Source organism: Chaetodon auriga, chromosome 10, assembly GCF_051107435.1.
Source record: "Chaetodon auriga isolate fChaAug3 chromosome 10, fChaAug3.hap1, whole genome shotgun sequence".
Taxonomy (NCBI): domain Eukaryota; kingdom Metazoa; phylum Chordata; class Actinopteri; order Chaetodontiformes; family Chaetodontidae; genus Chaetodon; species Chaetodon auriga.
In genome coordinates, this window is record NC_135083.1 from 13,881,634 (window position 1) to 13,932,824 (window position 51,191).

Here is a 51,191-nt window from a genome sequence, read left to right on the forward strand (position 1 = left end):
TGTGGACTTGTTAAAAGATTAACCTTTTACCCGCGTGGCTGTGTCCTTCTCCCTTTTCCTCGGTCCATCTCTTAACCTGCCCAGGCAAGGTTACGCATTTTATCAACCCCTTTTTCGTCAAAGGGATGGGATTTAGACTGGGAGTAGGGGGGTGGCAAGCAAAAAGGAAAGATGAAATAGAAAGCGACAGAGCAGAGGAAGCAGAAGAAGGAGGGGCAGAGATTTAACTAAACACAAACTGACAGAGGGATGAAGAGATGTGGAGGGACAAGAAGAGAGACGACCAGGAGGATGGAACACAGAGACGAAGACAGACAGTCGGACGCGGGAGACGGGCTGTGAGAGAATTAGACTGTGGACCAGCAATGCAGTCACTAATTGAAGAGGCGCTTCACAGCCAGCTTCTTATGGTCCACTTCCTCCACACCAAAAAGCCGCCCAAACGTCTGGTGTCATGTCCGAGCACCACTCTGTCTCTCTCTCTCTCTCTCTTCCAGGATAGCTAGCGAGAGACTTTTGAAAATCACACTGCCACGATGTTATTGAGAAGCTCAGCATTAAGAGAAGGCTTAACAAAGCTGTCAAAAATTAATCCCCTTGGGCGGGCATGCTTGCAAACACACAGATACAAACACGTGAGCCGGGGGCTACAGAAAATGCTGCCTGATGTTCATAGTGCCTCCTCTTGTCCTGCTCTTGCTTTCTCTTTTCCTTTTCTATCTCCACCACCCACCCCCCCACCCTTCTCACGCTCTCAGGCTGAGGCTGTGAGTCACAGGGTGTTGGAGTGAATACTAAGGAGGGTGGCTGACACCTCCAATACCTCTCTGCACAGCAGCACCACTGCACACATTTAAGCCATTGTATGTAAACACTGGCACACTGAGGGGCCACAAACACCCACACAAGTTCTTGCAGATTATAAATTTGGCTAAAATCCACTGACTAAAAGCTGCTGGTATTATGGAGCATATGGTAGCGCTTAACAAAGGTGCACAAAAATGCCTCTTTCACAACTGCCACTAAGATGTAACACCTGCAACAGCAATAAAAATATGCAGTTATACACACAGAATAATGAGCTTACAGATGAGAAACAAACATTTAGGACAAAGGACAAACTTCTGTTAGAAAAGGAATCTGTGCCTCCAGGTCCCTGAATCAAACACATAAACACACACTGTGTCTGCAGGAAATGGACTGAGCTCTGAGAGTATTAGTTTTTGAAAATGGGACACCAGCAGCTGGAACAATAGTTATCATCAATACAGCTATGCGTGCAAGTTCTTCCATGAGCATCTCTGTGTGTGTGTGTGTGTGTGTGTGTGTGTGTGTGTGTGTGTGTGTGTGTGTGTCAGTGAAAGAGCTGAGATAGGGTTTCCTCATTAGTTGTGTTGGTATCAATAATTCAGAGCCAGGCCTTGTTGGCGTTCAATGGGCCGAGTGCTAATGTGCTGTCGGGCCAACGGGGGCCCAGGGCCCAGCACCAGTTTAATGGATGTCATGATGAGAGTGTGAAATCGGAGCATGGAGATCCTGTGTCATCCATAGGTAAGACGAGGGAGGGAGGACACAGCAGAAGAGAGGAGTTAGGAGACAGGGACGGGGTGAAGGCCACTGGGGGGAGGACAGATGGCATCACTGGACAGGTATGTGAGCAGAGGGGTGCTGGCGACTAACAGAGAGAAGAGGGAGGAAAGAGGGGAGGAGCCTTTAATGTCCCTTTGTTTGTCATTGGCTACAGATCAATCAATCAGAAGATGATGTGCTGACCTTTATCACCTTTGGATGGGTGATCATCGTGGGACATATGTTAGATGGCCACTAGGACAATATCTTCAATGAATAATGTACTGACATTATTCACTTGAGTTGATAGAGGTACTTCACTCACACACCTCTTCAAAAGCAACAGGAGAAATAGAATATATGACAGCAGTTTATTTTACAGGCCCATAATTTCCAAGTAATTTCCAGGAAAAGTTGTGTGTAATTTAATTGGGTACTAATTATATGGAAAAAGGGATTTTCCTTGAAAGAACAAACCCTTCATTTCTTATTATTCATACAAATTGAACCGTATGCTTGATGGAGACAAATTTTCCATTTTTGCATGTTCAGCTGATCCACTGTGTTCTGAACAAAAAATTCCGTTGGTTACACCAGCAATTGATTAGGATTAATTAACTGGCCATGTACTGACTGAGCACTGTTTCTGCTTTCCACATAAAAGGACCAACTTACATAATTACTTTTTAGGAAATTATGAGGATGTTGTTCAGACATTACAGACCAGTAAAATAACAAGCTTTTCATTGTTATAAGACCATTTTGTAGTATGCAGACCTTTCTGGAAGCTTTTTTTTTGACCAGGGACAACAGATCAAACTAACTCTTCCAGGCGAACTCATATTTTTCTGTTGATCGACAGGAAACATGCTAAATAAACAAATAAACAAAGCTAAGAGGAGATATTCTTCTTTGGAGTTAAAGATTTGTGTGTGTGTGTGTGTGTGTGTGTGTGTGTGTGTGTGTGTGTGTGTGTGTGTGTGTGTGCGCGTTGTGTGCATGTCTACATGATGATAAATATACGGTGGCCCTGAGGTGAACAACACAACAACACCGAACATACCACAATAACAAAACTGAATGGACTGACGATTGCTGATCCAAGCCATAGAAGTGCTCCAAATGTGAGTCACGTAGCATTTTCTATGGAAAAGATGAACAGGACTTTTACCTTTTTCTTCCCACTGTTGTGTTTTCTCTTTTGTTGTTGTTTCATGTCCAGCATTGCTGTGTTTGGCCACCTGGGCCCAGATGATGGTGTGGTTGAGGAAGATCCGTGGATTCAACCTACGTGCAGTACATGACTTCTCACTCTGCAGCATGAGCAGTACATGACCTGTCAGCCACCTTTCCACACACATACACACGCACACACAGACACGAACCTGTTTTTATTACTCATCCCTGGAGGCTTATCCCAACCTTGACCTTAAGCACCATATGCCAGCCTGGACTCGTATTTTACCGTAACTTTAACCTGACCCTAATTCTACTCTTCAAACTGACAACAAGTCTGACTGTTAAGCCTAAAATAAATGGTTAACCTGATGAGGACCAGCTTTTGACTGAAGACTGAAGGTGAGGTCTGCCAAAAAAAACGGACAAAAGTGCACACATACAAACACACAGCGTGAAGGCAAAAAGAGGAGTTTCTTGCCATCACTACTGTGGTTAGCCTATGCTGCTCTCTACTGGTGTAAGCATGTTAACACAGGATTAATTCCTGGTAAACAGAACTCAGGAACCTGTATTCCAGCTTTAAACAGTCTGGAAAAGTCACATAATGAAAAACGATCCCATGTAAACTGAGAGGCTTATATGTTCCGAGAGTCATGTCAACACACACGAGTAAATAAGAGAACCAAACAGACATGAGGCACAGCTGGTCTAGTATTGATGGTCTGTCAGACTGAATCAGAAAGACCTTACTCAAGCAGAAAACTATCTATACAACAGCCTGGACAAAGCTGCTGAGGCCAGTGCTCTTACTGCAACTCTTTTTATGTGCAGAATGGTGAATCTGAGCCTGAGTGGAGCATGTCAAATGTGAAAAGAATGATGGCTGACTATGAAGGACTTATAAGGACTTGCCAGACGATGTGCAGCAACAGGCTGCAGGAGATTTATCAAACCGGAACGAGAGAACATCAAACTATTCCATTCATACAATGCTATGATCTGTCTTCTTCATTCTTACCCGCAGGGGAAAAACTCAACTGTGCCAGACAGACTGTAACTCACTTCCTTACAACAGCTCAAATGCAGTGTCAAAATGCAGCTTCTGTTGATCATAAATTCTAGTCGTATTTCATGAGCTGGGGGCCTGCAGGCGTTATGTGACTTTCCAGAAACATTAGTTTGGCCCTTTTTCTTCTTCTAGTGTTTGCTTGCGTGGTGTAATGAAAAGGGTTTTTGTTGATACAGAGTCCACACCTAGCTCATGTATCATGTTTCGGGTGTCTCCTGGCACTGTGGTGGTGAATTTAGAGACTGTCTATGAAGGTCAAAGGTGAGGGGGCAAGGCAAGCACCAGACATCATCATACTTGCACTTCCCCTCAAAATATGGCAAAGCATCTACAAAAAGTACCAGGCAATAAATCACAGTTTATTAGGCTATAAAATCTTAGGTAACTAGCAATCATCTCTCTCTCCAAAAACTGAGCTTGTCATGGTGCACACGCTATCTAATGGCTTCATTAAGAGCGTGCAGCACATAGCAAGTAAGCCAGCTCAGTCTGAAAGAAAGGACCTCTGCATTCCCCTTGAATTGGCCTGAGCCTGCAAGTCTGACAGTTAGGCATATCAGTTTGCAACTGTGAGGGATAATCATCTCACTAAATATAGACTATTGATCAGGCGTGGAGGAGGAAATGTGGGCAGCTGTACAGTATAGTTTTTCCTGGAATCCCTTTAAACCAATGCACATGTTTGGATTGTAACAAATGAAGTGGGATTTTTGTTGCCTCACATACTAACCGATGTGAGGTAACATCACTTAGTACTTTGTGTCAGTCACTTGCAGGTACGGCCACACTGAATGTACGAGTGTGTGCGTGTGAGTACGTGTGTTTGTGTGTGTGTGTGTGTGTGTGTGTGTGGGAGAGAGAGAGAGAGTCAGTTCAAAAAGTTGAAATATATCATTTTATATTATTTTATGTTACTTCAAAGACACTTTCACATTAAGTAAATACTTTATAAAGTTGGTGACTGGCCAAGCAGCTTTTTAAAAGGGTCGACACAGAGAGGAGTCGTTAAAGCGAAACAATGCTGTCTCCAGTGTGAAAGAGAGAGAGTGGAGAACAGAGGTCCATTCATTATCGTATTAAAAAAAAAGAACATTTTATGTATTCATTGCATTAGAGCTACAAAGATGAATGGATTAATCAATGAATATTTATTGGCAACTAATCGATCATCAAACATTTGATACTCCCAGCTTCTCAAATCTTATAATATGCTACTTTTCTTCCTCTCACATTATACTTAATTGAATTTTCAATTGTTGGTCACACAGAACAAGAAATTTGATGTCACCTTGTGCTGTCGGATACTCTGACCTGCATTTTTCACTAACTTCTGATATTTTATAAATCAAACGATTAAGTAATTCATCAAGAAAATAATCAGTAGCTTCACTGATAATGAAAGGAATCATTAGTTGCAGTCCTACAGTGTTCATGTTTATGCATTAGCAACATGTTTTTTGATCGTAACAGAGCTTCGCCGAGAGGAAAAGAACCAGAGAGACTGAAGGTTTTGGAGGATTCCTGGGTGTGTGTACTCAGGTGGGTGTGCCTGTGCTGTGAATCCACGGCCGCCTACGGAGATGGAGAATGTTGATGTTGACTGTCACACTCTCACACGCCCATGACATTTTTACACCAGCGCCAAAGGACAGGACGTCTTTCTCTCCAGCCGCAGATCATTTGGCTCACAACTGCTTGCAGTTCACACTTGTTGAAACTTAACTACAATAATTCCTGTTTTGCTGCTCTTACTACACAAAGTATTTTAGAATGACACCTTCCAAGTCCAAGTCATAAGCAGTGTGTTGTGTTTTTGAGGATCACAGCAATTTGAAGTGATTATCGTCTCCACAGATCATAGTCTCTTTCTAAAACTGAGACATTCCTCAGCTGAGAGTGATGTGGCAGATGAAAAAAAAAATCTCCACGGAAGTCAAGTGTCAATGACATTCCAGCTGTGGAATTTACTCTGTTTCACACACACTCGGATACACATTTCATTACTACAACAGCAAACTCACTAACATGACTTAGACTTAGACTGACTTAGACTGCTAGACTGACTTAACATGAACAGGTCACATACAAAAAACTATTTCTTGCAAACACACACGGACTGTGTACAAGTCTGCTCACACACTGCACACACACCAACACACACACGTCTGTACTTCCCTTGACATCATGCATTCCCCAGCGGCTTACACTAACTTTAACCATCTACTAAAAGTCAAACCCTAATGCTAACCTAAACCTAATTCTAACCTAGCGCTTTGAAGGTCTGTTCAAAAGTGAGGACCACCCAACGTGTCCTCACTTTTCAGAAATGTCTTCATTCTAAAACTTCTGATAAAGATAGCCGACACACACACACATACACACACAAACACGCACACACACAAGAGGATCAGCTTTGCCCAAATGTGCTGTGTTCAGTCAAGGTGTCAGGGCAGCAGAAGACAGGTAGAGCTGTCAGGACATTTGTCTGCTCCAAAGGGACATTTGAGGCAAGACTCAGTCTCTGACACACACATTGTCCAATTATTTACTGAATGTCATTTTTGTGCTGCATCATAGCATATTTACCGCACCAACAACTCACTCAATAATCAGCTACTGTACAAATGCACAAGATGGTAGGAAAAAAATGATTTATTGCTCCCCACAGAGACACTATTGCATCATTTTAATATGGAAGTAGAAACATACAGTAGCACTAGATGGTCATAGGCTCCTTCCTTACCTGTGCTCCACATTGATTGCACCTCTGGTCCTCCTGCTGCTCTTACTGAGTGAATCCTTTACAGGCACAGTGAGAAACAACTATTTCCTCTGTGAACTCCTTCCCAGCATGAAACTAGCCAGGGCTCTTCAGGTGAAGGAAAAATAATCAGAAAGATCCTCAATTGTAATTCAGAAAGATTCCAAGAACTGCGAACGCAGACAACGCAGCCTTACACCCGCAATGGCAATCTAAGGGACATTTGGAAATAGAGACCATAAACACATTGCTTCTATCACCTCCCCTCCACCTCTCTACATCCTACCTCCCCCTTCCCTCTCTCTCTCTCTCTCTCTCAGCCCTGTGTGAAAACAAAGCATGAGAAGGAGATTCCAGCAGCTAATCGTGGCAGACCTTAATAAGTGAGAGCAGTTGTATCAGAAGAAGGAGAGAGCAGGGAGTTGAAGGCAGTAGCAGGGAAGCTATGCGGGGAGGAAGAATCAAATGTCAATGAAGGCATGAGGAGTAAAAGTCAGATGCAGGACACAGAGGGAAGAGCTATCATCAAGCTATGAATTTGTGGAACAAGACATGGAACAAACTCTCTAACAGTTGCAAAATATTATGTGAGGGAAAGTAACAAAAAACATTTTGAAACTTCTGCAAATAACACGAATGGGTCTTTATTGCTGAAGCTCTAAACTACACACATATTTTCAGTGGCGCATCATACTAGATGACCACTTTCAGCACCAAACTTGTGAATAAAGGAGAGCAAAATAATGAGGCCATGTTGAGAGAAACAGTGAAAGTTGAGAAAAATAGAGAAAGAGTTGAACGTATGGAAAAGTGCTAAGCGACTGCAGTAACACACACATGCGTAAAGTCAGAGGTAGATGTTAGTCTGCACTGACTGCAGTAAGCAGCCACCCACCATGCAGGGCTCTTCGAGCTGCACAAACATGACATCTAATGTACAGTGGATGTCTAGTTCACTCTGGGGCTGCATTACACAGCATCAAGGGCTGTGGTACACACACAGTATAGAAATCACACGCTCTCAGGCTTATAAGCAAGCGCACTGCGTCTCAGCGCTCCCACAGGCACTCCGCTGGAAGATAAGGTTAGAAGGGGGAAAGGACAGCAGTTTACAGTTGTAAGCACATTTCAGCATCCAGGGGCCTGAGGGGTAGTGTTACAGGGACACACTGCGCGCTAGGACTGTCCCTGCCTCTCACAGTAAAAAACAGGCTTGTAAAGTTTACACCAGAAACCATTAAATTGGACAGTTGACATTCTGGCTATTATGTCTATATTTACTTTTAAATGTCTTAAAAATGATCTTTTCTGTGGTGGCTATGTATTCATACATATCTGTGGAAAGTGTGATGTGATGCACAGCTTTTAATGTAAGTTGTTTCTGAGACACTGAGGAAAACCAGAGTAAAGAGAATTAAGAAGTCATTGGGGACTTTAATTAAGCCTATTTTGGTCATTTCATTGCATCATGAGGCAGTAGAAAAGAGGACGTATTCATTACTACACGAAACAGCATCCTTAAATGTCTGCCACCAGGGGGAGTTAAATCCCTCTTCTTTCTAAGGTGTCATATGAGGTCTTCACAGCTGATGTGACTTCAAGTTTTTTAAAATCTTTCTTAAAAGTCAGGAGATTGATAAATTGTCATTTCATGGCTATGGAATACAGTCTGTCTTAAAACAATACTGATGTGTCCAAAGTGAGAATTTGATCATATTATCTTCTGCTGAAGTTTAGTTTTTAGGTTTTTCTAACAAACGCAGCTTTCGTCCCCATAACATGAGCTATGAAATGCAGGGTGGGTGGCACTCCTGAAGAATAATGACTAGAATAAGAATACGAACTAGAAAAATGCATAAATATTCAAAGATTAAAATGTTGATATTAGCCTAGTGAGTGGATTGTCTTTATAACTTCATATTATTTCATTGTTCCTTTAAATCTGCATCAGGACAGAAACAAACAAACTACTTCACTTTGCACTGTATGTAAAGATGTGTTTTGCTACATAAAAAACATGCAGGTCTAATGCAGCACTGAGGAAAAACTTGTCACATGCACCAAACAGCCCATCATTGTCCCGCCCACCTTGAGCCTGAGCACATTTTAATCAGCCAAAACTGAAAACACTCGTGGAGGTGTGCAAGAGCCATCAACAGACCAACAACCACACTGTGAATCTGGGTTGAGCCTGTTTGTGCTGATGATAATGGACAGCATAGATGTATTGACAACAAAGTTTTTCTCGTTTGACAAAATGTACAGTCAGGAATTACGCAAACAAAGCTTTGCAGACTGGCCCTTCAGAGAGGACTGTAACTGCACACCTGAAAAGGTAAGACGGCTGCTGTGCTGTGCTGTGGCAGAGGGTCTGTCAAGCCTTCAGAACAAGGGGGACTAGCCTGCAACAAAGGCACTAACTGGTCACCTGTGTGGGATGTGTCATGCAGCTCTTAGGCTCTGATTTACATGCACAATACAGGAGAGCTGATGAAAATAATTATTGGTACACCTCAACCTCGTTTGCGCAGCAATGTCATACCACAGCCTTATATCCGAGGCTGTGACAGCTTGTGATGCAGTTAAGCAGGTGCCAGATTCAGTTTCATTGCATGGGGTGTCCAGTGCACGGACCCTTTGCCCAGCCTAGTCTTGTCATGATGGATGGGCTGCTGACACCTCACTTGATGAGCAACATACTATGCCATGTTACCAGCTCTTAACCCCTGCCTAAGAGCCAAAAGGGGACCCTCCTCTGGTTTCAGTCTCTCTGGCACTATCCTCCTGCAGCTATGCTCTTTTGTTCTTGAATTACACTTGCCATCTTTGTCACTGAGTTGTCGGCTTTGTTTTTATTTTCCAGTTGGTGGAAAGACACGTGCTACATGACATGACGGCATCTGTTTTGTTTGTCTTTGCAGATGGCTAAGGCTGGATTTGTTCACTGTCCCAGTCAGAATGAGCCTGATGTTGCCTGCTGTTTCTTCTGTCTGATCGAGCTTGAGGGATGGGAGCCAGATGACGATCCCTGGTAAGAAAAGCATGTCAGCTTCGTCAGCTCTTCCCTTTACCTTGCCAAATATTACAAGTAAGATGGGACAGTGTCCTCAAACACATTCAGCTTCAAACATATAGCGAAGCATTCCTCTGTGTGCCACACTCAGATATTGTGTTCAGGTTGGGTCTTCCATCACATTTCTATGCCCAGGTCTGAACACATAAAACGCTCCCCTAACTGTGGATTCTTAACCATGAAGAAAGATTTCACCAAGCTAACTGTGGCTGAATTTTTTCACAAAGAAAAGGAGAGGCTGAAGGTCTACCACGTGAGTGTCCCTTCAATCTGTTCAGACTGTGTGCAGTGAAGTGTTTTTTCTTGTACAGCAGCTGTTCCACATTCTCCTTCTTTTTCTTTTTTCCAGAGAAAGGTTTGTCATAAGAAGATGGCATATTTGCGGGATGACATAGACCATACGCTTGAGAGCCTTAAATCTCAGTTGGACTCCATATGACTGAAATCAAAATTCCTGATTTTATTGTTTAGCAAGTCTTAACTTTGATGTTTGATGTCATGGAAGTTTAAAATATCAATAAAGTTTTGAAGAAAATGACATTTTGTTTGTAGTTTTGCATGTAACCACAAGATGGTGCTTTTGCACTAAAGCCACAGTTTAATCATGTCACAGACACTTTCTGGAGTTTCCAATGTCATACAGAAAACCTTCACAAAGGCGGACTGAAATGAAAGCACACATTGAGCAGGATTACAATGTGGGCTATATTCCCTCTTTCCAACCAAATACTTACCATTTTCCTGAACGTGCCACCATCTCTACCACCCCTTTTCAAACCTTGACCCTGGACAGATGGCCTGAAGCCCCTCCCTTTCAATACCAACTGTTGCCCCAGTAACATCTGTTACATATAGGGGGACACTGTGCAGTGAGAGGGCTCGCCAGGGCACTTGCGTAATCTTGCAAGGAAGACTGCGATTTAGGAAACACTGAAGGAGGCTGCAGCTGAAGATAGAAATTGTGGAAAAGGTGCTCATGCAGTAAACACTCCAAAAAAGCTCTGTCACACTGCAATGCCTCCCTGCTCTTATTTAGCATTTCAAGAACAAAGGTCGATGTCTTTGAATATAGCAGACACAGAGGGCTGCTGTGATGTTGGGCTCAGGTTGTGTGAGTCCTCTCCCTGTGTCTGATGGGAGGCCTGGCTGGATGGAGTGCAGGATTAAAAGATGCCATCCCTTCTCCAACCTTCCACTGTTCTGGATTAATGTCTAATGTAACACGCTGGTCACTGAGCCCAGATCAGCTGCTTAATTCTCCTTTATCCTCTCACTGCAGAGCAAATTGAAGAGAGAATATTTTTAGCCCCAAAACTAAAACACTCATAGGTGATGTAACATTTCCAATGAAACTGCTACGCTTCCATTTTTCAGGGTGCTTCTTAATGCTCATAAATCGATGCTATTGTGGGACATTCCCTCCTTCATTCATGTTTGACTGTCATGACTGAAAAAAGTCATTTTAGATATATATAGGTGTCTTGATTGGAGAGGAACTTCCACAGTTTACTAATGAGATATTGGTTCTGACATTTAGTTGTGTGTGTGCATGTGTGGTATTTGCATGAGTACGCAGATTATAAGAAGCCTGTTTACAGTAATTGCTAATGTAACTCTAATCAGGGTTTATTCCCATAGCCCGTGTAAATCCACTTATTTATGTGTGCTCCAGAAAATGAACAAAGAGAATAGCATGGCGTGACTTCTGTCCCTGAGCGGCACAGATGTGATAGATGAGCTTATCTGTGGGAATTGTGCAAAACTGTTGATTTGATTGGATCATAACGGAGGTGGGGGTTGGCTTCATATGCCCCCCCCCACCCCCACCCCCTCCTCACCCCAGTTTCATTGCAGTTAAAAGTATGAACCAATCAAAATGTATTTAAAATAAGTCATTAGTCATTAAGCTAACAGGAATCTGCATTGCACCATTGCACTTAGACTCTTGTCTCGTCTAATTAATGCACTGTGACAAAGGGAGCACCAGTGGCCTCTGCTGCAGTTTTCTAATTGATGAGTTTCTGCTAAACAAACTGTAAACAGTGAGTGTAGCAGATGGAGAAACGGACAGATGTTACTAACAGAAAGTTTACAACCTGAGCTTTCCATCAGGCCCCATCTGTTGCTCCTGCGCCCGGTACCTCCCTCTACCCTCCTCCCATGCTTCTCCTCTCTCCTCATCAGCATCTATCACCAAACCCTCTCCCCTGATGCTCCATACACTGCCCTAAATGAATGACATCAGCATTTACCCCCTTGCCTGACCTGGTTTAACCTTTAATAAACAAAGGCTAAATGAGCACATCTGAGCACTAAGGATTTAGACATCCTACATCTTTCTCACTGTAAGTCTTCAGCTTTGCTGGCTTGTTCCACTCTGAAAAGTACTTGCGAGAATACACAAAGCAGGATGATTATAAAGTTTGGCATGTTTACAGGCCAGCTGACCGAGAGGCCTACACTACACAGTGATCCTGAACCAAAGCCACGTGAATGTGTCTAGATCATGCTGAATTTACAGACAGATTATCAGAGCAAAGGGACACTCCGAGTTACACTCTTCCTTGCATTATAATTAGGAAGAATCTAAAGCCCCTTTTCAGTTTCTCCACTCCCTCCTCCACCTCTAATGTTCTCCCACGTCTCTGGCAGTAGGGCATGCTGGCTGCCTTCTCTCTCTCAGACACCGTGGCCCTCCTACCTTGGCTGTGTTTTGTGCCCTCCTCGAAAGGGACCTCCATCTGTCCCCGCACTCAGCCCATTGTGGTGTCCCAAAGCCCGGCAACTTCCACAATGCAGTGGGCGTGCAGGGAGGGGGGGGGCAGGGTAAACACGACAGCATCCAGATCCCATTAGAAGCTCTTTAACTCCTACACCCTAATACTCTCAGAGAACTCTGGGAGGAGAAGGCCCACCCCTTATCCTCATGCACACAATGTCACCTTTTACATCCACTCCCATAGGTAATGAGTCTGCGAGCTGCCCTGTTCCATCCCCTCCCATGTACATCTCCTTTTCTATTTTCTCTCACATCGCTGCTACAACAAGCTGTTATAACATTTTCTTTCGCATGATTTCTCTGACCATAACACAATCATTGGAACTCTCATTGCACACTTTACAGAGGGAACAGTGGTGCTTTTATTAAGAGATGCTGACAAAGAGGACCATCCTTGGATATTTATTAAAGTTGGAATTCATTTTATTGATGTCTTAGTTCATAAAAGCTAGTCTAGTCTGATGAGTTGAGGTAATAGAACTCATAACGCCAGCCTTGCCATCTTTCATTGTGTTCCTCTGTCTTTTCCCACATCGCTTTCTCCATCCATCTCCTTGCTCTTTCTTCTACCAGCTGCTCCTCTAAGTCTAGGGCGTCTCTTTTTCGGGGTGCTCCACCTCTCAACCTGGGCACTCATAGCATGCTCCCCACAGAGATGTGTGTGTGTGTGCGTGTGTGTGTGCGCATGTTCGCACTGTGGCCCAAGAGGAGGGGGGGATCACTGTGTTCGCCCCAGCTTAAAGGCAGAGGGATTACCGGCACACAGACACTGATTAAAGCCTTCCAGCCTCCTATGGCCCCATTAATACAATCTTAATCACAATGCTTTATCCCTCTATCTGCCTCCTATGGATCAGGACCTTTTCATTTTAGTGGGAGCCACTCTTGTTTGGCCAGTGGATTAAGTGTGCTGCACACAGAAACTAGAATATATGCACAAGAGAGCAAGAAGGAAGAAGAGCAAGCTAACTCGGTTCTGATTTTCTTTTTCCTTTTTTCTTCTTTGTCAGTGATTCCAGCTTCCTCTGTCAAAATGAAATTAGCATTTTATGTGGTCAAAAATAACATGCTATCATGTTGTTGGCTTGTACTGCATAATGTGTGCAAAAATGAGAACCACAAAGACCACAGAAGTTTAGGACAAAAGAGTTGGAGTGCAGTACCATTAATTCTCTGTGGGCTGATATCTGACATGACCTCACTCTCCCAGGGGACGGAGCTACAGGTCGCACTCTGCTGCCTGCCGTCTCGGCCAAGATGGCATCACAAAGCATGCGCCCCCTTCCCATTAAGAGACCCTCATGTCCTTATCAGAGATAAGAGGCGCTTGATATGCTCAATCTGTCTTTGTTGCCTGTACTAAAAGTTAAATCAGGATTCATTCTTTTTTAACATGATCAGTGTTCATTATTGCATCAATGAACTATATTGAATTTATTATGTTTATTATTGAACAAAATGCTAAACCTAAAAAGCATTTTAAGATAATAAGCATGCGTGTCTTTTGTATATCCTCCTAAATTGTTCCATGTAGCGATCAAACTATCTCTCCACCGTCATGCTCCAGTCTTCCAAAACTGTCCTGCATCTCTGTGTTTTGTAATCATGTATCCAAAGTTAATTTACGTGGATTATTTCCATATCCACCCACTCATGTATTTGGACTCAGGAGGATAATCCACATACCCTGCCCCCCACCGTTTTCTTTCGTGACAAAACAGCAAAGACACAAAGAGGGTGTGCGCCAGCTAACTCTGCCAGAACTTTCTCACAGGCCAAATGTCTGCCTGTGTGTAAAGCAATGTGTCATTCCTATGCCAAGGCTGACACGCAGGAGCACGGAGGACAAACTTGTGAATGAGGAGCAAGGACCTCGGTCACCTTTCCTGCCCTCTCCTTCTCTTTCCTCTTCTCCTCTTTCCCCCAGCACACTAATTCCTCTTTCCCTTTCCCTCTCTCATCGCGCTCTCTCTCTCTCATGCCCTCACTCTCTGCTCTCTCTCCCTCTCTCTCTCCCCCCAAATTGGCCCAGCTGTCCGTCAGCCCTCCCGCAGTTCCCCCAGCTGTCTGCCCTCCCCGAACGAGAAGCCCCACAACAATACAGGTCACAGGTCAAGAGAAAGAACAGGCTGCGTTCACAATGGACCAGTGGCGCCCAGTAAAACAATCGTTCCCTTTTTCTCCTCCACCCTTTCTCCACTGTTGCCAGGACTGGAAAAGACAAACCTTTGGAGAGGTAGGTGAAGAGGGGGGAAGTCCCTCTTGGACAACAGCCTCTGAGGCACCTTCCCCTTCTTACAATTGCCTAAAGGACCACAATGATAAACACACTTGAACACACCACCTCTTGCTCTCACCTCCTCATCTTCACACTCTGCCACCCCGCTTTTTGTCTATTTCAAGAGCCATCATGCCCTTCAACACAAACATTAAGGTCAAAAATGAGGCTTTTGTCATTAGTTGAATGATATAAATGTTAGGAACCTTGCCAGCTTTGGCTGCTCTGGATTTTGGCATCAGAATACTGTATGTTTTATTGCCTCTGTGTTGAAATCTCAATTTAAAAAAGGTTTCATGATATGGACTGTGTGTTGAGGTTGCCCTCAATTCATTTGAAACATCCATATGCTGTGTCTCTGAGCAGAGTCCTGGTGTTTTTCTCCATTTAAGTTAATGTGGATGAATTCTTTAAAAATGAGCTGTTGCCCCACAGTGTTTTGGCACGAGCTAGATGTGAAAATGGGACATGTGGGAGAGAAAGAGCGAATGGGAGAAAGGCCCCTGTGACACATTCACCTGTTTCCGAGAGCTGTTTTCCCATGGCCCACAACAGCCTGCTGCCTGACCTGATAGACACCCAGGAGCAAGCCTCTGAACAGCATCACACACACACACACACACACACACACACACACACACACACACACACACACACACTGACTCACACATCCTGCAACAGATCTCTATTGCCTGGCCACAAAGTACTCATTTATTCCACCAAGTTCGTCTTGCACATTTTCATTGTTTTTCATATCTGTGTGCCTGTCTTAGTTATTGGAAAATGAAATAGAGCCACTCAACAAGCATTTTCTTCCCTGTGAAATTCCATTTTCAGTTTCTTTTTTTTGTGTGTGTTTGTGTAATGGAGTTTTTTTTTTTGTTTGTTTTTTGTTTTTTTTTTCATATATAACAATATGCCCTCAAGTACAGAGGGCTTACTTGTTGGAAACCTGCACATAATCGCTGACATCCTGCTAATTCAGTAAAATGCCTGACGCACTATGTGCTGAACGCGTGCAAAGGGAACTTTCAGAGTGTGATATGTTAGCTGACATTAAAAATAATTACAGAAATTTGAATTCATGTTACTTAATCTGGATTTTGTTTTGAATTTTCAGTAAAATAATCCAAATTACTCCTGTGACTTGTGGTCCCTGAAGTAGAGTTTACATATTCCTGCCAATGCAGGAATTTCACCAAGTGCAATGTGAAAATGCCAAATTTAAAAAAAAATGATTGGAGCTGAATATACATATCCTCAGCTACACTGGGACACATGAGCTGTGTGTTGAACTGTATGTTAAGTAAAGCATGGCAGCATAGCAGACGAAAACACATGGCAAATATTGTTACTATGGAAATAGCATATAATATAAGAATATTTATTCAATTAAGTGCGAAACAGCAAAATATTTACAACAGTACAGTATGACAAAAATTGTGACACCAAAGGAACAAGTACCTGAAAGACCTCAAATAAATAATTTAAATACAGTACGGCTGCCAGTGGCTGACAAAAAAAAACCAAGAAGACAGTGAAACAAAAACTGTGCTGAGAAAAATATAAAAAGGACAAGACGTTATCAAAATAAATATTAAATACAGATATAAATAAATGCATTGCTTTTTCTTATGGCGAGGGAGACATTGGTTGTAGGCCTCAGTGCACAACTTAAGTTTAGGTTGGATGACTCTTTGATCAATTTCTTTTGATATGCAGGTCTTTTTTTCCTGTTTTTGTTCAGTCCCTACACTTACACAGAAATCCTGTCTGTGTGCTGCTTGAGCGTTAACGATTTGGTAAAACAAAGTTCAATCACTGCAACAACTGAGGGGGCAATTTCTTCGGAGAAAATTGTAATCCAAATACCAACATATACTCATGACAGAAAAAGAATAAATAAACTATTAAAAATCACGGGTGCGTGTTTGTATCAGGTAGATTGAGTTGAGGTGTTGAGTCTCTCTCTGAGCGGTCACTGCCAGAGTCTCCCAGAGTACTAGACAACTTAAATGGAAACCATTTTCTCTATACAGTTTGTACTGCAGCCATAGTTTTTACAGCAGTTTATTCAAGGGCAGTGCTTCTCTCCGGACCAGTGTCATAGCAGAGTCAGTCACTGGTCCTCTCAGCTGTTCGTGTTCACATATCAGATGGTGCCCATCTGAGATGTGATCAGGTGAGAGGGAGCGAAGGAGTCAAAGGCCATATCCAGGGGCAGCTCATAGCGTGAAGCCTGAAAAAGTGGATGACCCTGAGGCCCCCCTGGTAGGCCGCCAGTCGTGGAAGTGGGGTAATGGTGGGACGAGAGGTAGTGGGCATGGTGGCCAGCATGGGATGTGTGGTTCCTCTCGGACTCGTGGGGAGAAGGCTCTTGCTTCAGGGCAAAGTTGCCACTGATGCTCAGAGGGGGAGTGAGGGGCCCATCGTATGGCGGGGTGCCGCTGCTGCACTCGTTAGGGGAGGGGTTGTCATATATAGGCCCCTTGAATCCCTTCATATGGAGGAGGTGGGAAGCCTCCAGGGAGCCATAGGGGGGGCTGGGAAGGCCTGGAGATGGGTAGCTGAGGGGATGGCCAGCCTGACCCCCCATACCACCAACTGGGCCTCCACACTTGTCCTCCAGCTTGTTGAGCATCATTGGACTGGGTCCCAGTTGCAAGCAGCCAGCCACAAGGTTACTGGTGGGCTGAGACAGACCTTTACACAGCATCTCCACGAAGCCGTGGCTCTCCGGGGACTGGCCACTCTCAAGCACCTCTGACAGAGCCCAGATGTAGTTGCGGGCCAGCCGTAGAGTCTCGATCTTTGACAGCTTCTGTGTCTTGGAGTAGCAGGGCATCACTCTGCGCAGATTATCCAGGGCATCATTCAGCCCGTGCATGCGTGACCGCTCTCTGGCGTTGGCCTTGACTCGCCGAGCACGAAACCTCTCCTGTCTAGCTTTGGTCATCTTCTTCTTCTTAGGGCCTCTCCTTTTGGGAGCATTTTCTCCATTTGGTCCAATCTCCTCCTCATCCTCCTCTTCTTCCTCCATATCCTCCATATCCTCACTGCCCAGTTCTGTGCAGGAGTGGATGCGGCTCCCTACAATCAGGCCATGGTGCACCCTTTCCTCTCCATCCTGAGAGCTGCCGTCCTCCTCCTCCTCCTCCAGCCAGCCGAGGGAGCTCACCAGCTCACTCACATCCCCACTCTTCCCAAATGGTTTGGTCATCATTTTGATCTGAAGAAACACAATGTCAAAAAATCGGTCAATCAGCAATCACAATCTCAAAAGGTGAATATTTGTAAATGTAAATGGATGATGTTACTCCCTAATATGCAAATTCAATGATAAAATATTGTCCTGTGATTGACTGGGGAGAGAAACTAGACCTCATGTCCCAAGAAAAACAGAGGGAGGGCTCTGATTTCAGCACTGCAGTGTGGACAGCTCACTCGTCTTACTCAAGAGCTGATGGCTAAAGTTATTTAAAAGAAACCCTGAAGCCCTTAAAACATCTTATATTGGGATATTCTGATATTAAGGAAGAGATGGCTGTTTTTAGAACGAGGTGGCTGAATGGTCTCCTGCTGCTAGATCTGCAGCCGCTACAGAGACGCTGTCAATCTGGGACACGATGGGATTTACTCAGCATATAAAGCTCAAAGATTAAATAGGCAACATACAACTCAACACACACGTGGACGAGCAGCCTACACTGGCCCACTGTTGAGACCGTTATACGGCTGTTTTCCTTTTTCTTTTTTCTTTTTTTTTCCTTAATTAAAAGTGTACATCCTCAAAAGTTCAAAGGAACCAAAGCAATATTTTTAAGTGAGAGGCAGACCTCCACAGAGAATTTGCTATTGTTTTGAAATGCCCTAGTTAATTAATGTGCACTAATGCGTAAAAGTGGGACAGCTTACTGTAATTTATTAATTCAGAAACGCAACTGTGTCTGGACTTTATGCTACTGAACACAATTACAAAACCGCTGCACATATAAGACCTTCATCTCGGTTTATTGAAATCACCTATAAATGTTAGAAATTAGCGGGAGTTGTGTTTGTTTTTTTGTTTTCCATAAACACACGTGCGCAGAATTTAGCATCCTAAATTTTGTTCACTGATGAGATCCACTTGGGATCCTTTTTTCTTTATCCTGGACAAATAATGGACAAGTGCATGAACTCACCTGTTTGGATTCCGCTCACTGCGCAAAAATTACACAAAAATGTGGCTAATTTAAAAAGTTCAGCAACTGAGAGATTAGTCCAGAGCCGCTGCGTTCCTCTCTTCGTGCGTCCACCAGTTTGCCAAACTCTTCTGCTCCTTTAGATAGCCATCAGCTCGCGTGGAACTTTCATCTCCAACTGGCACGATCGGGCTGGGTTTTTTGCCTTTAATCGTATAAGCCCCTCCCTCGGGCGCCCCACCCACCATCAACTCATCCAAACGCGCGTGTCGTGCTCGTGGCTAAAAGTTTCGCCCAACAAATCGGTGAGGAACAGAGGCGGCGCGCGCACGGGTGCACGTGTAGACATGGCTTTATTTGTAAATGAGGAGGTCGTGAAACACTGAGAGGCTGGTAGTCTGACAGGACGGTGCAGAAAAAGCGCGCACACTGGAAAACACTTAGATCCCAAACATGGTCATCATCAATGATGCTGAGGACATGAGGAGCATCCTGTATCTGATGTTACGTTTGAGTTTAGACGCACAAAACCAACATCCATGAAACTTGCAAGAGTTCATCAGCCACAGATTATTTTCCCTTCACAGTACAAAGACCAACTATTTTTTAGCTGCATCTCACTTTGATAATCTGCCAAAGTTTTTTTTGTCTTGACAAATGCACATTTGTTGTATTATAATTTGAATAGCTATCAGCAGAAATGAAGGCCAGTGTTTTTGTTTATGTTTTCCTCACATCAACTTTATTTATTTATTTATTTATTTATTTATTTATTTATTTATTTCGGACCCTCTGTCTCCATGAGTGTAACGCCTGCCCCAATACGGGATCATGTTGTGGTAAGGTCCGGGAGAAATTAAGTCCCGCATATTAACTTGTAAAAGTGCTCCGACCAAATACAACAATATTCATCGTCACACTTGGAAATGTGGGGCTGACCAAAAATTTAAAAAAATCAAAAAAAAATCATCTGTTTCAATGCTACGCGTTAACTATCTTAATCGATTGTCTATCTCTTCATTAGTCGGTTGGATTAGGAATTTTCCACTTAATTAAACACAGTGTATGCCCGGTCGTCGCTGAGTAAAGAGACGCTCCTCCATGTGTGCGTATTTAAGTGATTTTGACAGCTTAGTGTGCAGAGAGCAGGTGTGTACGTTGTTCACCCAGAAATTCAATTGTTTTCTTACATTTTTAGCGTCATATTCTGCCCCCAAGGGCTATGTGATTATTGAATCGATTGGTGTAATGATGAACAGACAGGTACTTCATGGTGCTCTTAAAGGCAAGAGAAACAGCAGGCATAAACATACATAATACCGTATTTATGAAGCCTAACGAGGACGTACTAATTATCAAGACACTCTAGGCCGAGACTTTCTTTCTTTCTTTCTTTCTTTCTTTCTTTCTGTGATTTTGATAAAACTTAATCAACACATTACAACCACTTTAAGAGTTCATTTCAACGCAAGGACTTGAAACGACTAAATGGCCTTTTTGTTTATACATTAATCGTATCTCAATATTGAGCGTTTTCCCCTGTTTTGACTACAAATGCCAAGCATAATAAACGCGCCCCAGTCCTCGTGCGTGGCGAGCCGCAGCGCAGTGGGGGTCTATTGTCATCACTGGCCATTGACAGCCGGGGTCTCGCGAGTCGCACGTGCCCCCGCATTGATCCCATTGTGCGCGCGATTGCGCACAGCTGTGCTCGAGACTGAGAGAGACTGAACTTTGTCAACTGCACTGCGGGCTCTCCGTGTTTCTGAGTGTGCGATATATTTCCGAGTCTTTCAAATAAGATATGGTCACGTGGCCAATCGGCAGCATCGCGTAAAAACAGGCACTTATCCAACGATTTATTGAACAGACCCCAACAGATGGCGGGATATAGGAAGCGTTGGGGGTGGGGGCATCTGTTGCTTGGGTGCTCACGCGTCACCATTTGCCCAAGAGGTCTCGTGCTGAAACAGCATTTATTGCCTCGCTAACGGCCCTAATCACTCCTGGTCAGTGCACTGGCCATAAAGGCATGTGGACAGAGAGGAGGAGGATCCCTCTCCTTTGTGTGTGTGTGTGTGTGTGCGCGCGTGTGTGTGTTGCCCCATGTGAACCAGACATTGCATGTGTGTGTACATCAACAACTAATGTGACTTGCCCAAAGCTCCCCAGGTACATGCACCCCTAACCCCCAAACACACTACTCTTCTGTCCCATGAGTGTGAGCATGGCCTCCACCACACCTGCAGCCTGCATGGGGAATTGGAGCCTTGCAGTCTCCCGCAATCCCCATCGGTTTCCCAAATGACTGACTGACTGACAAACGAAGAGGGAATTGTGTCCTGCTCCCATATAAGCAGTAACATAGATAGCCAGCCTTCTGGAAGAGGTCATGGTGGGCACATCTGATCTGAACCAACTTTCGATGAGTCTGCATGATTCTAACCTCGGTACTCTAAAGTATTTATTCAGCAAATTTACTTTTTCAGAAAGTTCTGCAGTCCATTACTGGCTTAAGTGTGTCCCTGTGAGATTTAAAGTGGATTTAGGAAAAAAATTAAGATGAAATTTTGGGGGTTTTTTGTTTTTAGTGTTTGGGGAGAGAAAGTGGCAAACATGCATGTTCAATTTATGCGTGGGCTGTCTAAAACAAGTTTTTGTTTAAAGGTTTGACCAAAAGGGTACCAGTCTTATATTAGCTATTTAAGTGTTGATGTTATTAATCAGGGTGCCCCCCTTTCTTACAAAAAGCACTGCCACAAGTGAGTTGTCTCTCGCTCTTGTCCCCTGGGACTCAGAGTGGAATGGGAGGGTTTCGAGCGCTGTGCTGACAGATGGGTCCTTGTTCCTGTCTTTTTCTTCATCTCTATCTCCCTCTCCCTCTTTTGCTAAAACACAGACACACTCACACACACCAAGACTGCACGAATACAATAGGAATTAAAGCTCTACACACATGCTCCCTGGACCGCTCCTGAAAGCTGAGCCCCTTGTAGTGATCATAAAAGATGGAGGGAGCGTGGATTTGCGGAGAGGGGCTGGCGTGGTGAGGGGTGGGGGCGATGTGGCACACGATGGTAAGACTAGAGATGAAAATGCATTGTTGTCACACTAGCAATAAAGGTACGGTGATGTCAACCATTTGTATTTATACACATTTTAAAATTTGACCTATGGCACTATTGAGGGTTCAAAAAGTTTTTTCAGCAAGTTTATCTTGTCGTCTACACTTTATCTGACTGTTTTCAAGTTATTTCTACTTTATTGCAATACTTTACAGTAATTTTGTGTGTGTGTGTGTGTGTGTGTGTGTGTGTGTGTGTGAATGTGTGAACATGTGTGTGTTAAGAAGTCCCAGAGCTCAGTTCTCTCCATTTGCTGCTCACTGAGGCTGAATATGGTTATATAGCAGACTTTCCTGAGGGAAAGACTGACAGGCCTACTGACTCTGCTGCACACAGGGGAACATCAGTGGTCTACCACACATGCACACACTCACACACACACCGCCGTGTACACATAATTTATGGGGACATTACATAGACTTAGATTCATTTCCAGGAGACTTACGCTAACCATAACCAAAACCACCGCTTGCCGAATCCTAACTCTTACCCCTAACCCCAGATTTCACCCCAGAAATGTAATGATTCACATTATGGGGACCTGAATTTTGACCCCATAAGGAAGGTGAGTCCCCACAATGTGACAGTGCAAACACATTTATGTCCCCACAACCTCAGGAATACATGGTACACACACAAACGCACACACACACACACACACACCTCATAGACTCTCAACCTGGGATAGATCTCTTGATATTTTTTTATTTCAAACATATTTAAAGACATTTTAGACATTGAATTATTTCAAAGCTGAGCTTCAATCCAAAAACTGATTTCCTTCATGCACTTTTTTCTCTTTAGGTGTAAATCAAACTGTATTACTGATGGAGATTATTGCATAAATCAAAGTTTTCAGCTGCCAAGTTTTCATTGTGCCACCTGCAGCCAACATGCAGCACATTATATCTTTGCACATGAACACACAGGACACATGATAACTGTAGACTCAAAAAAGCATGTGTGTGAACTGATGCCCCACAGACAAGTGGACACTTATCTTTATCTCCCTGTGTCGGGAATATAATCCCATGTTTGACTTCACACCAGCATAATACATTTTTGGCAAACGGTTTGCCATATCCATAAAACTATGATGTCAACAACTTAGGGTCTTCCAGGTTCGTCAGAGTGAGTCTGGATAAGATCTAGCAGCATTTCATCCGGGCAATTTGAGCAGATTGTTTGCAGCTTATTCCTCTTCCTTTAGGCTAATGGATTTGGAAGACATTCCAATCGGGCAGAAATGTAGCTACAGAATGGGAATCAGGCCTGAGGGCAATTCTCACTAAGTGGGGAGAGAGCCATTAAACAAAGGTGCCTGTGGTTTCATATTCAGGATACTTTACAACCTCCGTCCCAGGACATCAACAGTGTTTTTGGGTGTGCTGTTAGAGGAGGCAGAAGAGGGGGAGGAGGATCCATCTGCCATGCTGCTGGTCCTCAGGGAGACGGGCATATCCCAGGGGTGTTTTGGAGAGAGAGGGGCTGAAAGGATTACACCCAACCACTAATCAACAACGGTAATCTGTGGGCCCCCATACAAAATCCCCTCCGATCCAAACAACAATTTGGGACAGAAGATAAAACCTCAGCGTACAGGGACGCCTAACTGATGTTGAACAACCTGACAAATCCAAGGACAAATACAGGTGATTTTTAATTGGGAGAATCAACTGTGGAGGTGTGATTGGCAAAGAGCCATGGTGTCTCTGTGATCAGGTGCAAGTGTCCCACAAGTGGCCTAGTCTGATTCCCTGTGTGACCATTATGCAAATACAGCGACTAGACAAGCCTGCAACATAAATTAGTCTAACGGATAAAAGCACTTCTCTAATCAAATCAAACTGCAAAAGGTTTTTCTTGCATTTTACTGTGTACGACCCAAAATGACAAAATATTGATCAAACTCTAAAATGCAAAAATGCCGGGAGTGTCTCACATAAGCTCTTTTACTATTACTGTTTCTGTAGGAATCCAAACATGTTTTTATTTGTCTTCAGTCTTGAAGATGAACTTCTAACAGCTGATTTCGTGCTGTTCAAAGGTGAGCCCTGCAGAGCAGTTTACCCTGAGCCTTCCAAGGACTTTGTCACAGCAGGAGCCTACACAAGGTGCAGCTGCTGAGCTGCTGTCCTGGCAGGTCTCTGCCTTCAGCGAAAGAATAGCAGGGAATCAAGTTGCCACTAGTTTCATGGTCCCTTGTCAGTATGGTTTTGATGTCTGGGGCAGGCCTGGGTGGGGTCTGGATCTGGTAGTGGTGGGTTTAAAGCTCCACAGGACTATAGAAGAAGCTGCCTAATGATGGTGCCAGTCCTCCAGGGCATAGGGAACTGGAGCATCCTGGCCTGCATCCCCTCTACCTCCTGCAGTATGCCCATTGGCTAGGCAGCCTCTAAGCTCCCTTTCCCCATAGCCTCATTGTTTAGTGGGCCCGGCATGTCAATATTAAGCCTGGCTAATGTGATCTAGAGGCAGCTGGAGCAGCCCCGATTATTACCATGACACAGCCGACTGAGGGGTGTAATATCATTAAAAATAAATCAGGTGGTTTGGAGATTTGCTGTGGCAGGGGGGGACTTTGAAGGGCATTAGGTGGGAGAACTGCCATAATTTCATTAGTCAGTTGGGGCACCTCAGAGGATCTGTTGAAACATTTCCTTTAAGTTGGAGTAATTGAATTTGCTTTCACAACACTGCACAGAAAATGAAAGAAAGAAAAATGCTGGTAATTTTTCCAATAAATAATCTGATGTCTAATAATTTGGAGAATTAATTTCAGACATGTTAAGAACTATGCAGACACCTGCATGTCATAATAGGATAATATTCCAATTTCCTAATTACGGCATATATTGTAGATAATCTAGTTGAAAGCAGACATATAGGATATTCCTGTTATTATTAGCCTCTTGTGGTGGATTATTGTTGCAAATGATGAGGAAAACGTGAGGCACTGCTAATCTTCTTAAACTGAGCTGTCTGCTCGGCAGACTCATCAGCAATCAGCTGGCAAGTGAATAGACTGCAGGCTGACAGAACTTATTAACATATCAAGAATAAAGTAATAAAATAATAATAAAAACTGGTCTATATCGAACCTGTGTTAAATGTCGGGATGACTTTGTTGGAGGTCTTTCTCTTTCTCCATTTTGCATGTTCGATCCACCATTGCAGCGCCAGAAGTGCCGTTGGTCTCACAGCAAGGGTCTTATGTCGCTATTGTTTTGACGCTCGAGCCACATAAACGGTGATTTCAAGGCCCATTGAGCGCGCGATGGATTGTGGCCCAAAATCCGCTGAGGAGTGGAGAGCATTGATTATTGGAGGAACAGCTACAGTGACGCCAGAAGCTTTAAATCTGGTGTCCGATCTCCACAGTGACACTGAATTTGGACATTTATTCGGAATAATATGTAACTCTTAAAGCATGATAGATAGATAGATAGATAGATAGATAGATAGATAGATAGATAGATAGTAGTAGTAGTAGTAGTAGTAGTAGTAGCAGTAATATTTATTATTGTTATAAAAATGCTATTGTTTTTTGAGTCTCAAGCTCTCTGTGAATGTCTTTTTTAATCGAGTTGAAACGAGTTGATGCCAAGTGCTCATGTCTTCCTGTTGTATAATAGTGACATCTGGTGGCACTCTTTAGAACTACCGTCTCCCTTTGGTTGTAACGTGGCTTTACACTATGCTGAAACTCAATGCGTGTAGCCCACAAACAGAGAACAAAACCACGCTGTGAAAATAAAACACTGCACCACCAGTAAGAGTCCTGCATTCATAAACCTTGTTTAATTAAATAAAGTATTATCGGCAAAATTGAATGTATTGAAAGTACTCATTATGCAGAAAAATGGTCCATGTTACTGTTTTACTGCTATATTTTTTTGGGATCAATATTGCTGCTGCATTAATGTGTATGTAGTATTTTACTGCTGTAGATGCTTAAGGTTGAGATTATTTTAACTTTATATAGTGTTGGGTAGTTTAATCTACAACAACGCATCATATTCTATAAAATAATGTAGAGTAAAAAGTAAAATTCACCACTGAAATGCAGTAAATATAAGTGAAGCAAATAGAAATGCTCAGGTCTATTAAAAGTGCACTTGATACAGTTGAGTAAATGCAGTTATTCATCACATCCTGTGTGTATGTAAACAGTGTAAAAATAAATGCATGTGTTGTAGTTTCTTGTGCCCTTTCTGTTGATATGAATTATTGACATTCAATCTTCAACCTTGACAGAACAAACCATATTGTAGAGTCTAAATCCGTCTCTAATCACGTTGAACGGCTTCACACCTGACGTCCTGTTGTACTCTGCTTCTGACCATGCAGTATCAGTGTCAGCACCTCTGCAGAAACAGGAAGAAGATAAATGTGGGGAGCAGAGACAAAGAGAACATGTATTTATGTTAGAACAACCTATTAATAGCTGCGAGATGGAACTGCAGGTTATTAATGACACAGATTTCTGACACCTCTCATATCTCCTCTTCACAAACAGAAGATCATGTCAGTATAGGCTAAAATCTGTGCACTGAGCTTGACACAGAAACCCTTCACGTTGCTGCCTCACTCGCCCACACACTCCTTTCTGACCCAAATAAAAGCATGTGCTTGGAGTCATAAAACGAAGCCAGGTTCTTTCTATATCTATCCCCCTCTTTATTCTACACTCCAGTTTTCATCTCTACTCCTCCCACGCTTTGCTTCACAAATCCACTCACATGCTTTTCCATACATCCACCTCTGCTTCCTCCACCTGCCAGTCCCTAAGCATCATCAGCATCATCAACCTGCTCCCCCACCCCCCACAGGATACGCACAACTGACACACTTTACTTCATAGCTTGATATCTCCTTTAGCAGCCGGAGCAGCAGCTGGTGCACAGATCTGACTCTAAGTTTTGCCTGTCCAGGACGTTAGGAATGGCTCCTAAAAGAGAACCCTCCATAAAGAAGTCTCCTTCACCAGTGGCCCAACCCAGACTGGGTCCTCCTTACCCCTGCCTCCCTGCAACTCCTGCAGCTCCCAAACAAGCTCCAGAGCAGAAACCTAGGATGCTGCGTCCCTCGGATTCACCATTTGACCCCAGCACTTTGGAGGTGAGTGGAGTAACTACCTTTCATGACAAAGCTAATGTGGGGCATTCATAAATTCGGACAATGTTTAGAAATCAAATGTTCTATTAATCGTATTTTATGTATAGTGCTAAATAATCTCAGTTAGAGATACACTTTAGTAAGAAGCCAGTCAGGTCCATAAAAACATCACTTGCTGATTATTTGCAAAGCAGCTTTCTAGGATTCTGACGCTAGTAAAGTGTCAGCATCAATCTGGAATGGGAAAGAATCTAAGCTATGCAAAGAAATGGGGCACCGAAAGTGAGGCTGTCAGTCAGTCAGTGGCCTCCTTAGGGAGAAAGAGGCTGTTTCCTGCCACAGCATGTGCTATTTCTTTCATCGGGATGGTCCCACAAATAAATAGCCATCTCCTTATGACCTGTTTACACACCAATGGTACGTTATCATTACAAGAACCAAAATCTAATTCAAATATCAGAGTGAGGAAATTATTTCTCACTAGATTAAAAATTTAGGGAGCTTTTACTTAAACCATTTTCCACTACTGAAAATTGTCTGCACATAGATCAAACGTCGCCATCCTTCTATCCTGTGATGTAAATTACAGCTTGTGAGATAAGTCAGATAGAATATGATCAACCTAATGCACATTGTTTATTCATCACTGGCGGAGAGAGTGCAGTAGCCTACATCTTGGTAGTGGCTAATGTTGGCCCCTTACCTTATACAAAATATAATGCAGAAGGCAGTAAGGCATTGAGTAAAGACCCTGAGGTTATTAAGGAAGTGTGTCATTATTTTATAGTTTGTCCAGCAGCCAATTCTGCACTCTATTATTAAAAATACTCTGCATCAACTATTTATGAAGAGTATATCACAGCTGAGTAGATGGTGGTGCAGAGCCTGTGCAGAATTATACTTTCATTTTTCAGCTGTAAAACACCCTGCCTCTAAAAGATATCTGTAACAGCACTTAGATAATAAAATTGTAAAGATCCTTTCTAAATATGTAAACAACAAGTAATGCTAATGAATTTTCCACTAATGCCAATTCTGCAACCCTCTCCATGATCGGAAATGAAGTAAATATAAAATGAATTGACATTTTTCATCATGAGTAAATAAGTATAAAACATGGATAGATAAGAATTTAGTCAAGTAAGTAGGAACTGTGATAAATGAAAACATGTTAGCATGTCCAAAGTCATTATGGTGTTTTCAAGTCAAAAGCAGACGAGCATTAATCAGATGAAACATTTTAATGTAAAGATGTATTGAAGAAACTCAATATCTCAAACAAAACGGATGCCCCCATTAGACTTTGTACTGATGTGGTTTAGCTTTGTTGGTGCTTTAGCTTTGCTGCTATCCTCATGCGCTTTAAGTGTTACACTGTGTGCTCTGCATGATTTTATAGAGTGAGACTGCCCCATTTAGCCTGTGAGGGTATGTGGGCCATGTTAAGATACCCGCTTTTGCTCACAGTGGGACCACAGACCTGACAGGAGGCCAGAGCTCCTGCTGAGCAATGACAGCACTTTAGCCAGGCTGTTAAGAGATGTGGCATCAGTTCATGGTCTCACAGGCCTAAAGTAATCCATCATTCCTGCACGGCCAGACACTCAATGTCCTTATGGCAAAGTCATTCACTGCAATCATGCATCAATTTATCCAAGTGGGGTCAAGCCCACCAAAGGCAAACACACACCACAAAGGGACAAACATCCTTTTCTTAAAAACCATATCTTAATCAGAACAGGCATCTCTTAAATAACAGTAGGATGGACTGACTTGATTACTTTGCAAGGTTAAGGGCAGGCTACTTAAATGTCATTTACCTTAAAGATTCACACCAAACATTTTTTAAGACATAAAATACTGTGCTTGGAATAATAATTTATGTCAGAAAAAAAGGGTCAGTTTCCTTGTTAAAAGGTTTTAATCTGGAATACATTAATATGCAAAAATTGTATATATTTCTACAATACTGAGTCCATTCTGTATGTATATTGGAGACTTTTTTCCCAATTTCTCCCATTGACACTAGTTTTATCCCAAGATCATGCTTGTTGGTACATGCCTTAAACTCAGATTTAAAGTGAGCACAAAAAGAGAGGGTTCTAGGAGAGGACTTTAAGTATTTAAATAACTTAAGGGCAGGCTGATCAGAATATGCAACTTAAATTTAGCTCTTACATTCAGCCTTTTCTCCTAACGTTGCTTATTCCACGTACCTCTCACCTCTAGCATAAAATTATTATAGTTTGAGGGCTTTTAAGGCATGTAATTCATATACTGTACATCACAAACCATGCCTTTATTTATTCCTATATATGGAGTGTGTCTCTTCGGTTCACCCTGACGCTAGGACGTCGTGCGTGCTTACGTAATGACGCACTGCTGCTAGGGTTTTCTCACCCTGCCCTGATTCCGTCTACATTCTTTGGTTACCCGACGTCTTGGACACACCTCAGCGAACACAACTATGGTGGGTTTTTTTGTTCCACTCGACTTAACTAGCAATATCATTACTTTTGTGTAATTACCTTCTTGCCTCAATAACATTTTTAGCTTTGCAAAGATGTTAAGTTGATTTTAATTATCTGAATTTCCTCGATGGTCGCTAGCGGAAGTGCAACTTTTGAGAAGCTAGCGTTAGCTTGCACGGTAGATAAAGTTAGCAATCACACGATAGCCTAATTAATGTTACCAAAGTACCTTCGAGTAAACCAATCATTGCTGAATGTGCTATACTTAGGTTTAGTCAGACCAGATATTCCCTAACTTACTGAAAAATGTGCTCGAAAGCCTTTGAAGTTAGCCCAAGCTAGCTTTAGACTGCGCTGCAGAGGGAACCATTTTCATGTAGCCTACTTTCTCTTTGAACAGTCTGACTTCTCGGAAGATCAAATCCTTGGTGAGTTTTGCTTTTGTGTTTTGACATTTTCCAGACCTCCCTTGGTATGCATGCCTTCATTTTTGCTCGGTTGAGATGGCACTTTGCCCCGTATCTCCACTATCGCCCTGCTCTGTGCTCGCCTGTCATAGTAATCCTGGTTTTAGCGTAGGTTTTCCTTCCTTATTTCCGTACTGTTTCATCACTTTCCACTTGCAACTGCTTGTCCTTTCCAGATTGAATTTAACCTGGATCAGATCCATGGTAAGTCAGCGAAAGGGGACCGCCTTGGTTCAAATAAGCTGATGGCTATCTCTGAGTGTTTAGGGTGTGATCTGCATGTTGGTTTTGGACAAACCAAATCTGTTTTAAACATGAATGAGAGTCGCTTTGCACTGTTGTTTGGTACGTCAAAATCAGTCATATATTTCATACAACGTTATGGCACTTGCCAGCTTTGACCGTGTGTTGCAGTGTTTTTGAATGTGGTCAATCATGCATTAGCAGTACTTTGGATAGCCAAAAATGGCCAAAGCCCACATCCGTTCTCATAAGTCTTCCTCTCTTTGACAGTAGTCATCCCTGGATATGTCAGTTTGCCATAAACTTTGCTTGTTATCTTCAAGCGGTGCATCTCCACGAGCGTGCCCATTTTTGGTGCTGGATACAGTGGTGGATGGTTTTTGTCCTCGGGCTGGTTTGTTTAATCAGCGTTGACATAATAGGCTAAAGCTACTCTCACTCTCCTCCTACTTTCCTCCACTCCTCTCATACCAAATATGGTGTTGGGAAAAGTGCTCACACACCAGAAGGGAAGAGGCACATTCCTCAGAACAGGAAAAACTCCACAACAGTGCCTGAGCTTTTTTGGGCAATAGCTTGTCCCATAACATTAGGAACAGGCCGCTGCCCGGATATTGTGTAATCCAACTCCATGTCTCCCCCATGGCTAGATTTTAGCTAATTGTTTTTTTAGATAAGAGCTACGTTAATCGATCGTGTGATCCATGACAAGATTGTATCATTGCTGACAATTGATAAAGCCTAATTAATTCTGTGTAAACAACCAAAATACTCAATATATGATAATGCGAATGATTTAGGTGGCCCAGGTAGCTCACAGCCTTATTGACTTATCAACAGTACTCTAAAATATTGATGGTCGAAGTGAAGCTGGAAAACAGTAGCAGTCTCAGATGAAGCTTTTTAAGATTTTTGGATTTTTGTACCAAGCCACCTGCAAGATCACTCTGCCAGATAGACTCTGCCAGACACTGACTCTTGTAAGACTAACTGTGAACTACAGATGCATTCATCTTCTTTACCATGAATGAGTTGCACGTTATTAGAGATGACACTGGGTTGACATGAACCTTAACTGAAGCACGCAAGCTGTAACAGTATAACTTTGACATGAGTCAAATTAGGTTTGTTTTTGCTTCTTTGGTGTATGTATGTATGTATGTACTTCTTAAATAATGTACTGTGTGTGATTTTTTTTTTTTAATGTTTGAAGCCTCCTGGCAATTAACATAGCTGAAGAAATTAGTTGATTCATTACATTTGTATTGTTTATCAAATGAAATTGCCAAACAATTCTGTTGGCTACAGCTGAGATTTTTCTGCTTTTTTACAAAGGCAGTTTTTACAATACTGTGTCAAATATACACGCTTTACTGTAATCCAAAAGTTAAAATACAAGTGTTTTTTGTAACAAACGTATCTTGTGCACTCTTTGGTCATTTTAGTGAAGTACCTCTGAGGGCCATTTAAAGCTGTTATCTCTTGTTGATGTTCTGTAGAAAATTTGTTTAGTCGTAGAGCATTTAGGATGGTCTTTGCATGTCTTATTTTCTTAACAGTTGAGCTACTTTTACACTCATCCTCAGAGCATTATGCTTATATAACATTATGACACAGATTTACCACAAGACCTTAACACATTTCCTTGTAAGTCAGATGTATTTGATATCTTTGGCATCTTAATCAACGCGTGTTTGCATGCGGTGCATTGGTGAAGTTGTTTAACCTAATGTTTGTTGATGTGTAGTGAAAAACTCGAAGACTGACGGGATGACTGTCATGAATATACAGTGTATATACGAATATACTGCCATTTGCTGAATTGGGGAAGTTAGAGTTGTGTTTGCAATGTCAACCAGCAGAGTACAGAGAGAAAGCAGTTTTAGATGGACATAAATGGCAATAGTAATAACTTGTTTATTGAAAGAATTTCAGCTTTCATCTTTAAATTGTGAATTTTGTATATTCGAGCAAAGCTTGTAAGTGCAACATTAGTTTGGGATTGCCCATAGAGGTTTTATCAATACGTCTGTTATCCTGGATAGACTGGCTCAAGTTATCTCACTTAGACTGGCATTGTAAACCCATGCAGGTTTATCAGGTTGGTGCTGTGTGCCCTGCCTGCTCACTTTAAATTTCAGCCTACCAGCAGACACCCAGATACCATCTTAATCACTTCAATCATCGTGATCTGTGCTTTCTCTAGTCTGCCTGTTCTCATTTTCCTCATAATCTGTCTGCCTTTTTTGTTTCATCTCTTCCCAGTTCACTTCCTCTCTCCACATCATTCTTTCCATACAGCTCTGCTTATCTCTTCATATCTACAGTAATTCATATCCCCCCTCTAATTCATATGTGTGTGTATCCTGCAGAGTATAAGGAGGCATTCCTGCTGTTCGACAGGACAGGAGATGGGAAGATCAGCTACAGCCAGTGTGGGGATGTCATGCGGGCCCTGGGGCAGAACCCTGTCAACGCCGAGGTGCTCAAGGTTCTGGGCAACCCCAAGGCTGAGGGTGAGGGGAAAATGTTAACTTACTAAAAATTGTGTCTTTAACATGCATAAATCATCAGATTGTCACTATACTTAAAGGGAAAAAAAAGCTGTGTTGCAACTGGAGGCTCAAGGCTTGCATCATATATTCTTGTCTTCTTCTTGTCTTTTTGCAGAGATGAACACCAAGACGCTAGACTTTGAGCAGTTTCTGCCCATGTTACAGGCCATCGCTAAGAATAAAGATCAGGGCTCCATGGAGGATTTTGTGGAGGGACTGCGTGTCTTTGACAAGGAGGGCAACGGCACAGTAATGGGAGCAGAGCTTCGTCACGTCCTCACCACGTTAGGCACGTTACATTTTTGTCATCTGTGAAAAGAATCGTGGATAGAAGGACTATTTTGGGTTGATCTCTTATACATAATGTTTACACCACCATTTTTCACTGTCAGTAAGATACTGTAATCCCCACAATGGATAGGGCCAGAACAAAATTCATTTAATGTAAACTTTAAGCATGCAGGTGTGCAGATGTATTTTTAGTGCTATTGTCATTAATAATATTAATAATAATAATTATTGTTGAAGTTGTTTGTAGTCCCTTTTTTAAAAAAAATCATGTAACGTGAAAATGTGCCATTTTTCAGGTGAGAAAATGACAGAGGAGGAGGTGGAGACGCTCTTGGCAGGACACGAAGATGCAAACGGCTGCATCAATTATGAAGGTGAGAGCAAAAGATAACAATAAGACGATGCAGTCGCCATAAACATGCTAACTATTCAATGTAACCGTTAGTGATGCACGGATTGGCTCTGACCCCATCAGAATCCATATGTACACCGAAACCATCCATTTTTTAGACCGCTCTGATGGAGCTCAGGATTTACGAGGAGGACTGGTGCTTTCCTCACATTGTAGAGAATGCAATTAGTATTTTCCTCATTAATTATGCATTATTTCACCCGCCCACAACCCAGCCGCTATCAATCAGAGTGTTGATTTTTATGACCTGACCCTCCCGATTCTGGTTCCCACAGATAGAACTGCGATCCTGCCATCCCTAGTAACCATCATACTCAGTCTTGGCAGTGTGATAATGAAACCTCGGTCATGAATTACACTCTGTATGTGCTGTGTTGACATGTGAAATGTTGGAAATGATGCAAATGTTCAGTTTGTGTAAGTCGTAGTTATATAACAGTAATTATCAGAAGCACCTTTTTAACGGCTAAACTGACCGTCACTACTATAGTGCATGTTTTAATCTTATGATTAGGTGGGTATCTATTCATGTTACTGTCTGTTATGTGTTCTGTCACTCTTGCTTAATTGAGTGCTCCGTGTATAAATGTCAACTGCTGACAGTGTGTTAACTGTTCTTCCTCTACAGCATTTGTCCGCCACATCATGTCAGGCTGAGGGCCGGTACGGGCATTGGGTATACAATGAGATGGCACCTCCAGGCTTTCCTGCATTTTAGTTATTACATAATCCACTCCCATTAGGCCTCCCTAACACTAATCAGCTGTAGTTGTACTCTTCAGATTGGCAAACAGGAACAACGTGCTGTTGCAAAGTAGATTTGACCCGTAGGTGCCTGTGGGAAAGCCTGCTGGTCCCTCTCATCTTTAGTCCTGAGGCTTTGACCCATGTGTAGCCTCCTGCTGTTCTGTCTCTCTCTCCTGCAGCCCTCTGTCTTGGCCCCTGGCTGCAGCATGCCCCTCTGCATGTGTCTGGGACTCCCCTCAGTTTATAAGGGGATATGGTGGACACATAGGGAAGTGACTGGTCTCATTCAGGGAAAGCCTGGTGGCCACTTTCGAGTTATTTGAGCTGATGAATGTGGAGGTCACAAGCCAGCTCTTCTAATCTCATTTGCATGCCTTTGGTGCTAATACAGGTGGTGTTACGGGGGCTTTTTTTTAATGGACAGACAGATTAGACAGTTCATTACATTGTAGAAATGTTTGACACTGGATTGAAGCCACCAGCTTTGGAAGAGTGGACCAGTCCCTTTTTCTACTAACCAGTGAACTGCAACGAGTTGCTCTTGTGCTGATTGTTTTCTCCTCTGTACTGATGGAAGCTGAATTTTCAGCTGGCCGCTCTGTGACTCGACTGTAGCTCCCCTGATCTTCTCCCCTTTTCTCTGCTTCTCAACTAGAGGAAAGCAAACAGCGAGGATGGCTTCTCTAACCAGCTCTTCTTGGATCATAGACATGGCCAAATGCTTTGGCTGAATAGGAGATAGAGATGATTACCTCACCTCTTTCTCTCAGTCCCCTCTTCAATCCCTCTCTTTCCCCTGGGTGAGCAGTATATGGGGGATCCTTTTCCAAATGCAGCACCTCCCACCCAGGCTCACCAAAGCTGGATGAGGAGAGGGGGGGCTTCAACGCCACATGCTGTAGTTGGAGGGGGTCTCTGCCAAGATCTAGACCATGAGTCTCACATTTGTCTCTCTCATCTCTTTTTTGCAGAACTGGTCAGGATGGTCATGAACGGGTGAAGATGAAGAGCATCCTACTTTTTTACCCTGTCACACGTACCCTCTTTTTGCAGTTATCTTTTACAGCCCTCCCCCCAGCCTTTTCCATGGATTAGTTTTCCACATTTAATTTAAAAAGTGCCTTTACATTCCCTACAAACGACCACAAATGACCCTGGCTATTGCTACCAGGTGCATTCACATATGTGACCAACTTGCATCCAGGAGTCCCTGTGCTTGCATTGTTTGCAATAATATTCCAAGATGCAGCACTTAAGACGACATAAATTGATCATGATATACTGTAACTATTGATACTAATGTGTCAATGTTGGACAGGACATTAATATATATATATATGTATACGTAATAGCTGTCAGCGACCTACTGTATCATTGGCTAAGACTTTGGCTGAGGAACATGTTCCTCCCTTTCAGCAGTTAAGCGGTATATTCAAAGCCATACTATCATGAAGTAGAAAGAGACATTTCAGATGGAAACCCATGTTTTGAGTTCACCCCAGTTTTGTTGCTGCCTTTAAATAAATGTTTTCCCGGAAAACTTGGTTGTTTTGAGCGTATTTGTTTGATTCAGTAGAATAAGGTGCCTTGTTGTAGGGTTTTCACAGTGTGTGTGTTTTTCCATTGACACAAGAGGGCAGTGTTGCAGCTGGAATCTGCTATATTAAAAGGGTCACTTTTAAAGCAAAATATACAGTGTTTAATGCAAGGGGGATATCTTGATGTGCTCCTTATGTGTTTGTTTTTTATTCTTTTTAACCAAAGGAATTTAATTCAAGTCAATATAACCATTGTTGGCTTATTGTCTGAGACAACTTAGATTTTTCCTGTTGGTTGCAACAAAAATTTCAGTAATCAAATCAAATTCCAGCCTAAAAAAATGTATTTTTATGGCCATGCTGTCAGTTTTCCCTAGAAATGATCTGGTGACAAAGCACTAGGATATGAGCAGTAGAAGGCTGTTTGGTGGCTTCCTGACCTTTTCTTCATTTTCTTCCCAAGCAGCCACAACTATTTCCCCTCATTAGGCACCACAGCCAGTGGAGTGTGGAGCTTGTGTGTGTGTGTGTGTGTGGGGTAAGGTTCAGGAGGGTGTCATAGACCACTGCTGAATAGGTTGTCCACTAATTACTCAGTGTGTCTGTGTGTGGTCGATGGAAGTCAAGGCTATTGATTATTTTAATCCTCCTATTTGTGAGTCTGTGATCCTCGTGGCTCTGCATTCGACAGGGGAATCACTAATGGGCCTCAGCGCAGCCTGTCTCAGACCTCTCCCCGTCCAATTAACTTTCAACTGGAATCTGCCAGGAGAGAGAGCCGGGGGCTGGGCCCGGGCATGGTGCGCCTGCATCCCTCTTTCTCCACTCAGGAGCAACAGATTCACCAAATCCTTTAAGTCCTGTGTGTTTATGACAGAATGCCATCCGCTCTCGACTCTAATTAGACTCTCCCTTTTGCCAATAATCTAAGTTTCATCTATTTAACATGGAGATGATGGCTCGCTCTCCCTGCTTTAGGAACTGTTAAAGTGGCTATATTTAAACTATGGAATGAACTGGTCATATTAGCGGTGTAGGAAAGGACATGGAGTGTGGAAATGTTCACATACCGACTTGCGCATAGCTGAGATTTGTAAACATTGTTAGGTGTGAACCATGAATTGACACCCACGATTTCATTATGCAGTGTTTATCAGTCATTTCATACGGTACAGTTTATAGATCATTCATAAACTATATGTGTCGCACACATATTTCCTTTAAACAAAGAGGTTCAGCCGCTCTTTGTTTTCCAGGTAATGGTGAGCTAATGGCAAAAAGTCTTGAATTATAATTACCTTCTTCTTTAATTTATTTTTCTTTTATAAAAACAGCTTGCCTGTCTGACGATACTGATTATTAGCACACAGACAAAGAAACAGACTAATCGGGTGGATTTATAGAAAAGTGGCTGATAGAAAGAAAATTAATTGGTAACTTTTGATAATTGATTATTAAAATACATAATTTTTGTGCAAAAATCGACAGTTTCCGTCTTCATAAATGTGAGTATTGACTTCTTTGTCTTACATTAAACAGAATGTCTTTGGCTTTAGGGGCTGTTACCCACAGACATTTCTAGAAGTCACCTTGCACTCCTGTTTTTGCACCAAATAGTCAGTTAATCACTAAAAAATCACCAGATGGATCAGTCATGAAAATAGTCATTTAGTGGCCTAGTTCAAGTATCAAAATGTAAAATATTCTATTTTCCATTGCAGTGTAAGTATACTGTATGTATTCAGACATAGAAAGTGAGTCAAAGTGGCAGAATAAGTGGGTGTGTGAGAGAGAGAGAGAGAGACAGCATGACTTCCATGAAATCACTGTGGGATTATCAATAAATTGAGAGGAATGTATAAATATTATTCAAGAAAAATTTCTCCAATTCCCTGGGTGTATTTCTTCTGCTCTCCAACAAATTATCTTGGTTCAGAACCCTAATAAACAATGTCAAGCCTTATCGAACACTGAACCAATTTGGTTTGTTTGTACAATTGATTACAATATTGTTGCATTTAAAATGGCTGGATTTTGTAGATCCTGGGTGTATTATAAACTGAGGTCAATACAGCGGTATTAATGTTTGTGTCTTAGTGTCTTAAGACATATTGGAAATCCATGCTGTATAGCAGGCAGTGGCTGCGGTCAGCCACCGTTGCTTCGATCTCAGTTGTAAGTCATACATCCAATTCTCCACAGTCAGTCCAAGTGATCACTCCGAATTAAAACTGAACAGGGGTCCACATGCGTTCATGACTGTAACGTACATGTCCTGATTCAGCCCTGACCTTCACCATGCCAAGACAACATGCAAGAACACAGACCAGGTAGGTATAGATATTTTAATAGCAATTGTCTACTCAACCTATTCAACATACCAGATAGCCCATCCCAGGATATTACTGTGTTTATACATATGATGATACTCAGACAGGGTCTCTCAAAAATAAAGTACTAAGTATGTATGGCAGTGTAATTACAGTAATGTGTCTGTAATGTATCATACAACATTTAATGTAAATAAAACACCGCAGCTGTTGCTTTTCACTGCCTCATTATCTTACATATGCATCCACGCATACATACTGACATACCCACACGCACACACACAATATTGTCAATAATGCACTTGGCAAGTAAAACGTCATCACACACAAGTATAAAATGTGTCGCCTTGCAGTATTAATATGTTTTGTTTTAGCTTGCTGTGTGATGTCCTGTGTCATGATGGAAACAAGAAAGAAAGGTCAGACATCTGTGTTTATTCAGATGGCCTCAGTTTAATCAGGACGGACCCAATGCAGGGGGGATCACAACAGGGATTTAATTCATTTCATCTGGTGTAATTCACTCAAGGGAAAAATATTTTACATTGATGAACTGCAAAATATTGTCAGGCCATTTGACCAGAGGTCACTGGAATGGAGAGCAGAAATGTATAAGGTAAAGACTGGAATACAGTATGTTTGCATTTGCCATCTTGATTAATGGCAACCTCAACACCATTATTGCAGTAAAAAATAATTAGACTGATGGCGTTGTTATATTCTAGTTCTCACAATGTCAGGTAATATGCAACACATTAAAGTATTTTAGATATTTCAGAGCCACAACGTGCAATTTTTATGTGCACCTGTACTGTACATCTTCTGAAATTCATATTTGCACATAAAGGGTGCCAATAAACACTCATGATGCTTGGCTCAAAATCACACAACTCCACTTAATTCCATTTATCTCTGATTTTCACTCAATCCACACATCTGCAGTCTGTTGTAATCTCTGTGTGTGCGTGTGTGTGTGTGTGTGTGTGTGTGTGTGTGTGTTTGTGTGCACACCTGTCTATGTGCATTACTTTGCATACGTTCATGTCTGTGTAGGTGTGAGTGTGTCTATGTGTGTGTCAGTGTCCATTCTCTGTGAGTGAGGATTAGTTTCAGTCTGGGTAGATGAGGAAGCCGGAGAAGGTGCTGTACTTGTTCGTGTTCCCTCCGTGGACCTTTCCTCCGTCCAGCTGCACACACACCTCATCGCCCACGTCCAAATGCAGGATCACACTGTTGGAGGCGTAGTCGTAATTCTGATCAGCGTCCTGAGCGATGGCGCTGGCTCTCACCTGTCACCCACAGAGGACATACGCATTGACAATTAGAACATGCACAAAACTGAACAAACACTTGCAAATGTCACCACCACTTACTCAACAGCTCCAGGAACTCAGCCGCTCTTTAAAACTAAAACTACCATATCTCATTCTTTTCCTTTCTCTCACTTTTTTTCTATTTTCGTTTTGCAGGTTGGGTCACGATCAATTATTAACAGCATGGCATCAGCTCCGCATTCATACTGGATAAACAGATGGATGAGACTGTGACCTGTGACCCCAGAGGTGGACTGAGAACACAGCCACTCTGCCTCTTATTGATCAGCTGTGGCTGGGGCTCAGGGGAAAGGGCCGAGGATGGAGATCTGATTGGGTTGTGGAGATAAGCCGACTCACCGGGGACAACAGGTTGTCTGCGGGGAAACTAGCTCAGCTGAGAAACATCACCACTATCCACACACCAGCTATTGACCTGTTGCTTATGATCCTAGGCCAGCTCAATATGCATGATATTGAGTGGCTATGCCGAAGCCAGACAGTTTTACATTTGCATGCTGTGTGTGAGTTTGGTCTTATTGACCCAGTAGCAGTGGATCTTTACTTGTTTGTTAACACATTTAATTGGGTTTACCCATTGTAGATATTTAAATACACATGGCTAGATTGAGCTACAGTTGTGGCGGAAACAGGATTTGTCCATTTATTCTTGTCCTGTTGATTTTATAACAAACATACCAAGAACATACCGCTGAGTTATTTACTGTTTTTTTCAACTGACATGCATGTAAAGTTTTAAAAATAAATAATACGTATATATAGGTCTTGCAAAATATACGTCACATATGACTGAACAACAACTGAACAAAAGAAAGTGTAAATACAAAATAAATAAAATAATATACACTAAAATAATTCACAACCTTTTCAGATTCTGGCCGAAATATTGCTAAAATATCTCATAGATACATAGATAGATAGAGTACTTTTACAAAAAGGAAATTGCAGAAAAGTATATTCATAGACTGGGCTGCATTCCTAAAAACCCTGTAAATAGGGTATATCAATAATTCTGGTGTAGCAGCTCCAATCATCAGGCATATGTCAGCCATCAGTGGCCTTGTGTCTGGCTCAGTGTCCATCTACGGTGGGAGCACTCAATCTGTGTCAGCAGCCAGACAAGCCACGCACATCTCCATGACAGCCGCAGAATATGATCTGCAACTCAACTACCATCATGTCATTCCCATCACTGGGGCCCCTTTCTCCCCAACGAGCATGCATCAATTTGAAAACAGTCAGTCGCTGAGCAACAGAACCTGAATTACTGTAACTAAAAAAAATATCCTCTTCCCGCCCTGTAGCAATCCGTTTTTCCCTCGTCTGTGCACATTGTCCACCATCTATTAACCCTGGAGCTGTGTTCAATTTCCTGGACACTATCTATAGGTCTTCTAATATGAGATGCAGGTCATGAGTGCTGCATCCAACATATACAGCGTGTTGGTGACCGGTGAAAAGCATGTCCCTGTCCAGTCTAAACCAGATTGATTAAGGGAGCAGAGGAGTAGATCTCATGAGGACCCACAGTTCAACAACCACGCAGTTAAACCCACCACAGCTATCGCTACTCTACTGCAAGTCCTCTTTCATTAAATTTCAAATTCTGTCGTCCTCAGGGATGTTTTTAAAACGGCTGTATTTCTCACTGCAGAGCTATTCTGCTTCTCTCATTTTAACATAGGATAAATGGGCACCGTACGGCGCGTTATGTAGGAAAAGTGAAAGCAAAACAGAATTAAAAGAAGCACTGGCTCAGCGGGCAGAAAGTGGTGAGGAAGTGAATGTCAGGTACAATAGTACCTGTTCCTCAGTCTGTAGACGTGATAATGACTGGGATGTGAAGAAGTGAAAGACATGTCTGCACAGACAACCAGACCTGTATAATATTCAACTCAAATACATAATTCACTTACATAGTCTAAAGTATTGTAAAGCATAAATCTTTTTATTGTCACCTCTACTTTCTTACTTTATTTGTTTATACACTTCATTCAAGCAGTTCTTTGTCTGTTTTCTTACCAGTTTGCCCACCTGTGCGGTTGTAACATGTGAATTTGCTCTCAGGCATCAATAAGGTTTTCAATAACCTGAGTAAGCAGGTTATTGTATGTTTCATGTGAACATCATGTACTGAATAAACCCAGTATGAGACTCATATACGGTGTGCACATGAGATAGCATCCCTGTCTCCTAGAAATTATGTTCACATACTTCTAATTTGGTACATCAGATATGTTTTGAAATTATTTAAGTTAAATAAAGTTGATTGAAACTGAAACATAATCAGTTATTTGGCTGAGGGATGCCAGAGGTGACCTGATCCCGTCTGAGCACCATACCATATGTGACAGCGTCATGTGGTTGAGAGGTTGACAAATGAATCAGCCAACCAATTTAACTATTTGATCACAATATTCTAATGCAATATGACATCCTTAATATTTCAATCTGTCTGTTATATTCTTTTGAGCAAAATCAAAATTCATCAGAGAAAAAAATAATTTGTTTTACAACAGTACGTAGCAGGCGCTTAAATACAATGTGACCAGTCACCAATGAGCACATTTATAGCATTTACAAAATGTAGAGTTCACCTTTAGAAAAATCTAAGCAATTTGTTGCATAATCAGACCCATATTAATTTTTTTTTTTTTTTTTTTTTAAAGATTTGGATACCCTTGTGTTACCCAGGCTGCCCAATTAGTATAATTAAACAGTGAGCATAATCTACCCTTTCTTAGGCCCTCATAAGACCATCCCTCAAATAACGACACCCATCCATTGTCATCTGTAAAGGTTATATTGTTATTCTGCTTGATATGTGTACTGACAGCCAATATCACATTTGCATCTTTGGCTGCAGCTGACAGTGATGCTGTTGTTGTGACTTCCCATCGACACCAAGCATATGCCATCTTGCTCATTATTTTGGCCAAACAGAGTAACAGAGAGGGAGTTGTAGGGAGATCTTTCTCCTCTCAGGCCTCCACGCATTCTCATGACCTAAAGTATGGAAGTGCGGTTGAATTCTCATCATAGAGGTCATTTTGCCAATATATCAATTGGCACTTTGGCTAATGTTCCTGTGCATGAAGCAATAATGCAAGCCATCCATTAATGTAGATACCAGTCAGAGAGGCATGAGGGAGTCTTGGTGGGATTAGGACAGGAAGCCGACAGAGGAGATGGATACGGCTGGAGGACACAGACTGATCCGTGTGAACCAGGCAGCACACTGTGCTGATCCTGGAGCTGGAAGGGTTGTGAGCCGTGAGGCAGGGGCCCCCAGGGCTTGCCTGTGGCTGTCTCTGTCTCCGCCTAGCCCTTTCATTATAGGGCCTCCAGTAAACACGCCTGGGAGCAGAGGGGGCCACAGGCGAGGAGGAAGGAGGAGGGAGGGGCGGGGGTGGTGGGGGAGCAGCTGCAGTGTCATTTTCTATACAAGTGGAGCCGCAGCACAGAAGACAGACAAGGATAGACAAAAAGAAGGGAGAGGGAGGAAAAAACAAAAACAACGACCGGAGGGGTGAGGAAAGGGGAGGGAGGAGGGGCCCAGAGTAACAGACTGATCAAGCGAGGCTATTTTGTGAGACCGGGGAGATGTAGTGGTGGTATATGAAGTCTTGTTTTTATCTGTGGGGCTGTGCTCCACTGGTAATAAAACTGACAGGATTCATTCACTGTGATATACTGACCTCTTAGAGCGGAGACAATAGAAAAGTAGCTGTTAAACTTACCTAAGGGACTCCAGCGCATGGCAGGAGGGTTGGGCATGGGTGGAGGGGGGCGATGTTGTGAAAATAGAATATTTATTGGATAGGTTTTCCCTCTCCTCTGGGAGCCCAGGGATTACATGGTGGCAAGCGACTGTAGCATTGAACCGTACCTTAGATTGCTATTACCTGCCATTCAGTATTATAGTCTGTAGTCTGCTGCGCTATGATGATCAAACCTGTACACAGTATGAAAGGGACTGACTGGTTTTAATTTCTGTGTTTCATCAGAGCTCATTGTGGTATTTTATTTATATCTCTTATGGATTTGGCTCATCTTCATAGAACAAATTCTGCTCTATATCTAAGTCTTTCTTGCCCCTCGCTCTGATGCTAATTATATTTCACTTGTAGAATATCTATGTCTCTGTACTTGTCTGTGGGAAGTTAATACAGGTAGCGGTCATTACAGAGAGTGATGACATTTTAACACCAAAGTATGAAATAACTTGACCTTTAGCTGAGTAATTAAAAAAAGTCCATGACAGGTGAAAAAACAAGGGAGAGATTAAGCCGGAGCCAAGCCAGGATCTATTTGTCTACACTGGACATTGTATTAAGAATATATAGTGGAGCGTTATGGTGAACAGCTCAGTTAATGAGAGGAAAGGGAGAAGTTCTGCTGAGGAGGCACGCGTGACATATTACCACCCTTCACAGCATAAAGCATGCCGATATTAGCATAGACTCTGTTAATAACATTTGCTACCAAGCTGGAATATTAAGTAGCATACAACTCATATATCCTTGACAGTGAATTAGGGATAGTGTCATTAAACAGGTTTATAATAGCAGTGGCACCAATGAGGAGTGCATTCACAGCTATTTTGCAAAAAATCAATATACAGTCATTAAATATCATGAGGATATAATATGGATCCATCATCTTCCCAAATGGGGTTATCAAATTTAGCAGCATGTGCCTGGCTGTGCAAATAACAGTGGGTGTTGATCAGCTGAACAAGAATAGGTTGTACCAGTGTTGAGCAAATATTCGCATCATACATTGTAATGCAAGTCAATTACCGTTGCATTACATACATGGAAGCAGCTCAAGTGTGACCCCCTTCAATCACAAATCCCCTGACTCTGAAGCCCTGTCATGCTGCAATGATTTGTGAAAGTTAGACTGAGGTGTGAGCAGGTAGGCTTTAAAGAGTGGGGATTTAGTGAAGGTAATAGGTATTGGATCTATAGGAATCCCATGGAAGCCCTGCCACAGTCAGCATATCCTCCTGAGATCCTGGCATCGCATTATACCTCACTCATGTCACATGACACAAGTCGCAGTCCAACAGTCAATGCAGTGTGCCTATTTAAACATCATTTGCAGAGATACAGGAGTTATACATCAGAAATTCCCAGAGGAAATCTACTTGTGTCCAGCGTTAATTCACATAATGCTTTCAAAACGTTTCTATCTGCAATTGGTGCAGTTTGTACACCAGTTTTGTCTCTCTTTCTGGCCGGCCTTGATCACTTGTCAAGCCCAGACGTGTTGAGTGGGTGTCCATTGGTCATCGTGCCTGATCTCATCCTGGCCTTCACCACCAGCCTCCCCGATGCCTCGTCTACCAGCCCACTGCCTCCACACCTCCATTAAGTCATCTATCTTCCTCTGCTCCATCCCTGATCTTCCCATCAACTCACTTGTCTTGTTTTGCCCCCCCACCCCCCCACCCCCCACTGTCTCCAAGTGGACATCTCAGTATGCTCCTGCCATGTCGAGTCTCTTGTGCTTCATTCATTCTCACTGAAGCTGTCTGTGAGTCCTGAATCTTTTTGGACCAGCTGCCTAACAAATCCACGGTTACAAATGACCTTATCTGCTAAGGTGTAAAAAGTTACAACACAAGCATAAAGGGACGGTGGAAAATTTGTGACTTTTTGGGTAAAAATAAATCCCAACAGGCAGACAAAATATCCAATAAAGCCTCAGCACCTACGGCAATAGTAAAACAGGCCACTTGATTCTACAGTCAGGAAAGCAACTTGTCAGACATCGTGCCCATTTAGTAAACCCCAGCCTCTGACTGACAGGCAGAGTACCCACCTGCCTCAGGGCTTCAATAACGCCAAACATGATCAGGCATTCTGCAGCACTTCATTTACACTCCTTTTTCATCTAGCAGCAGCTCTGTTTGGGTTGATCCCTGTTAGGTGAGTGTTCTATTTACCAGAACTTTTTAAGGAGGCCACCTGACGGGCACCAGACAGACCTGGGCGAAGCTAAATGATTGAGTTGAGTGAAAAGATAATTAATGGAGAATCAATGAACAAGCTGGGGAGCGGTTGGGAGAGGAAAGTATAGCGGGTGCTCACAGATCTAATCTAAGAGGTATAAATTATTTAGCAGGCTAAGATGACTTGAATGACAATATAGGACATTCGGCATACAGCTTTAAATACATATTCACCTTTGTGGTCACAAACATAATCAATCAAAGACTAATTAAGGATGGATGATTTTAAACATTTAGCTTTGTGTCTCACCAAATCAAGCCTAAATGAGACATTCTAAGTCAACCTTATTTACAGCTGTGCTGATGACCCATACAGTATTTATGATTCTACATCAGCCTGCGTGCACTTGCTTAAACAGTCCTTGGTACACTACGACTGGAGAGTGAGGCCTGAGAAGAGAGCATTTGCATAAAGTCCTTGATGAATGGATGAATGTGAAAAGCAACTTGAAGAATGTTTCCTGAATTTGGAGTCCTCTGATGAAATCCCTGTGATTTATCCCACCTCTCTTCTCCTCTTCCCCCCCATCAGCCCCTCTGTCTTTAATTAGTGTCTGGGGAATGAGGGAGTGGATGAGTGGACTGTCAATTTCACATTCATTATTTATTTAGCTGAGGTGTAAACTGACTGGTCCACGCTCTGACAGACATTTTTCCAGTGCTCTTTTGCGCTTGTGTTTAGGCGATAATCAAGCTCTGTGTGTGATACTTACTAATTAAACTGTTACTTCTGGTGGCGGTGGCTGCATTCTGCCACTTGTCATTTAGCCACAGCACATGTGGGAATGCAAATATCTGTAGCTGTGATTTTAGACTGTATAGCATGAATTCCCCTTAATGAGGAGAAAGATTGCTATTTCATTCTTTGGCTGCCATGTTGCCACCTGCTAAGTGGAATGTGCTCCGAATCTGAAGAACTCAATGTTACAGAAATGAATGTGAGTTAATGGTAACACAGGATGGTCAACAGTGGGAAAAAAGCTGTAGCATGGTCGTGTGTGTGCATACATACAAACACTATTGAACACACACTTTCATGCATGCACTCTCTCTCTCACACACACACAGACACACACACTACTAACCAGTCCGTTCTTCTTCAGGTCTGCCCACATGCTGGTCCCATCGCCACCTCTCATTAGAACATGGTAGGTGAAGAAGTAGATGCCAGGCAGAGGACAGGTGAACTTGCCAGTGCTGGGCTCGTAGTAGTTACCTACATTGGTCACCACATCATCAAATTTCAGTATTTCATTCCCTTCGTGCTGCTTGCGTAGCCCTGCGTAAAAGGCGATTTTGGGAGTGTAAAGCGAAGGTGAATAGCCACCAGGACCTGGACCTTGAGGCCCCTGTGGCCCTGGTTTGCCTGGCTCTCCCGGGGGTCCACGTGCTCCTGGAGGGCCAGGGATCCCTGGAGGCCCACGAAGCCCAGACTTTATCTTCTTCCCAGAGTAATCCTGGGGTGGCGGAGACACAGCTGACACCTCCTGGCCAGGCTGAGACGTAGCGTAGGGGTCACATACCATCCTGCAGCCCTCAAGCATTTTATAATGGCTCCCTGCATTTCCGGTGTTCCTCCCTTTGGTTGTGTGGACCAGCAGGGGAATGGCCACCAACAGTATTAGAACCATGGCCACACCCACAGCAGCTCCAATGACACGTTTCCTGCGGCTGAGCCGCGAGGCGGCCAGCGTCAGGAAGTCCTCTTCCCCCTTGGCTGGAATAGTGCCGGCCAGGATGAAGCCTCTCAGAGAACCAGTGTGGTATGAAAAGGTGAAGAAGGATGGGGAGAGGAGTGGAGGGAAAAGAGTGGGCTAAGTATGAGAGAGAACACAAAATGGCAGAGAGCCAGGAGGAAAACAACAGTATGAGAGGACCCGAGAGAAGCGATGAAGATGTCCAAAGGACCAGGAAGAAGATATTTAAAAGCTTATGGTTAAAAATATGAAGCCTGTATACACCACAGTGTTCAAGGAAATAAGCACAAAAATCTGAACATCTCAGATTTGGGGTGACACAACACAAAAAACATAATTTATGTGATGAAGTCTGTTGTCCTGCAGTCCAATTTTAGTTTTCAGCAGCAAACAGAAACCATGACTGACACTGAGATGGTTGTTGTGAAAGCGGAGCTTATTAAAAGTATGCTGAAATGAGGGCCGATGCCAAATTCAGCTCATTGAAGAGGGGGGGGGATGTTTTGTTTGTTTTCTTGGATGATTGATTTTTTTTTTTTTTTTTTTTTTTTTTTCAAAGAAGAGTCTTCTTTGATGCCCCCCTACAAAGCACAGGACTTCACTTCATGCGGACCTCTCACTGATGCCATGACTGTAAGCGACAAAAGTTCATCAGAGATCTTTTCCTGACACAATCACCTCATGAGCCGACACTTCTATCTTGTTTCCAGTGTCCACATTTAAAAGGTGCCGTTTTCAGGAAAGCATTAAGACTTTTTTCAACCGGGGTGTGTTTTTGATAGATTCCTCCTCTTTATATCTGGATCTGGAAAGATTAGCAAAAAAGAGCAAAGACACTCGATAATTAATTTGTTCTTAATTATCACTGTTATGTACATAATTTTGATGAGATATAACTGATTCATTCAAATGGTGTTTCAAATGACACGATAAATATAAATAATATCAAAATAATATTTTCCAAAATAAAGATAGACGTTTTCTATAAATAATCATGTATTTTTTCATAAGTGCTGCACGTAAATTGCAGAAAATATGTGATTACCTACAACGCGCCATGCACATGTTTCTGGCTCAGTTTAAAACCATTAAAAGAAACAGAAAAAGACAAAGAAAAACTCACCATCTGCTCTTTGTAATCCCCAATTTTTTTGGAGCATCAAATTCTGTGTGTATCCGCTCAGTCCGCGTCCCACCAAATGAGTGAAGGACTTTGGACCGCTGGAGTGCCAAATGGAGAGCTGGAGAGCCGACGGGCGCGCAGGAGACGCCAGGAAAGTGATGTGAGTTTCTTAATCAGCGCTTAATCCCCCCTTTTCTCTCCAGGTAGGAAATGGAGTTTAAATGCCGATAACTTCAGAGGAAATGAAGCCCAGGATTTACTTGCGAGAAGACTTTTGTTGTTTTCCAAATTAGGGACGCGCGGTAATCTGACGCTCCCGCTCGGAGTGGTTTGTCCACTGTATCGCTTTTCGCAGTGTTTAGTCCATGAGCAGTGCTCTCGACACCTGTTAGATCTCTCTCTCTCTCTCTCTCTCTCTCTCTCTCTCTCTCTCTCTCTCTCTCTCTCTCCTTTACATCATACCTGCATTTTCATTTTGCTCTTCTGTGTCTAAAAAAAACCTGAGGTCCGCTGCCAAATGTATGGATATTGAATTCTACCCGCAACCTATAGTGATCCTCCTGATTTTCCTTTCTTCTTTTTTTCAAATGATGATTGTGAGCCTTATCCAATAGTAAATGCAATTCACTGTGGACTGACACAAATTAGGCCTGGTCCGCAGTGACGCTCCCCATCTGTGCCTTGTTAGCCTGACATTCACCTGTTGTGAGCAGCAAACTCTTTGCAAGCAAAATGCTTGATAAAGGGTTGCAAAGCGAAGGCAGATGTTTTCATCTTCTGTGTGTCGGGGAAGGGAGGACAGAGGAGGGTGACTAAGTAAAAGCTGCCTCAGCATGATGTGTGAGAAATGGAGAGGAGACACTAAATGTTCCCCTGACCATTGTCTGTGTGTGTGACTGGCATCCCACAGCTATAAAGCCTCATTAGTGAGACACCCTGCCCCACACATTGTGGTGCTCTTTTTCTCTTTACCCAAAACCTTACACACAAACACACACAATGCCTGCACTCTGGTCTACACACAAACACACATGCACTCACATAGACATACGCAGGTATTCATGGAAAAAAGAGTTTTTGCACCATTTGTAATGGGAAGCCATGTTTTGTATTCTTGTACTAACGTTTCCTCACTGTCACAGTGGCAGCTGGGAAATAATGTGATGCCATGTGGGCTAAAAAACGCTTCAATTATGCTGCAATTTTACAATTTGTGTTACCGCCAAGTCACATTCACTGGTCAACACCTTCCATTTCAGAAACATCTTTAGCTCATATTATCATTTCCTTGGAGTTGTGTCACCTGTCTGACAGGCACAATCGCAGATCTCTGTGTTTAAAGTTTAATAGCCGAAGCAGTGGGAGCAAGGGGAATAGGTCTACATACAGTATTGATGACTCCCTTTTCATCAACCACCACCTCCTCGACCTCTCTCTCCTCAGATATGATGACCACTGTCTGGCAAAGCGGGGATCATCCGACCTGATCCCTGCAGACATGGAGAGGCGGATAATCACTTTTAAGGTGGTTTTCCAAGGATCGGTTGGATTTAGTGGGAAATTGAGGCAGAAGGTGTGGAAGGTTTGGGGAGCGATGGCATGATTTTTCCACTGGGAAATGTTGGTATAGCTGAGCAGGGCGGGGACGAGTTAAATGCTGTGTCAGTCCCAGTTTGCGGGTCAGTCAGTCTGGCCCACTAGAACAGTGGGAGGAGATAATCATTGCCAACAGTCAGAGGCAATATGCTCAGGATTGGATTTTTAAAGCCTGTTAAAATATTACTGAGGTGATAAATATTGAAATATGCGCATGTCTTTCAGCTGTCTGTCTCCCCCTCTCCCTATTCTCTTCTTGATTTGCTCCCCTTAGTATTCACACTCAACTAAAATTTCAACATTATGCATTATGTTGATGAAACGTGTCTTTTTCTTTTTTCTTTTTTAATTCAATGCAATTGCTTTATCACGTCACTTGCTCTGACTTCAGTGTGACACACGGTCTCCACTGTCACCAATAGAAAAAAGGCCCGACCAGTACTGGGCTGTTTGAGTTATTAGCTTGTTTAATAATTAATTTCATATATTATGATACACAGAGAATTAATCTCTGTCTTTTGTGCACACGGCTGCATAATTCCAGCTCGAGCTTTTTTCTCTTCTGTGTAAACAAGCAAGAGCGGAGCAGGAACTTATTTATGGTTACATTACTCATGTTATATTTCTCTTCTGCTATGGCTGCTTTGTCTGCTAGGGCGTACTAATTCTTCAGTTCAGCCATTCACAAGCAACAGTTAGGCTAAGCAATCCACTTTATGTTTCATTTCTTTAGATTTAGGCATAAAGCCTTGGTTAAGGTTGGGAAAACATCATATTTTGCCTTAAAATACCTGGATTTGCTGCCACAAACACAGCTGGAAAACCAACATTTCATTAAAAATACTTGGTTTTGTCACCGGAAACACAGCCTGGCAGTGGTCTCACTTAGCCTTCATGCCAACATGCTGAACATATCCATGGTTGGCAGAAACGTACAATGCGAACATTTTCCTCTGTGACACGGCTGGCTCAGCCGCAATGGGTCGAACAATCTCAGCTGTCTCTGAGATATTATATGTCACATATCATACACAGATATACGTGACATATTGTGTTGTGTTTTGAGATGGTGGCACTCTCACACAATCCACAGCAGCGCAGGGAGTGTGACCAACACATACAGAGCATCAGCTCTGAGGGGTGATGACATCTCGTCCCCAAGAGGCACGTAGCTGCCGAAGGCTCCGTCGCTCCCCGGGGGCCGCTGCTCACGTCTCCCACAGTTAACACTGA

At 42.7% G+C, this 51,191-nt stretch overlaps 4 protein-coding genes across 8 annotated transcripts; 2 read left to right on the plus strand and 2 right to left on the minus strand.

Annotated features, from left to right (window-relative positions):
* Nucleotides 1–8,787: 8,787 nt before the first annotated feature.
* On the plus strand, nucleotides 8,788–10,090 carry birc5b (baculoviral IAP repeat containing 5b). The gene is made up of 4 exons (XM_076742074.1): nucleotides 8,788–8,913; nucleotides 9,500–9,609; nucleotides 9,787–9,904; nucleotides 10,001–10,090. The coding sequence occupies exons 1-4, from the start codon at nucleotides 8,788–8,790 to the stop codon at nucleotides 10,088–10,090; spliced, it is 444 nt and encodes a 147-aa protein (XP_076598189.1).
* Nucleotides 10,091–16,097: 6,007 nt separating this feature from the next.
* neurod4 (neuronal differentiation 4) lies at nucleotides 16,098–19,057 on the minus strand. The gene is made up of 2 exons (XM_076741387.1): nucleotides 18,893–19,057; nucleotides 16,098–17,937 (listed from the first exon to the last, which is right to left on the minus strand). The coding sequence occupies exon 2, from the start codon at nucleotides 17,929–17,931 to the stop codon at nucleotides 16,861–16,863; it is 1,071 nt and encodes a 356-aa protein (XP_076597502.1). The 5' UTR covers nucleotides 17,932–17,937; nucleotides 18,893–19,057; the 3' UTR covers nucleotides 16,098–16,860.
* A 7,825-nt stretch (nucleotides 19,058–26,882) lies between these two features.
* LOC143326437 (myosin light polypeptide 6) lies at nucleotides 26,883–35,861 on the plus strand. 5 transcript variants are annotated; one of them, XM_076739945.1, is made up of 7 exons: nucleotides 26,942–27,138; nucleotides 30,250–30,277; nucleotides 32,689–32,832; nucleotides 32,987–33,160; nucleotides 33,459–33,536; nucleotides 34,203–34,237; nucleotides 35,293–35,861. In XM_076739945.1, exons 1-6 carry the CDS (start codon nucleotides 26,962–26,964, stop codon nucleotides 34,229–34,231), a joined length of 630 nt encoding a protein of 209 aa, XP_076596060.1. In that variant the 5' UTR covers nucleotides 26,942–26,961; the 3' UTR covers nucleotides 34,232–34,237; nucleotides 35,293–35,861. The 5 variants fall into 5 exon arrangements, with proteins under 5 accessions (XP_076596061.1, XP_076596060.1, XP_076596065.1 ...); XM_076739947.1 differs by lacking the exons at nucleotides 26,942–27,138; nucleotides 30,250–30,277 and adding exons at nucleotides 29,527–29,605; nucleotides 30,007–30,034; XM_076739946.1 differs by lacking the exon at nucleotides 34,203–34,237 and having other exon boundaries at nucleotides 26,883–27,138.
* A 2,330-nt stretch (nucleotides 35,862–38,191) lies between these two features.
* On the minus strand, nucleotides 38,192–48,722 carry c1ql4a (complement component 1, q subcomponent-like 4). Its single transcript, XM_076740068.1, has 3 exons — nucleotides 48,363–48,722; nucleotides 46,628–48,044; nucleotides 38,192–39,478 (listed from the first exon to the last, which is right to left on the minus strand). The coding sequence occupies exons 2-3, from the start codon at nucleotides 47,171–47,173 to the stop codon at nucleotides 39,299–39,301; spliced, it is 726 nt and encodes a 241-aa protein (XP_076596183.1). The 5' UTR covers nucleotides 47,174–48,044; nucleotides 48,363–48,722; the 3' UTR covers nucleotides 38,192–39,298.
* Between the last annotated feature and the right edge of the window lie 2,469 nt (nucleotides 48,723–51,191).

Coding starts and splice junctions, on each gene's coding strand:
- neurod4 (XM_076741387.1), bottom strand. CDS start 17,931: ATGATGACCAAACCATTTGGGAAGAGTGGGGATGTGAGTGAGCTGGTG.
- birc5b (XM_076742074.1), top strand. CDS start 8,788: ATGGACAGCATAGATGTATTGACAACAAAGTTTTTCTCGTTTGACAAA. Junction 8,914..9,499: donor GTAACTGCACACCTGAAAAG/GTAAGACGGCTG, acceptor TTGTCTTTGCAG/ATGGCTAAGGCTGGATTTGT. Junction 9,610..9,786: donor GAGCCAGATGACGATCCCTG/GTAAGAAAAGCA, acceptor TTCTATGCCCAG/GTCTGAACACATAAAACGCT.
- LOC143326437 (XM_076739946.1), top strand. CDS start 26,962: ATGGCTCCTAAAAGAGAACCCTCCATAAAGAAGTCTCCTTCACCAGTG. Junction 27,139..30,249: donor TTGACCCCAGCACTTTGGAG/GTGAGTGGAGTA, acceptor TGTCCTTTCCAG/ATTGAATTTAACCTGGATCA. Junction 33,161..33,458: donor TCACGTCCTCACCACGTTAG/GCACGTTACATT, acceptor GCCATTTTTCAG/GTGAGAAAATGACAGAGGAG.
- c1ql4a (XM_076740068.1), bottom strand. CDS start 47,173: ATGGTTCTAATACTGTTGGTGGCCATTCCCCTGCTGGTCCACACAACC. Junction 39,479..46,627: donor ACCTGAAGAAGAACGGACTG/GTTAGTAGTGTG, acceptor TGTGGGTGACAG/GTGAGAGCCAGCGCCATCGC.